A 56,902-nucleotide genomic window follows, 5' to 3' on the forward strand; every position below is an offset into this window, starting at 1 on the left:
AAACTTTTTCAACAAATTCCTGGTGTACTTAGATTGACAAATAAAAGTACCTTCTTCATTCTGCTTGACTTGAAGGCCCAGAAAATAGTTAAGTTCTCCTATCATACTCATTTGATATCTTAACTGCATCAGCTTGGCAAACCTCGTACAAAGTCTGTCATTTGTAGAACCAAAAATGATATCATCAACATATATTTGCACTAAAAGTAAGTCCTTTCCATGGTTGAGGTAGAACAATATTTTGTCAAAAGTCCCTCTGTTAAATCCACTTTCCAGAAGAAACTGAGCTAAAGTCTCATACCATGCTCTTGGAGCTTGCTTAAGGCCATAAAGTGCTTTATCAAGCCTGTAGACATGATTGGGAAATTTGGGATCTACAAAGCCTGGAGGTTGTTCAACATATACCTCTTCTTCCAATTCTCCATTGAGAAAAGCACTTTTCATATCCATTTGAAAGACTTTAAACTTCTTGTGAGCAACATAAACCAAAAATATCCTTATGGCTTCCAATCTAGCAACTGGTGCAAATGTTTCATCATAATCAATTCCCTCCTGTTGAGAGTATCTTTTTGCAACCAGCCTTGCTTTGTTCCTTGTAATTATGCCATCACTGTCAATTTTGTTTCTGAACACCCACTTTGTACCAACAACAGACCTGTTCTTTGGTCTTGGCACTAAGGTCCAGACTTTATTTCTTTTAAATTCATTTAACTCTTCTTGCATTGCTTGCACCCAATCAGCATCTTAAAGAGATTCTTCCACTTTCTTTGGTTCAGTCTGAGAAAGAAAAGAATGATAGAGACATTCATTTGATGTAGTTGTTCTAGTTCTGACACCTGCATCAGGATTTTCAATAATTAAGTCAGGTGTATGTGCTTTAGTCCACTTCCTTGCAGATGGAAGGTTCTCTCTAGAACTGGATGCTCCCCATAATCCATGCTGTCTCCATCAACATTTTCTGATGCTCCCCCTGAAATTATGCTCTCTGAGTTGGATCCTTCAGAATTTGAGTTTCCAGAAATATCAGAATATGAGTTTCCATAATTATCAGAACTTGGCCCATCAGAACTTGACGAATCAGAACTTGAAGAGCCTGTTGTAGATTCTGATGCTTCTTGAGATGTGGTTGTATCTTCAGTATGCTCCCCCTGCACAGGTGCATCTTCCTTTGGCGTAGTCACCATAGTTTCAATAACATCAGAGTTTAATCCATCAGAGTTTGCAGTATCAGGATTTAGACTGTCAGGAGTTACAGAATCAGAATTTAAAAATTCATTTTCAAATCTCAGCTGATCATGATCATTGAAATCTTCAAGTCCAGTAATCTTCTTATCATCAAAAGAGACATTGATAGATTCCATGACAACCCTTATTCTTAAATTGTAGACTCTGAAGGCTTTTATAAAAAGTGGATATCCAACAAAAATTCCTTCATCAGCTTTTAGATCAAATTTGGATAGTTGTTCGGGATGTGTCTTAAGAACAAAACACTTGCATCCAAATACATGAAAATACTTCAGATTTGGCTTCTTTTTCTTCACCATCTCATATGGTGTTTTTCCATGCTTGTTGATAAGTGTTGAATTCTGAGTAAAACAAGTAGTCTGCACAGCTTCAGCCCAAAAGTAGGTTGAAAACTTTGCTTCATCAAGCATAGTTCGTGCAGCTTCAATAAGAGTTCTATTCTTTCTTTCAACAACTCCATTTTGATGTGGAGTTATAGTAGCAGAAAATTCCTGCTTTATTCCATGGTTTTTGCAGAACTCTTCCATGATCAAATTCTTGAACTCAGTGTCGTCATCACTTCTTATGATCTTCACAGAATCTTTGACCAATTTATCCAGTTGTTTGACATGATCAATCAAGATAGATGCAGTTTCACTTTTTGTGTGCAAGAAATACACCCATGTGTATCTGGTGAACTCATCCACTATGACCATAGCATATTTCTTCTTTGCAATAGACATGACATTCACTGGACCAAATAGATCAACATGTAGTAGGTGATAAGGCTCAATAATTGATGATTCAGTCTTGCTCTTGAATGACGATTTTCTTTGTTTTGCCTTCTGACATGAATCATAAAGGCTATCAAGAGAAAATACTGATTTTGGCAGTCCTCTCACAAGATCTTTCTTGACTAGTTCATTTATATTTTTAAAATTTAAATGAGAGAGTTTCTTGTGCCAATCCCAGCTTTCTTCAATTGATGCTATACTCAATAGACATTTTGCAGAACCATCAGTACTTGTTGAAAGCTTGGCTTCATAAATGTTACCATGCCTATACCCTTTCAGAACAACTTTGCCTTAGATTTGCTTACAACTTCACAGTGTTCTTCAAAGAAATCCACATGATAACCTCTGTCACAGATTTGACTCACACTCAGCAGATTGCATTTAAGTCCTGAGACCAGAGCTATTTTTTCAATGATGACATTCTCTAGATTGATATTGCCATATCCCAGAGTTTTTCCAATGTTGCCATCTCCATAAGAAACACCTGGACCAGCTTTCTCCACAAAGTCTGATAGCAGGGCTTTATTTCCATTCATATATCCTGAACATCCACTGTCCAGAACTAGGATATTTTTCTTGTTGCCCTGCAATTACAAAGACCACTAATGATTAGTTTTAAGGACCCAGACTTACTTGGATCCTTTGGCCTTTTTAAGTTTATTAACATTTGCATCAGATTTAGCATCAGAGTTTATGTTAACATTTTTCTTATCAGAATTTGCAATATCAGACTTTGCATCAGAACTTACACTAGAAGGAATAATGCTAACTTTCTTTACAGAAGGTTTTATTTGATAATAATCATAGTACAAACTATGATATTCCTTACAAGTATAAATGGAATGCCATAAACTACCACAATGAAAACAAGGATTTTGTGGCTTATATCTAACAGACTGACTCTTAACTCCTGACTTTGAAGGTAAGGAATTTATGTTCTTATTCTTCCTGCAAAAAGAAGCCAGATTATTAGAGTTTTCACAGTTATGACATGTTTTTCTAGGAGCATTAGGAAGAGGCTTATAATTGTTACTTTTGTTCACACCTTCCTTTCCATTCCTATTTTTCCTAGGTGGCTTTACCTTGTTTACATTCTTGACATCTTTCAGCTTATGCTTAAGCTGCTTCTTTGTCATTAATCCTATGTTAATTTCAGTTGGCTTATCCTGTTTAGGTTTGTCAGAAGTTACTTTCTCCTTAACTTCTGATTTCTCAATATTAGACTTTGCAGTTACAAACTTAACAGGATTTACCTTTGGTTTTTGTTTAACAACTATAGGCTCAGTTTCTACAGTTTCCTTACTGTTCTTATCATCTCCATAACCTAAGCCCTCTTTCCAGTTTCCACTACTAAGAATATCCTGAGTTGCTTTACCAGAGTTAGTCCAAGTCCTGATAATCTCTCTTTCCTTTTCTAACTCAGTTTTTAGAGATTCATTCATTTTTAGCACTTCATCCCTAACATTAAAGGCATCATCTCTATCTTTCTGAGTTTGATGGAATATGACTAACTCTTTTTCTAAATAATCATTCCTCTTTTTATAAGCAAGATTTTCAGAAGTTAATATTTACATGTTAAAGTTTGATCTTTATAACTAATGAACATGGTTTTAAGATATCTTCTCAACTCAGTAATATCATCAGTATGAAATACATAAGTAGTTTGAGGTACCTTTAAGTCAGCAGTATCAGAACTGCTATCAGCATTTGCTATCAAGGCATAGTGTTCCTCATCCTCGGAATCTGAAGCATCTGACCAGCTTTTCTTCTTTATGACAAGAGCCTTGCCTTTGTCGCTCTTCCCTTTTCTGCAATCAGGAGACGTGGCCTTTCTCACCATAGTTGTAGCATTTAACATTTGAGTAATCTCCTCTTTCAGACTTTCCTCCTTTGCCTTCAGATTTTCTGAAACCTTTCTTATCAGAACTTGCACTTTTCCTGGAAAACTTCTTTCCTCTCCTGAATTTTCTGTATGCAATCTTTGTGATTCCTTTCACCATAAGAGCACACAGCTTCATCATCTCTTCATCAGGGTCTATCTCAGGTATACTTTCAGTTTCTGAGTCATCATCACTATCAGAACTTGATGACTCAGTATCAGACTTTGTGATGAGAGCTTTTCCCTTGCCTTTCTTTGAGGCAGCAACTTTGGGACTTTCCTCCTCAGCCACAAAAGCAACCGTCCTTGACTTTCTTCCATTCCTCTTGCTTCTTTATTCCATCTCAAGTTCATCAGTCTTGAGCATCCCATAAATTTCATCAAGAGTTGTTTCATCAAGATTATAGTTGTCTCTTATTATTGTGGCCTACAAATCCCATCTTTCAGGAAGTGCTAACAGGAATTTAAGATTTGAATCTTCAATATCTTACTCTTTGTCAACTAGTGACAAATCATTCAAGAGTTTGACAAATCTGTCATATTAATCAGTTAATGACTCATCAGGCTTTGAGTCAAAGTGCTCATATTCTTGAGTGAGTATAGTCTTCCTGTTCTTCTTGATTGAATCAGTTCCCTGACACCTTGTCTCCAAAGTATCCCATATCTCTTTTGCAGTCTTGCATTGAATTACCCTATTTGACATGACACTATCAATGGCACTATGCAGCAAGTGTCTTACCTTTGCATCCTTTGCAATCGATGAGATATATTCAGCAGTGTAATCACTTTTCTCCTTTGGTATAGGCTTTGCTGGCTGACCTGCAACTTCCACAGAGAGTTTGGTTGGCATATGTGGTCCTTCATTAATCCTTTCGAGATATTCTGGATTTGTAGCTTCCAGAAACATAGCCATCTTCACTTTCCATATGGAATACTCAGAAGGTTTCAACATGGGAACTCTTATAGTCTCATATCGACTATGGGTTATCGTTTTTGGAGGTTCTTCTTTTTTGGTGGGCTTGGTTGGAGTTTCTTTTTCAGACATGATTGTTTTTGGATCTTAAACTGTATGTGTGTTAACAGATTAGCTCTGATACCACTTGTTAGGTCACACACACTGTAGAAGGGGGTTGAATACAGTGTTTAGCACAATCAAATCGGATATAAGAACTCAAGTAACAGAAAACAGATTTTATTCAACACAATACACTTTGTTACAATATGGAACTGTCCTCTCTCAGTGATGAACAAATTATCACGAGAGCTTCTAGGGTTACATAGAATAATAACTTCGATAATGATAACACTTATAGTGTAAACCCTATGCATGTGTTTATATACTACACAGTTATAAGATAAATTCTAATTGATATGGAATATAATTCTGCTTCCTAAAATATATCAACTAGTTATCTTTTCTTCCAAGTATTTTATTCTTCATAGAATTCTTTCTTCATGCACAATTCTTTCTGTCTTAGTCTCGATCTTCTTTCCTTTCAATCAGCAGCCTGCCTTATCTGAAAGTCATCTTAAGTCCTGATATTATCTCCTGATAAATATCTTCTGATAACTTAAGTTCTGATAACTTAAGTTCTGATATCTTAAGTTCTCTCTTTAGTATAAGTGTTGATTTCCAGTTAAGTACTGATTTGTCCTGTTAAGTAAGATCTGAAAACTAAACACAAATCATATTACACATGACATTATCAAATATATCTAAAAATATGTATGTTGTGTGAGCCTTCATTAAATGTCACATGTAGAAAAAGTATAAGGGTAACAAAAATTAGATAGTAATTTACTTTATGTTATACTCTTGCGCAAGTCATCTGTTACAATTCGACAGGTGGGCTTAGCTAGTCAGTAGTTGTCATGTGGTTCCTTAAATTCAGTCAATTAAATGCAGCCTTTCTTACTTGTGCTCATATAATTTTTAGATAACTATAACTTCAACATAAATCAGCCTAATTCACCTTATAAAAGACCAATAAATCTTCATATCCAAAAAACCAAAAACCAAAGATAAATTACCTGATCAATGATGTACTGGTCTGGAATCTTCACATTGATAAAATGAAAGTCGCTCGGTTTTTGCTTTTTTCATTCAGTTTCCAGACTAATGCATGTCATTTCTCCATATTGGATTCCAGTGCTTCAGTCTTCCAACTAACACAACTGAAAAATTATCATAGAAGATATGGACACAGAAACCTGAGTAGAATATAAAGCGAGAATCTGAGATTTGATCGAGAAAAGAATCAATAAGTATATACATCAATACTACAGTATAAAAATTATAAATTTCAATTAATAACTACAAAAGTGGTTTAAGAAATATATGAGACAATGTAAACAAAATCATTGTTCACTAATTAAAATCTCATTAAACCGATATTTTGTAAACTAACAAAAAAATTATGAACTTTGATCAATAATTACGATACATAATAAATACTTTTTACACATCAATATGATAACTATAAAAAATGATTCAATATAGGTTCATAGAAACACGGGTTACGAACAATTACACAACTTTGTAGCTTGAGATATAGTTACTATGAATTGGTGAACAACCAATACAAAATAGAGAACATTCCAGTGCATCTCCTTATTCAATTCGTTGTCCTGAAAAAAATCATAAATATGACTGAAATTTGTAGTTAATTTAGATAACTTTACCCTTTCAGCATACTTGCTATTACAACAAATATGATAGGAAAAAAAGAGACTTCGGTGAAAACTTTTATCAAACACTATCAAAATAACATTCATCGTGTCAGAAATCAGTATCGCAATTTATAATCCATGATCGAGAGAGATGAATAACTAAACTATTTCATCTATAGAGCAGAAATCTGGCAGAATAGAAATTCAAAATTCAATTAACATTTGAATATTTTATACACGCACACACAGAAAATTCGATCAACAATCATCACCCATCTACAAATGCTCTGGATGAGCAAGAGTGTCTCCATACTCATTTCGAATGCATAAAAATCTATATAATAAACAAATTAGATACATATAAAAATACAAACATGGTAAAATATCGTTAGGAACAAAATTGAGCCCGAGGATAAAAATAACCTCTCTTAGAAATTCCATCAAACATATAAACCTCAAAAAATAAATTTGTATAATTGCCCGAGTTTTAAGAATTTTTACCTGATTTGGTTGAGCTAAATGTAATTTTTTGGTCCCAAACAATTTTTCTTCGCCTTAGTAGAACCTAAACAAACAGCAAAACATGAAAACAAAATCAAATACAGATGATAAAAATCGTATAGATGAAATTGAAATTGTAATTCGATGTATACAAATCCGAGTAACATACTAATTATGCTAACGATTTAAGAAAATACATGGCTTTTATACATATACAAATGATAATGAGAAAAAGATTAGAATGAAGTTATGAATTTAATTTTGAAATAGATGTCAGATATTCAATAGCAAAGCAATTTAAAATTATTCAAGATTGATTCTGATTTTTAAATTTGATTTTGATTGATATGGCATATAACAAAGAAAGAAGAAGAAGATAATGATTATCAAAGAAAGTAGTAATGATTTTTGAATTTGAATTACTATAAGCATGAATTGTGGATCTATAATTGATTTGGTATAATAATAAATCTATTTTAATAATATGTTTCATCTTTTTAATATTGAAAAGTGATTTTTTAATAATTATAAATACCATTTAAGATGTGGATAGTACATGGATCTTTGCATATTTGTATAGGAATTAGTTGATTTAGGAAAATGGGTCGACCTATTGGTAAAATTTCAAAAATATGGGTCAAAATATTTACAAAAATATCATTGTTAGTACAAATTTTTGGATCTCTACACTAGTGTTCATTAAGATATAATAGATATGGGAGTTCCTCAAATGAGAACCCCTACTATTGTGAGAACTGAGATCTAATCTCAGACCTCCATTTTAAAATTTTTTATATTTTTCTTTTAATCCACACCATACATTTCTCTCTCCTACTCCTTCACCCAACTCAATCTCATCTCTCTGCCCTGTCTCTCTCCGCCCTACACCGCCGTTACTCCGCTACAATGCCGGTAACCACCATCCACATCCACTGTCCTCACTCTTGATATTCACCACTCACCCACTAGATGCCTCTCTCTCCTCCACCATCATCATACCCTTACTTTCACCACCAATAACAACCACGACCTATTACACATCCCGCCCCACAACCTTATGCCACCCCGCCTCTTACGCCGTTGCGCCTCCTTTCTCCACCCCTCGTTGTCACCACTTCCCCGCCCACAAGCTTTCTTTTTCCTCCTTTCTTTTTCTACCACAATCTCCGACGAAGTCAACCTTCACTATTTTCGTGTTGAGATTTTATGAAATTTTTGGTGGTGGTAGTAGTGGTGATGTGGTGGTTATAATTCTGTTGTTATATTTTGTAAATAAATCTAATGATTTTTGTTATAATATCGGTGACTGTAGTTGATGAATGGAGTTGGTGGCCGGATCTGGTGGGTAGAGGCAGTGACTAGTTGTGGTGATTTTTTTGTTCCGGTGGTGATTTTTTGTTTGCTGGTGGCCGGATGTGGTACTTTTTATGTTTCTGGTGGTGATTTTATATTTTGACGGTGATGATTTTATGTATGACGGTGGTGATTTTTTGGAGGTCGCCGGAATTGGTGGTCGCCGGAAAAGATGGTCGCGGTGTTGGATTTTAAACGAAGCGGGGGCATGGAAAAACACTTTTACACATATAAAATCCAAATAAAAGCATACAGATCATGAATAAAAATTCGAGGGATCGAATCTAACCTTTAAAAATAATTCAGAGATAACGATCAGAGATCCTTAGCAGTTGCTCCTCAAGTGTGAAGCACTCCACCGGTATCCACCAAGAAAACGATGTTAAGGAGGAGGAAGGAGGTGGAAAGAATTGGGTTTTCCAAACTTTTTGGGTTTTGTGTGGGTTAGAATAAAATTAGGGTCTATAATAGTGTATTTATAGGCAAAATTTTTAGCTGAAATTTCCCATAAATATTATTATTATTATCCCATTTATTATTCTCATTAATAATTAAAACACCTTTTAATCATTAATCCTTTTTCTAAACACTTTAGAAATAATTCTCTCTCTTGATTTAATTTCCAAAAATTAAATCCTTTAATTAATAATATTAAGAACTTTTCTTAATTAATTTATAATCAATTAAATCTCATTTAATCAATTATTAAATTTGCCAATTAATTATTTATTTCATAAATAAATAATTATTAGCCATTATTAATTAATTCCTCCACCATTAAATCATTCTCTTTTTATGGTGTGACCCTGTAGGTTCAATATTAAGCCGGTAGTAGAAATAAATAATAATAAAACTATTTTATCATTATTTATATAAAATTCTCTAATTTATTAAATATGATTAATTAATTAATCACATTTATTCTACATCGTGAGGGATACTTCTTAGCATATCGCGACTATCCGGATAATATGAATTCACTGCTTAGAATACCAAGAACATATTCAGTGAATAGTTACCGTACAATAAACTCCTTCTACCCTACAATGTCCCGATTAAATACAAGGCATGGATCTCGTGTCAAGCCTATCTAATGCAATCACTTGCTTACCATTTACTATGCGTAGTTCTATGCAAATTAGAAACTCCTTTCTAATTTCATTCACTCTGGCCAGAGATTCCTGAACTAGCATAAGTAGATCAGCCTTGAACATTCGCTTCCTTCACTGGAAGGGGTAGATCCTTTATTGATCATACACTATCTTCGTGTACAAATTCCTATACCCAGAAGAGCCCTAATAATTGTCCCTGGAGACTAAGAACTAAACCAAAGCATAGTTCAGTGTACACAAGATGACTATGATGACCTCAAGTCTAAGGATACTTGTACAACTATCACTATGTGAACAACTGCTGACACGTGAGTGAACTCCATCAGTTGTTCAGCTGTGCGAGTCATGTTCAGTGAACTTATTCTATAATAAGCACCTACATACTAGCTATAGTGTCACCACACAAATGTCTATGAGAACAGACATCCTTCATAATGAAGCAAGCATAGTATGTACCGATCTTTGCGGATTATTAATTACCAGTTAGTAATCCTATGACCAGGAACTATTTAAGTTTAGAGTTATCATCTTTTTAGGTCTCACTATTATGATCTCATCATAATCCATAAAAAGCTTTACTTTAAACTATGGTATATCTTATTTAAACACTTAAATAGATAAAGCCCGTAATAAAAACAAAACAAGTCTTTTATTAATATCAATGAAAATAAAACAGATTACATAAAAGTTATTCCTAAATCCTTATACATGATTGGACTTAGGACATATTCCTTTCAATCTCCCACTTGTACTAAAGCCAATCACTCTGGTATCTAATACCCATCTTGTCTTTATGACGATCAAAGTGACTTTCATAAAGTAGCTTTGTGAGTGGGTCTGCTATGTTGTTATATGTGTCAACTCTAATTCAATACAATACAAGAAATATTACCGCGCTCCCACTAACCTTTTTGTAGACGCATGGTTCATCTACGTTTTTTGATAAAATCAAACTCTTTGATTGTCTCATCAAAACGAATGTTCCATCTTTCGAGAAGCTTGCTTTAAACCACATATGGTTCGCAGCAGCTTACACACTAGGTTTTCATTTCCCTTGGAAAGAAAACCATCTGGCTATTTGCCAGATCATATAGTCGTAGTAAGCAGCATTCGCAAGCAAAATCCGAACTGATTTTAACAGGGCTACAGGTAAAAGGTTTCATCAAAGTCAATCCATTGCCTTTGTTTGAATCCTTTTCCCAAAAGTCTGGCCTTAAAGGTCTCCACCTGGCCATCTTCTATAATCTATCTTTTGTATACCGTATACATAGATTCCATTCTGGATTTTATGGCACTATGCCATTTCTCTGAGTCAACACTACTCATAGCCTCATTATAGGTCACAGGGTCGTCATCATTAATGATCGACAACTCATTGTCATTCTCAATGACAAGGCCATATTACCTCTCAGGTTGGCGAGACACTCTCCCTGACCTATGAATGGGCTGTTCCACAAAAGGTTGTTCAGTCAGAACAGGTGTTTCCACTCGATCTGTAGTAGTTTGTGCTTCTTGAACTTCATCAAGTTCAATTTTGCTCCCACTGTTTCCTTCAAGGATACACTCCTTTTCCAAGAAGGTAGCATGTCTGGAGACAAACACCCGATGATCGGTGCAAAAGTAATACCCTAAAGTCTCTTTAGGATATCCCACAAAACTACATTTTCTGAATCGATATTCCAGCTTATCTGGGTCAACTTTCTTGACATAAGCTGGACATCCCCAAATCTTAATGTGTTTAAGACTCGGTTTCCTTTCTTTCCATATCTCATACGAAGTTTGAGGAAGAGATTTTGGAAGGCACCTTATTCAGTAAATATGCTGAGGTTTCCAATGCATAACCCCATAGGAATACTGGAAGATTAGCATAGCTCATCATGGACCGAACTATGTCTAACAAAGTTCGATTTCTCCTTTCAGATACTAATCTGGAGGAGTCCACTGGGAGACTATACCAATTATTTTGAGATAATTCAGAAACTCTCCGTTCAAGTATTCACCACCTCGATCTAATCGAAGAGTTATAATACTATGTTTGGTTGGTTCTCCACTTCATACTTATATTCTTTGAACTTTTCAAAGGCCTCAGACTTTTGTTTCATCAAACACATATCCGAATCCAGATATATCATCTATGAAAGTAATGAAGTATGAAAATCCACCCATGGCTTGCGTAGACATTGGTACACATACATCTGTGTGTACCATTCCTAGCAAATTTGCAACCCTCTCTCCATGTCTACTAAATGGAGACTGCAATGCCACTATAAAGTGAGATTTTCATCATCCCTTTTCTTTTATTAGTTTGTTCAATCTAAAATAAATTATGTCACATACATACAGACCATTATTTAAAGCACCACGTCCATAAAGAATATTATCTCTAAGAATAGAACATTCATTATTCTCAATAATAAATGAAAATCCAGCCAAGTCTAACATGGGAATAATATTCCTCACAATCGAGGGAACAAAATAACAATTATTTCAAACAATAATCTTGCCCGTAGGCCTATGTAAATGAAATGATTCTACATCTTCAGCAGCAACTCTTGCTCCATTTCCATCAGTAGAATCACCTCCTCTTCCTCAAGAGTCCTACTTCTCCTTGGTCCCTGCAACAAATTGCAGATTTGAGAACCACAGGCGGTATCTAATATCCAAGTAGAAATTTGATTTAATGACATATTCATTTCTATCGTGAACATACCTGAATCAGAAGCGGTAGTCTCACTACCCTTCTTCTTCTTCAATTCTGCAAGATAAACCTTGCAGTTCCTCTTCCAGTGCCCCACCTTGTTACAGTGAAAGCAAACAACTTTGCTCTTGGGGTCTTCAGCTTTTGGTGGAACCGGCGTTTTCTCACCTACTTTCTTCTTCTTGGAAGGGTTCCTCTTCCTTTTCTTAGGATTGGAACCTTCACCAATTAGAAGAACAGAACTCTTCTTAGGGGGAAAATTCGATTCCGCAGTCTTCAACATGTTGTGGAGTTCAGGCAGGCTGACATCCAACTTATTCATGTGAAAGTTCACAACAAACTGCGAGAACGAACTCGGAAGCGATTGCAAGACCAGGTCTTGGCTCAGCTCCCCATCCATGACAAAACCAAGTTGTCCAAGACGTTCAATCAAATTGATTATCTTAAGTACATGGTCATTCACAGATGATCCCTCAGATATCCTACAACCGAACAGCTCCTTCGATATCTCATATCAAGCTGTCCTCCCCGCCACATCATACAACTCTTGTAGATGCATGAGGATAGTGTGAGCATCCATATGCTCATGTTGCTTCTGTAGCTCAATGTTCATGGAAGCTAGCATGATGCATTGAGCAATATTTGCATCATCTATCCACTTACGATACACAACATGTTCATCATTATGTGCATCACTAGCAGGTTCAGTAGGCTTAGGTGAGTCAATCACGTATTCCAGCTTCTCAATCCTGAGAACAATTCTCAAGTTTCGAAGCCAGTCAGCATAATTAGGACCAGTCAATTTGTGAGCATCTAGTATGCTCCTGAGTGATAGTGCAAAACACATAACGTACAAAGTAAATCTGTAAATGATAAACACATAACAACACTTAGCAAATATTCGATTTCATTTCAAAACACTATATGAATCGGGTCTTTATTCATAAGTGGCTCCCACTAGTTTTCCTAATTTATTCAACCCCCTACATGAAAAATTAAGCATTCATAATGCTAGTGGGAATAGGGATCCTACATTCCATTACACAACCCCGGCTGTGGCACGAAACGCCATGTAATGTTCAATAGGCAGACAACTCTTGTCAATTACATCTAATGTTATTCCCTAATCAAACTTTAGCCTTTTGAATAATTGAGTCATGGTTGTGGCACGACAAACTCAATATTCTAAGTCAAGTCTAACCCAACATTCCGTACAATTGAATCAGTCCCCAAAGGCCCACGGCTGTGGCACGTAACGACCTTTAGATTCTTATTCAATGTACACATCTCTATGTAATAGACAAGTATTTCTTATTTCGAAATCAAAGCCCTCGGCTGTGGCACGAAACGACAATGATTCAAAAATAAGAACTACTTTCTACCATGTTGGAAGGCTATGATCGACACAAGCCCGTTGTGCCATTGGCCAATTACTACTTGATATTATTTAATTTTAGAGGGATTATATTACGTTACAATCATAATCATATTATAAAGAGATTCTTCCTTTTAAATTAAATATTTCAAATCAATAATCAATAATCAGATGATTCCCAGATCGGGTGGAGCATTGTCAAGAGGCGTCACTTAATAACCCTTTCTTACAGATAGAAATCTGTTGTTGACAGAATCATCCTTTCTCTCATATCGAAAATTCATATTCAATTACGTGTTTCATAAACACAAGAATCTCATGATTGTATTCATAATATTATTATTAAGGTTATGAAACAATTTCACTATACTAGGTTGTCTAACAAACGCTTTATGTTTATTTAAGTTCACCTAAATCTATCATCGCATGATAAACTAAGCATATATCACATATATCAACATGAATAAACATCAAAGTAGGCATGTTACATCATCTAGCACATTATAACAAGCAATATACATCTCTATGTATCACAAGAAGCATTTAAAATCAATTCAAACGATCAAAAATAGCTTTAAAACACTTCATGGAATATAAACAGTTCAAAACTTTTATATAAACTAAAATTGATCACTCCATTAGATCCGTCTCGGAAAAACGAATCCAACGGTATATTGCACGCCCAAAACGGAGTTACGAAACTCCCAGAAAATCAATTTTAAAATCAACATGCGGGCTGTAACGCATTACAGGAACGCGTTACAAGCCCTGTAACGCATTCCGGTGATGCGTTACACACCTTTTAAGCCATTTAAGGGTGTAACGCTTTCCGTGAATGCGTCATAGGTGTGTAACGCATTCCCAGAATGCGTGACACCCCTATTATTTTTTTATTTTTTTTTGTTTTTCTGCAGCAGCCGCCGTACCTTGTCAGACCTCAAACGCCGCGCGCGCCTGACAGACATCTGTGTACCTGACTTCTCTTTACCCATGCAAACAACACAACAGAGCAGATACATAATATATATATACTAACAGTTTATTTATATATATATATGACTTTATTTAATTACGAATTTAATTGTAAGAACTTCAAAAATTCATAATAAAAAATCTATACATCCTAAAATTATGAAAAAAATACCCAGACGATCTACAACACTTGTAGAACCCAGATCAACATTCAAAATTATTCTGAGAAACGATTTCTCATCAGACAAAATTAATCCATGATATAACTTGTAAAAATCATAATTAATTCATACAAGCACATAAAATTCTGAAATTTTTACCACAGATCTATATGCATACAACCTATGCTCTGATACCATTGTTGGATTTTAAACGCAGCGGAGGCATGGAAAAACACTTTTACACAAATAAAATCAAAATAAAAGCATACAGATCATGAATAAAAATTCGAGGGATCGAATCTAACCTTTAAAAATAATTCGGAGACAACGATCAGAGATCCTTAGCAGTTGCTCCTCAAGTGTGAAGCACTCCACCGGTATCCACCAAGAAAACGATGTTAAGGAGGAGGAAGGAGGTGGAGAGAATTGGGTTTTCCAAACTTTTTGGGTTTTGTGTGGGTTAGAATAAAATTAGGGTCTATAATAGTGTATTTATAGGCAAAATTTTCAGCTGAAATTTCCCATAAATATTATTATTATTTTCCATTTATTATTCTCATTAATAATTAAAACACCTTTTAATCATTAATCCTTTTTCTAAACACTTTAAAAATAATTCTCTCTCTTGATTTAATTTCCAAAAATTAAATCCTTTAATTAATAATATTAAGAACTTTTCTTAATTAATTTATAATCAATTAAATCTCATTTAATCAATTATTAAATTTGCCAATTAATTATTTATTTCATAAATAAATAATTATTAGCCATTATTAATTAATTCCTCCACCATTAAATCATTCTTTTTTTATGGTGTGACCCTGTAGGTTCAATATTAAGCCGGTAGTAGAAATAAATAATAATAAAACTATTTTATCATTATTTATATAAAATTCTCTAATTTATTAAATATGATTAATTAATTAATCACATTTATTCTACATCGTGAGGGATACTTCTCAGCATATCGCGACTATCCGGATAATATGAATTCACTGCTTAGAATACCAAGAACCTATTCAGTGAATAGTTACCGTACAATAAACTCCTTCTACCCTACAATGTCCCGATTAAATACAAGGCATGGATCTCATGTCAAGCCTATCTAATTCAATCACTTGCTTACCATTTACTATGCGTAGTTCTATGCAAATTAGAAACTCCTTTCTAATTTCATTCACTCTGGCCAGAGATTCCTGAACTAGCATAAGTGGATCAGCCTTGAACATTCGCTTCCTTCACTGGAAGGGGTAGATCCTTTATTGATCATACACTATCTTCGTGTACAAATTCCTATACCCAGAAGAGCCCTAATAATTGTCCATGGAGACTAAAAACTAAACCAAAGCATAGTTCAGTGTACACAAGATGACTATGATGACCTCAAGTCTAAGGATACTTGTACAACTATCACTATGTGAACAACTGCTGACACGTGACTGAACTCCATCAGTTGTTCAGCTGTGCGAGTCATGTTCAGTGAACTTATTCTATAATAAGCACCTACATACTAGCTACAGTGTCACCACACAAATGTCTATGAGAACAGACATCCTTCATAATGAAGCAAGCATAGTATGTACCGATTTTTGCGGATTATTAATTACCAGTTAGTAATCCTATGACCAGGAACTATTTAATTTTAGAGTTATCATCTTTTTAGGTTTCACTATTATGATCTCATCATAATCCATAAAAAGCTTTACTCTAAACTATGGTATATCTTATTTAAACACTTAAATAGATAAAGCCCGTAATAAAAACAAAACAAGTCTTTTATTAATATCAATGAAAACAAAACAGATTACATAAAAGTTATTCCTAAATCTGTATACATGATTGGACTTAGGACATATTCCTTTCACGCGGGTGGTTGGAGGTAGTGGTGATGGGTTGGTTTAGAAGAAGATGGAGAAGGTGATGGTTGGAGAAGATGATATTGAGATTTAAAATGAGTGGTGTAGATTAAAAATAGCTTTAAATTTGTGTGATGTAGATTACATCTCATATGTCATTTTAAAATAAGTTCTCAATTAAGTGAGACCCTAATAGATACATAGGTGTATAAATGAGTGATACTACATATTTATTACAACACTTGAATAAATCGTTAGGTGATGCAACAGCATTTATTACAGATTTAGAGAGATTTAGGGCGATAGTATATGCATATCTTATATCCGTGGAGTAAAACCGTAAAAGATGTATTTCGTAGTTAAAAGATTAATGTGTACATTCGTACTTTAGAGTAGTACGATGTTTTGGCTTACACTTCAGTTTTGAGAGTTGAGGGTTAGTAGCAGTGCTCTAAAAATCGGTATAGGCGGGGCGGCACCTAGGCGCTAGGCTGTGAAAAAACGCCCCAACTCGGACCTCGGCGGTGATTTAGGCGTTTTTTCAGAAAATCGGGTCAAAATCGGGATTAGGCGGGCTAGGCGGGCTAGGCGGTTAAAAATCGGTCCTAGGCGATCTAGGCGGAAAATAATTAAATTTCTTTTTTTTTTACGTTTTTATACTTTTAAATCATTAATTTCATAATTTCACACAATATCATGTCAATTTATAATATAAAGCATTGGTAAAAAGTAACAAGTAATCTAATATATTTATTTTCTCAGTTAAAATATAAAATAACATATTATAATTAATTTAAAAGTGTGAATTAAAATATAGTTAATATTGTAAACTCAATAATTAGTACATAACACATGTCAAATGTGTAGATATTGTTTAATACCATCATAATTTCTTTTTTCAAACAAATATTTGACATGTTATCATTATATAATTATAAAAATTAAAAATAATATTTATATCCTTCCGATTAATGTTCCGATTAATGTTCTGATTAATCGGTCCGATTAATCTCCGATTTGCCGATTAATCTCTCGAAAGTATCATCACCGTCCTGGCACGCGTAGCGATTTCTGGAACACTAGTCATTAGTATCACTATATATTCCAGTTTTAGATTCAAGCTCAGATCGAGTTTAAATTCATGGATAATTTATTTAAATAAACGTCACCAATGGAGTCGATCTTTCCCCAAGATCTGTGATCAAAACTTAAGCTCCCTCTTTGAAAAAATTAAACATTTGTTTACAAATGTAGAGCACCTGTCATGTAATTAACAATGTACAAACTTCTATTCTATAAATCAAGTCACGAAGATACTTTATTCTGCTGTCATACTACTATTTGTATGATGAACAATAGACACTGAAACTGAAGTCTGCCACAAAGTCTGTCGACTGAAGTGAAGGCATTCAACAAATTGGTAGTAGACTTAGTAGACTAACTTGCACATGGCTATTACATTTTGGTATACAACTAGTAAATACAAACATTACACTTGCAAGTTGTGAAGTCCCCTAAACTGCGGATGAACAAAAGTACTCGACTAGTAACACTACACAACAGAAAGGACTCGGATGAAAAAAAATAGCAATACAACAAGAGTTGCAGCTGGAAATTAACAACACACACCGACAATTATCACATAACCAAAAGCCGCTTAATCTGGTCCAGCTCATTTTATTTCGGTACCAACAGGGTACGGCTGATGAACTCACCACCAGCAGAACTAGACCAATAACTTCAACTCAACATGCTTTGATATTTACAAAGATACGGTCGGAGAGCATGTGGAGACTAAGGTTTTCCATGGATTTAATGCATATGATAATCAACACATACTTGATCAATTTCGAAGTGTCAAGCTCACCGTCCATTGATCTTGGTTTTATCTATAATAGGCTTTTGGGTGGTACCATTTCTTCTTACTGCAGTTCTAGCTGGTTGCTTGCTTGTATGAACTCCGACACCTTGTCCACCTTGCCCTGGTCATGAAATTTGATATCAATGATCAAACCACACAATCAGAAACAAACATTGAAAAACTTGGTCAAGGCAAAAGACATGACTGTATTACAATGAAAACTCATTGTTAGCAAGATATACTTTTTGCGTCCTAATATGATGGTCATTACCTGTGAAACTATCCTTACACAAGCTGTCATTATTCATGTTCATTATAATTAATATTTTCATTATTATTTTGTTTGAGTACAAATTTCAGTGATGAGAATAAAGAGTAGACAGTAGTGGCACCTTTACCCATAATTAAACTTTAAATTAACACCACAACAAAAACATAGTAGTAAAGTATAAGTACCTATATATCAAGAATCAAGCTATGAACACAAAACTAAGGTAAAATATGTTAATTCATAAAAAGTTCATTCATATTTAAGTGGTTAAATAGCGTGGACATGGACAAATATGGAATTGCAGTGGTGGAATTTTAGTCCAAAGTGGCTAGAAGTATAATCGTCAAGGCCATATGTCCTTCGTAAGGTGCACTGGGAAGCCATGAGAAAAAGGCATCTTAAGACGACATCATACTAGTTTCCAACATATATATCCCAAGATTAATTATTATCAATGATTTAGTATTCCGCATATATATATAGATAGGCCTACTTTGGGAACCAAAGCAAATCACGAAGTTATTGCCAAAATATTCCATAAATGGTTGAAACCAAATCAACAAAGCATCACTCAATCAGTCACAGTAATTCACAAATCTATGGTGTTGAGAGCATAACAAAGAATAAACGTCGAATTGCGATATCAATTATAAAGATCCCGCTGGTGGTTCTGTGCTAATGGCTATTGTTATAAGTTTGACGTTTACAAGCCTTCAACTTGAAATTAGAATTAAAGTTCATTTAATAGGTGTGGTAACCAATAAATGTTACAGTGATGGGAAGGACAATCATATATACCCTGTATTGTATACATGGCTTAAAAGTAAAATGCTAAGTATCATACAGTATGAAATATAACATTTCCAATGGTTAGATTCTGCAATTATAGTTGTTCTATACTCGAGACTCCAATTGTTATATGCTCTGTTAACCAGACTATTCAACTTTTCACGCTGCCTCTACTACCGTGCCGGACACTTGACCTTGGACACTTGTAAAATTTTCACAATATTGTAGTCTCCAAAACGAACACGAATGCATGTTGCACACTTTCAGGCCAAGTCCAGATAAAAAAGGTTAATATATTTAGTCAATTTTTCTAAATAATTATTTTACATTAAGTTCATATATTATTTGGTATGTTAACAATATATATATAATATATCTCTAAAAATATAATTCCAGATGGGATAAAAGAGTATAGTCCAGAGAATAAGGCTACAAAACATTGCGACCGGCTTTGGCACGTCATGCCCTAATTAATATTCTGCTTATAGCTAAAATATCAATATCTCATTCTGAAAACTTACGCTGATATGAATAAATGATTGTTAATTCTGAAACCGGTTTCGGGGCATCCACTTAATCATTCCAATTAGATTAACAAGTGACAAACTTCTTTCAACGAAACAAATTATACGTGTATGCTATCAACACTAATCTATACTACTGTCAAAATCAAATTGGAGTCTTTTGTAGTATGTTCGCAAATTTCTATTCTACTTGTATCTCAGGTGAGAGAAATATTGAACAATATTATTTTTCTATGAAGAAATATATTTTCTAATGTCCAAGCACCTTGCACGTGTAGAAGACCTGCTGGTAGTCGTAATACAGATAAAACAATTATGTACTTAAAATTTGTTGAATGTATAGAAGCCTAAAACTGATAATTGAGAAAAGAAGATATGATTCATATGACAAGATTGGAAGGACTAAACCCGGACCAAACAACTCCCAAGTGAAAGTGCAAACCAGCTAGGCTCAGTGCCAATTAATAACCACTATTATAACTATATAGCATTAGTTTATAATTTCTTGAAAGTTGTAGCCCCCACTGGGCACTGTTATAAGGAACCAGGGTATTCTAACAAGATCCACTCCTGCATGTTTAATTTTTTATGTAAAAATAAATTTTCTATTTGTATGTAAGAATTTTATTTATCATCAAAAATTTAGAAACTTTAAAAGTTAATAATACAGATTAACAACATATGTCTTTTAATACTACAATATAAAACATCAGACTGAAGTATATTTATAAGTTACTATCTTTTATAAAATACAAAAGCCTTAGTTATTATGTAGACTATGACCAGTATTTTCACCTACACTCGTCGAGAGGACAATGACGGACACCCCTCCATCCCGTGTATGCAACCAAACAGCTCTCATTATAAACAGAGAGTATATCATTTAAGCATGAGGATACAGAGTGAAGAACTCACCATAATTAGGAAGAGACTGCCGCTTCTTTGCTTGTTTATCCAGAAGTGAGGATCTCTCCTTAGGATTACTATGAGATCTTGAACCAACACCAGGTCTTGAACTGACTTCTTTGACCGGGTCTTCAAAGATAGGTTTAGCTTTTCCCTTGGTGAACGATGTGGCGGATGTTTCTTGTATGCTGCTGGACCTAGTGGGTGAGGAGTCACAGCCATCGGAATGAGATAGAACCAATTTCTCACTAGTGGTGTTTAAATCGGGGTTCAACGGAATAGCATTCTTTGCAGAAAGTTTTTTCATCATCACATTATTTCCCTCACCCAGTTCAGTATCTACAGCTGTTCCATCTTGCTGATTGATGTCAAGAAAACGATTCTCCCATGGACGAACAGCCATCCATCTCTCCAACCAGTTCCATCCCCAGTTGCTCTTATCTGGTTCAAATTTAGAAGGAGCAGCCATTTGCCTTGATCCAGCCTGCCACTGCATACATGTACAGTGATAAGAACCATTATAGAGATCAATACAATTACATAAAAGATATAGTACAGAACATGAATTGTAAGTCTAGTAATCATTTTTAATGATCAAAAACTCGACAAATGAAAGGCAAATTTCTCCAAACATACATAAAACACACACACACACAACTTTGGAGAAAAACTTCTTTGTCTATGAAACACTGTTAAAAAGGATAAGTTGTTTACCTGGTGAGCCAACGCATATGCCATGGCTCTCTCGCGCTTTGCTGCTGCCTCCTGTCTCTTTAACAACTTGGCTTGAATTTGTTCAACTGATCCTACCCCGTCGCACCAGCCTTCCTGTGAGTAATTACAAGAAAGATGATAATGTAAACCTTAAGTTAAAAAATAAAGTCCTACCATCAAAGGCAATTAGGTTTAGAAAGTACAATCTCCTAATTGGTACCTCATATAATGTCTACTGCATGACAGCCCAGCTTTATACGAGGCTCAAGTATATGTAAGCTTAGGTTAGAAGTGTAACAGAGTTTCAATACACACCTACACTTCAAAAATAATGAAGCTGCAACTCTAAGTTTCCATTACAAGCTTAATATTCTCTCTTTCTATATAAGAACTCTGACATAGTGTGATATCAATTTAGGTTAGTACTGTTACAAGCAGAGACGGAGCTAGAAACGGGAGGTTGCAAGGGCGAAAAAAAATTCAGAGTAACTTATATATTTTTATATTTTATTATATATTAAATAAATTAATAAAAGTTATTTTTCACAATTTCAATGTACAAATATACTTGAATTCACGTATCTAAATTCAGAAATTATTGTAAAAAACAAAAATCATTAATTTTAGTACTATATTCATAAAATTTAAATATTTTTGAGGGTGCGGAATTTAGAAATAACGACATTTTAGTACTAAATATATTAATATATATTTTTTCTGTAAATTTTAATACTAATTTCATGATTATACCAGGTTTGGGGTGGCGGCCGCACCCGCCAGCCACCCCTTGCCTCCGTCCCTGGTTACTTACAATTTCTCTATTTCAGGCCCTGGGTAAAAGGATCAGAATTAACTACAAATATCTAGAAAACAAATTGAAAGGCACAAAGGAAATAAAACTTGCGCACATATTCCCCAACAAGAACAGGGACTTATGGCTAGCAAAATTTACAGAGTCCCAGCCATTCATCATTAAGGAAACAAGTATGCTACCTCAAGGAATTTATAATTTTTCTGCAGATGAATGAAAAAGATTCCATTTACATATATATGGTGAAACTAGCATACAGAAATTGTAACCCTTTACCATATGTTATATTACCATGGGAATTAATGGCACTCTGATTACTTATGTTATATGACCATTGGATCTAATTTTTTAATGGTACTCAAATTACTTTCATTATTGGTTTTTATTTGATATCACTTAAAAAAATTATCAATTAACTAGAATTAGTAAGGATAGTATAAAGCACATACCTCGATTTCTCGAACACGGGCTTCCTGTTCAAGTTGTTGTTGACGTTTCTGCTCTGATGTTTGGTTTTCCAGTGCCAGGCGAACACGTCTAGCTCGCACACGAGCCTGAACTCTTACTAAAGCTTGCATACAGCGAAGGGTGATCGCCGCTTGTTTTCTTACAGCATGCCCCCTGACAAGGGCTTGCAGTCTTACTAGTCCTTTTAGAGCTCTTAGTGCTCGCCTCGCCTAATATTAATCACCAGAACATTTCATGTCATTTAAACAACCAAAATCTGAAGATTGCTTAACAAGAACTATGTAAAGAAATTGATCACATTGAAAAATATGGTAATCCAACTGCCTTACAAAAAAGTGACATATTGTTGCATACACTTTAAATGGTGAATTATTAGTAATTTAGAATGTTAAAACTTTTTTGGGTCAGGAAATTAACTATTGAATAAGTCATAGGGAAAACAGATGTTCCTTCAGGTTGATCTCTGCATAAAACTATCTAACAAGTTCCTGGAATCAATCTTGCCACTCAATCCTATTTTAGTAACATAGCATAGTCGCTTGAGGATAGAGATGCTAAATCTGGTTAGGTCTTATACAAGAGGAATCAAGCAACTACAAGGCAGTTTCTGAAAGAGAAACAAAGGAAATAACCATGTCCTAGATGCGATAGAAGGATATTACTTATTCAATCTGTTATGTAGGACAAAAAGGAAAAACAAAAAAAAAAACTAAATATGTAAAGATTGATGGCGAATTAGGGTGGAACAGCAACTTCATTAAAACTTTTTTCCTCTAATCATCGTTTATGTAATTATTAAAACTTTCTCGATTAGAAGTTGCCTTTCAATGGCAAACTGTTTACTGTATCTTGCTTGCTGTTATTTTGGCTACAGCAAGAACGAAAAGGGAAATGGCCCAGCTAAATGGTAAATACCATTTAGCTTTATCGACTACATGCATGCAACATAGTTATTCATTTACAAAGAGAAAGAGGCCATTGGCAGATGTTCAGCACTTGTTTCAGCTATAAAGACATTATACAATCAATTAGTTTCCTCTGTTGCTTCTCTGTTTCCTATGGATTAATATTAGATTCAGCCACTCCGCACATTAAAATTTTCTTTTTCAGGTCTTTTCTATAAGAAATATAGCACATAAGATCCATCTCATAAGCAATACAAAATAAAAAATCTGAATTTCAAAAAAGCATGTCTGTTCCTTCATAATCTAAAGATGGTTTTGACAACAAACATAACAAGTTGGGAATTTTGATCCAACACATTGTATAACTTGTCCAGATAGCCATTTAAACATTTAGTACATACAGAAAGCGACATTAAGTTGCAAAATTTTGACAGCTTAAAAATTAGAGCAAGTTTGGTACCAAAACTCCTCGAAAAGCAGTCTGGATACATGTAGCTGCCCATTGCTCTCTCATATTTTGTTCAATTTGAGATGCATTCACCATTTGAAATGAATTGGAAGGGGATGCACCAGCATCTGATGCCGAATGTTCTTCTTTGACTGCTGTGGCAGTTTTGTCATTGAACTCATCTTGAAGTATATCACTTTCAAATTCAACCGAATGCCTCCTTCGGTGCCGAAACTTTCCAGAAGCCAGATCTCTCTGCAAAGGACAAACCTTTTTAGCAAAAAAATTAATTGATAATAAATACTATGATCAGGATAAATGCTGATATAAAACCCGACGTCCTTAAAAAAAGTAAAAGAACAATATTGGGTTATGTGAACCGAAGAATGCTTGCTGATTACCACTTTGAAGCCTGCGACTGATAGAAATGGCTTTAAGAAGTTCTTCAAAAGTCATTATTCATGCTTGCAGTTGGTAGCACGAAAGAATGCAAGAGTTTCCAGAGCTGTACCACTACATGTGAAGTATGTTGGGGTATTCGAATGATGAGGGTTAGCATGAATTATTGAGATCATAGATTAGGCTTAGGGAAATATGGCTTTATAGGGGTACAGAAATCACAACTTTTCACTACATTATTTGATTGCAAACAGTATCTATGCTAACATACACAAGGATTAGCTTGCATAGGCTCAATCCCTACAATCAAGTTTGTTTCATTTTTTAGATCAGTTCTTTGTGTGCCTTTAATTCTAACAGTCTGAAGATGGCATTGAATTTAGACAATACCTTACAAGGAACCAAATATTGCAAGAGTCGTACTACAGTATATCTCTAAACAACACAAAAAATAAGATGAGTTTAGATAAGCACCAACATTTTCCTCTTTTTCTGAAGATTGTGACCTCTGTGATTTCTTTGAACCAACCAATGCTCTGATCCATTTTCCAGAGACGCCCATGATGATGGTTTCAGCCCTGTCACAGAAATGCATTCAGAGATCTAGTACATGTTATCTAGTAATTACATATGTTTGATCCAGCATGTGTTTGTTCTAAATGAAAATAAGCAAACAAAACAATGTTGATCGACCCCCCCCCCCAAACCCTGCTCCCTCTCTATCTAACAATCTACATACCCAAACTTCCAAATATGCAGTTCATACGAGAAATTAGTAACCTTTTACCAAGTCACTATATTAGAAAGGAAACATATATAAGCTGATGACTACCTCTTAACATATTTCACCAGATAAAAAAGGCAAAATCATAATGATTACTGGACGAAATTATGATTCTTACAAAAAATAATGCTCGCAAAATATCCTCTCCTTCTGTTCTTAATTTTCGTTCAAAACTCAAATGCATAATCAGAATCAATAATATTCACTAAATGCTACTCCTATTCTTAAAATGATCAGTTCATGCGGTGAAAAATCGTGCCATAATTAACCAAAATGAAACATACCACCGCAACCAACTCCAAATTCCCCAGACATCAACAGAATTGAATTATAACCAAAAATAACACACTACCTGAACAAACTTAAATCCTCTGAACACACAAAAACTACAGCATTACAAAACTACACCATCGAGTCTGGAAAAAACCACAAATTCAAAAAAAAAAAAAACTAAAAATCCCGAAAAATGCAACTGCATTTCCTTTAATTCATAAGTGTGTGTGTGTGTATGTACATTACACAATCATAACATCTACAGCATGAAACTTAGCTCACAGTGCTAATACAAACCAAAATTCACAAAAAGTAACTAAATCAATGAACAAAACGACGGCGTAAACTCGAAACTCGACAAATTGAAGAGCTCACCTCCAAGTTTAATGAGGTTGAATGCAAGTAAAAAATGAGATATAAATAAAAAGTAGTAATTGAAAATGAAGATCTGAATTTAAATTTAAAAGGTAGAAAATGAAGTACAGGACATATTAGTAAGTGGTGATTGGTTGTCTGTTGTTGAAATAAGTGGCAGGCACATCTCATTAGCTCACTGCTTCTTCTTTTTTTGTGTGGGCTTTGGGATTTCTTAAACGACGTCGTGGGATTGTCGGGTCGTTATCTGACATATGCGAACAAGAGTCAATCACGGGGTTTGTGTATGTAACTGTAAACGCCGTTTTCTTTTTTACTTAAACACGATTTTGAATTTGGGTAATAATAATGGTCACTGTTAAGCATATTATCCAAAATTATTTCGATTAAATTACTACTAATATTTTTCACAAGTATTTGATCACATTATTCAAAAGTATTCCAAGTTTTTTCATTTTCCTATTACATAATTCCCTTCTGTTAGATTTTTGTTATTATTTTTACAATATTTTTTATCGTTAATGTCAATTCCTATGTATAATTCAAGAATCTTTTTGCACACTTCTTATTCGTAAATAAGTGCTCATTTGGGAAATATTTAAATAAGTAACTTATATTTTAAAATTAATAAGTGGCTTATAAGTGTTTGAATAATTTTACTTATAAGTCATAATTTTTTAACTAATTAAACTACAATAAATAATTTTTCAATATAATTATCTTTATTCGTGAATTTTAAATTAGCTTAGCATTTAATAATATATATTAAATATTAAAGTTAATAAAAAAATTAAATAATAAAATAATTTGAGAAAAAATACGTCATTGCTAATATTCAACTTATCAGCTTATAAGTTATAAATTTAGCTTATAAATTGTATTGAATAAACACTCGTCGATAAGTTGTTACGGACTTATAAGTCATTAGCCGACTTATAAGCCGCACACAAACATGTCATAAATAGTTTAGTTTTGATTATTATGACCTTGTTCGATAGTAATATTTTATTATTTAATATTTCATGTATGAACCAACTTTATGCAAATAACGGAAAAATTGGAATTTGCAGGCTTATTCTCGGGTACTTTTAGTTGTACAATAAGTGAAAAAAAAGCAAAGAAATGTATTTGTGTGTGCGAGTAACAGATCGTTGTATAAAACAGTGAACGAAATAAAGGAAGAGGAGATAGGAACCAAAAACCCGAGTACAATGTGTGACTGTCTCCTTAAAGCGTATTAGCTCTCATTGTATGTGTGAGCGAACCGCCTCTCAAGTTAAACGAGTTGCAGTGAAGCAGAACGTCACTATCAGCGAGTTTGAATCGAGTAAGAAACTATTACCGACGAATATATAGAGAGGAGGGAACGGCTAGGATTTCGAATAAATAAAACCTTATGACTTAAGGCTATATATAGAGGGATAATAAAACTTGTGTGCTACTCCATTAATTAATTAAACTGTGTTAATTAATTATTAATCCGTAACCACTCGAATTAATATTTTGTCAAGTCAATTAGCAAAACTAGTCCATGATTAGACGGCTCAATTTCCTCCTACATTCGTGTACGCACGTCACCCACACGGCCTTTGCAAACTTCGAATTAGCCTTGAAATCCCATGATTTGCACCATCCTGCGCGCACGTAGAGGATAAAGCAATACCTTAGTCAGGGGAGGATCTAGTAAGGGGTACCGGGGGACACGTATCCCCATAAAATCAAATTTTACTTTTTTTCACCATTAATTTTTTGAAAATATTTGAAAGTGGCCCCTCAAAATTCAAAAATATAAAGGGATATTTTTAAAATTTGTCCGGCGTCCCCCTAAACTAAAATTCATGGATTCGACCCTGACCTTAGTAACACATTTAGACACTACTAGAGTGTTGTGCTATATAATTTAATGGAAACCCCTTTTCCATTTTAATGTGGGATTAAGGTTTCTTAGCAACATTTTCAGTATCAAGGAATGATCTTTAGATATTATTATCTCATTCATCTTTTGTTCATTTTGAGTGATTCAAAGTACCTCAGAAAACTCTCACGGAGGAGCACGCATTTTGTTAGTTATTGAGTACAACACCGGGGGGTGAATGTGTTTTATTTATATTAGCCTTTTAAAAGTTTGGATAATGGTGTGTGAACAAAATAGTTTAATTGTAAAGATATTATGTTAGCAGAATTAAAATAACAAGCACATGAAACACAATATTTCAAAACTTACTTAATTTGTATTAATTAAGTTTGTCTTTCTACAAATTCTTTGTTTTTAAAAATATAAGAACTCAGCTTCTTCCTTGAGAGAATACAAGAAAATATGAATATGTTTGTTACTTTTAAACTAAGGACCAGTGCATACTTTATACACTAGCAGCACAGGTTTACAAAACTTGCACTAAAATGTACTAAACTATTTTCTAAAGCAACATTTTTCTATTCCATTTCCAACTTAGCAAATTTGTGCAGAATTTTGCAGGTCTGTGACCGTCCTTTGTCTAGTTAATCTTGGCCCTTGATCTTGTATTCTCCTCAGCTACTTTGTAGACTTTTCAATCTAGTTGATAGATCGTTTGTTGACTGATAATCTTGAATCTTCATTTGTTTGCATTCTGTATTTGAGATGCATGTCGAGATCTCCGGTTTGTTATATAGAGAAGTGACATCTTGATAAGTATAATGACTTATCGAGATCTCTGAGTTCTCTATAGGTATAATTGACTTGTCGAGGTCTCTTGGTCTTTGCATGCTAAATGACTTGTCGATATGTCTGAGATTTCTACATGTAGAATTGACTTGTCGATATCTCAGAGATCCCTATATTCATTTTGACTTGTCGATATCTCTGAGATCTCTAATGATAAATTGACTTGTTGATATCTCCAATCTTCACATCTTCATTTTGACTTGTCGATATCTCTGAGTTTCTACATGCAGAAATGACTTTTCGATATCTCCAATCTTCACATCTTCATTTGACTTATCGATATCTCTGAGACTTCTCTATAAGCCATTTTGGACTTCTCGATAAGTTATTCTGGAGTTCTCAAATGACTTCTCTATATTACTTGATCTATAATTTGTCGATATCTTGACTTAGAATATTTTTCATAAAATAATTTATTCAACTCCAAGCTTCTTCACTTTTCTTTGAGGCATGATCATGGCTTGATCTTCTTCCAGAGTTTATTCTTTAGCTTAAATCTGTTTATTGAAAAATACTCCAGTTTAATCATCTAACCATTTTACATACTCAAGTAATACAATACAAAACACAAAGTTGATTACCAAATAACTAAATCTTAGTGTTGTCAATGTGACTTAGTCTTGTTATTATATAGGCATGTCTTGCACAACAATCTCCCCCAATTTGTGAGAAGATTGCTTATCACAAATTCATGCAATATACCAAGTATAATCCCAAGTTAAAAATGATTACATAAAAATGACAGATTAACAAATACAGCTTTTATACATTTAGTGATTACATAAATTCAGTAATTACAACCATCAAACAAATTTCTCATAGCCTGATTATTTTTTAATGAGGCCCTTTAGCTCTACAAGCACTTGAAGTTCTTCTATGATTTCAGTCCCTGTTAGGGAGAAAACACGCGCTAAAATTACACGCAAGTATACGCGTTCGCAAGTAATATAGAATACTTTCTAGTTCGTTCCCATAGTTACTCTTTTTAGTTAACTTAAGATTATGCACATATGTAACAATGGTATATATATCGCTCAATGCTAAGAAAATAATCAAGTTGAGATGTTTATAACTAAGATTAAAGTAACATGCAATTAACTAAGAATAAAAGTGATTGAATTAACTATATGAGACAAACATGGGATTCTAACTTCATTACTACTTCATTCAAAGTCATTGTTCTTAACCTTAGCATGTGATGGTGATGACAACTAATCAAATAACACGAAACTAGTAAACTCCAACTTTCGTTTTACGAATACCCTACTACCAAACATCCATAAAAGAGATAGAAGCTGAATAGACACCATTATGTTGAGACCCTATATGTATATAGAATTTGACAACATAAAGGTTTAATGCGCAAGTTATCTATCGTGATTACATAGGGCAAGTAAGATGGTTAAAAGTACCTACGAATCATGCATAATAATTATACATGAACCCATGCTAGCATGACAAGTTCTAAACCTCTATATTCACTTTCGCTTCAATAGATATTAACACACTATCTTATATGTTAGCTATGCAAATAAGACGAATAAGCACAACCAATACTAGGATATCAGTCAATCACCATACACCAAGATATTGAAACAAATTAACTATAGAAATCCATAAGTAAATCCGTTAGAACCCCACGACAATGATTAGTTCATAACCGAACTCATCGTCACCATGGGTTCCAATGAAAGCATGATAATAAACAATATAAGAGTACTAGGGTTTAAGACAAATTGAAAATAAGCATCCAGGTATCAACTATACTAAAGAAAACAAAAGTCTTCTTCTCCGTAGCCGTCTCGTGCTCTCTAAGTCTTCTTATTGCTTTCCCTGGTCTCCTCTATCTGAAAAACGGCTTTATATATATAGGCTTCTGGACGATCTGGACGCTTCAATTCTTCGAATTAGAATAAAATCAAGATTCTGGAAAAACGACCTGGCGCGGCCGGCCCGTATACCAGCGCGGCCGCCCTTGCTTTCTGTCAAATGGGCGCGGCCGCTCCCAAGACCATCGCGGCAGCACCGAGCTTCTGGAAAAAAATTGATTTTTCTTGTTTCCTTGACTTCTCGTCCTGGTTTCTTGCGCGCAATCGACCGAGGTTCCATCCTAACACTCTTTTAAGCATAAAACATGCAATATACATTCCTTCTTTCGAATATGCCCTGAAATGCAAAACACTACAAAAACAAATCAAAAACACAAACAACTTGAGTACAAAACACCAATTCGAGCCTTTACGAAGCGTTCTAAGTGGATATAAATGTCACTTATCATACCCCCAAACTTGAATCAATATTTATCCTTAAGCATAAACAGACTTAAAGAACAAAACAGAAATACATGAATGCAACTAACATGAATGCAATGATCCCTTCAGAATAACTAAACCAATCAATGAGCAACATCTCAAAGAATGCAATTATTCGCACAAGGTTCAATCAAATCCCACAAATAAACTCACAAGCCAAAAATGTGCGTGTGTACAATTGCTTAACAAATATACTCTCGAAACTAGATTAATAATCATAACTCACCTTTCGTCAAGACAATCACGAGGTTATAAACAGAATAAACGATAAACACAAAATAACTGACAACACCTTAATTTTATCAGAGTTATACAATGATTCATGCTTTTATTGATAACACATAAAAAAATACAAACATGCTTATTTAATCGTGATGAGCGAGGTCCATAAAAGATTATGCAATAATACCCATGTAGCGAGCGTTAGGTAGCGGATCCCGGACTATAAAAGCCTTAGGTCACTAGGCACAAAGTCCCCTAGAACTTAATAAATCGAGTATTAAAGAGCCCACTCGTGATCAATTATGCATAATACATATTTTTTTCTTTTTCTTTTTCTTTATTTTTCTTTTTTTTCATGTTCTGAACGAGGGTGTTTCGCTCCATCTCGCTCAACCCTAAACTACTCATAAAAATATGTGTCAGTTACAAGCCATTTGACGCCTAACCACAACTAGCATTGATATCCAATGTTTTTCTCCAATTATAAAAGTCCTCAAACGGAAGGCTCCAAATGATCAAATGATACAAGGAAAACAGGATCTGCCATTGCCATTATCTGGAAATCACATCGCGAGCTAAGAGTTTCAAATCGCAACGCCAATCATACCGAAAACCTATTATACAGTCGCACTCAACTGCACAACGTCCTATCTTTCTATTTCCTATTCCTAATCCTAACCCTCTACCCAATCCCGACAATCTAGGCTTGTTTCAGTGACTTATAATATGTAGCTCTGATACCAACTTGTGGCGCCCTCCAAACCCGGGTCGGAAGTTTGGGGTCCACAACACACACACAATATATAAACTTGTAAATGAAATATTATTTGTAATGACCCTGCTTTATACAACCATGGATCGCAACAGGTTAAAGTATGAAAACAAGCCACAATCTTAACTTTTATTACAACGTACCCAAATCCCAACTAATTTGACTTACAACTGATAATGAAATTGTTCTTACAATCTTACTATCTCACTACCATGTAAAGCTCCTGCTAGCTCGATCCAACTCAATCTGGAATCCTAGCTCGTACTCTGGGCTGAGGAACCTCGCTATCAACCATATCATTTTTAACTGTAGAATACATAAAAAGATTCGCAAGAGTGAGCTAACTAGCTCAGCAAGTCATAATAACGATAACTGAGGTTAAATAATGTTCAAATGGAATGATTTAGAAGAATCAAGTTTCTTGTTAAATAATCATTAGAATTGGATATTCATTTTAAATTTGAAAACCAAGGTTAGGCTGCTGATCAGTCACGCACTAACCCCGAGCAAGGCTCCCAGCTTTGCTCTATATACTGGATCCAAGGCCACATTGGTTTACTACGACCACGAATCTGGTTTGACCACGAATCTGGTCCACATAAAGAAAACTATCCAATTCTAAAACAGTTCAGTGTGATAAACAATGTACTTCAATAAAACAAGATCATAATCAATGATGATAAAACACTTGAATAAAAGCATAATGCAATTCATGGGTATCACAAGGGTGTATCAAAGTATGTATAAGAAATGGTCTTCAGCCCGTAGGAGAATCAGGTATTAGATATGCAAGAATTTTACAAGGTTTAGTTCTTTGATGTCTCAAGGTATGGTTGAGTATAAAAGTTTCTATATGTTCAAACAATTTTGTTCCAGTGTTTGGTATATGATGGGTATATATTTATGGAGTAGTATCGTATTTGTGCAGTTTAGTATCTGGTAAATCAACAAGGAATGGTTCACAAGGAATAAGCTTTCAGCTCAAAGATCAAATGATGTGGCTCAGGTTCAAGGCTGAATGATTCAAAGTACTTACAATATAAAACAGAGCTATTTTGAATACTTAACAATATGTCACGAGAGAATTTAGAAATATTTGCATTATATCTCGAAAAAGGTTTAGAAGTACTTGCCTTGCAGGGCTTTACAACTATTACTGATCGACTCTGAGCCGACTCTACCGCTTAGGCTTTATTGTCTATCCACTAAACCATCCTGGATTCGACCTCAACACTTAAGTCCTTTGATTGAAACCTTATTGAGCTTTTTGACTGACCACCAAACTATCTTGTGTCCAATGCCAATTCTCGGGCCTTCCGACTAGAACCTACAGAGTCGAAATACCCTAATTTAGACTTCCGATTATGCTTGACATATCCTCACTAACAATCTACCCGTGCGTTAACAAAACCCGACTCGTAACACATACATTATTGTAATACAAGCATCAGTTAGGGTTCACGTATTCAAAACTCAGCTTGATATTCACTTTCGGAAAATATATATACTCATTGTTTCAGAGAACGGGTTGTCAGTTATATTTTACAAAATAAGTTATTTATAATTATATAGTTATACACATCCGAGTGATATTTCCGATATTTTACAGGATACGTTCCCGAAAATCGGGCAGCGTCTCTTTTGTTTATCGGACTACTCATCGAAACATAATCGACGTCAAATCCCAATTATAAACACAAATCAATCAATTTCGCAATTCACAATCCCGTTTATTTACCCAACTTTAGTATAATAAATTGTTTATTCCGGGAAGCTAATGTTACACACTAAATATTATTTTAATAATTATACGAATTAAATATGAAATAGTATTTTATAAATATAGGACTCAGAATAATCATCACGGTCCACCGTCAGCTCATCAAAATTCATTGCTGACGGCGGTAAAATTCGCGGGTACCCGGATAATTTTTGGGCTTCCTTCGCAAATTCTACCGATTAATAAAAATTTATGCACGCGATTAATTTTTTATTTCACGGAAGTTAATCAATTAATTTCCTACATAATATCCAAAAAATCCACTTTAGGATACGCACAATAGTTCAGAAAAGTGATCAGAAAAGCAAAGTAACAGGCCGAAAAGCAAGGCCAACCGGAAGTAATACAAGGTACAATCACAGAACATAGTATTTAATCAACAACAACCATAACCTTCACTGTGATATACACACACGCGTGTGTGTGTATATATATAGCGGAACCACTAACCAAGCCGACATCAAGGCAGCAGAACTCACCGGACTACCGCCGGCAACGGAACCAAGAAACAGAGGCGGGGTCGCCGGAAAAGAGAGTACATGGGCGCCAGAAACAAGAAAAAGATAGGAGAAAAAGGAAGAAAGAAGGAGAGAAAGACGAGGAGAGAGTTGTGAGAGAGATATAGCAGCCGAGAGAGATGAACAGGGGTGGGCGGTTTTGTTATATATTTTTTTTCTACTTCCTTCTGTTATTGCCACGTATCACAACAAGTAAAGGAAATGCGTACACGTGTCCCGCTATCTCAGTTTTTCCGACAATTCGCTAATTATCGAACCAAGTTGCGGGTAAAATAAACCCGAAAAATTATCAAAATAGTTTTAAATTTTATAAATATCCCGAATTTAACAAAAACGTACATTTCAAAATTTTAAAATAATTTCTAAAGCGTAGTTTAAACCCGCCTTTTAATAATTAACGAAACAACGCGCGAGTGAAATTAATCCCAAAAATTCCCAAAATAATTTTAAAATCCTCGGAATATTCCAAACTTAAATAAATATGAGTTTCATAATTTTTGAAGAATTTTGGAATTAAATACATATTTTACAAATAAATGCAATCAGAAAATCATACAGGGGTAAATAATTGATGGAATATTGATTTCTAAATTTTATAAAATCCCAAAAATAATTATTGTAATTATAAAACCATTAAAACAATTTTAGAGACAATCCACATATTTATACAAATAAATTTGCATTAAATTTACTTTTAAAAGTGGAAACAATGCAATACAATTCCATAATTAATTACGGGGACAACCCGGTACACCATAAATCACACCTATATAATAATAAAATAAAACCGAGCTGACAAAAACTATACACATACTTTATTTATTTAATACTTCCACAATTACATATTTAAATAATTCAAAAATACACGAGTCGTTATATCCTGCCCCTCTTAAAAATATTATGTCCTCAGAATCTGATCTAACTAAACAAGTGAGGATATTTGTCAAACATATCTGACTCTAATTCCCAAGTAGACTCTTCTACTCGAGGATTTCAAACTTAATTACTATAGATATACCCTCATTTCCAAGGACTCGCCTTTAACGATCAAGAATTTGGATCGATCACTATATGCAAAACAAACTTGGACAAGAGCCCATTGGCTCCTAATCAATCACTTAATTCAACTCAGATACTTATCGCTTTAATATTGACAGGCAAAACATATTATATGTATATACTGTTGTGACGGTAACATCAACTCATGAACAACTTTATCTATATTTATTAATACCCCGAATGGTTCACTAAATTTAGGACTCAACTTGTCCCTTCTATAAAGACTTATCCAATCTCTTTCAAGATGAAACTTTTACTAACACTACTGGTCCTATTTCTATATTCATACTCTCTCTCGATACAAATCCGCCTTCTTTCTGTGTCTACTCCGAGCTGCTTCAATCAATATCACTACGCCCTTTGGTGCACTGAATTAACTAGGATTTGATAACTTTCTTTCTCCTACTTTACCTCAATAAAGTGGGGACCTACACTTGTATGGTATTCTAAAGCTGACATCGATGATAATGATCATCCCAGTTTTTCCTTAAAACTCAACCTCTCAACATATCTTATATTTCCTAAATCGCTTCCTCACTTTGACCCTTTGTTGAAGGATGATAGGCGGTACTCATTTTCAACTTAGTTTCTAAATATTTAAACATTTCCTATTCATTTCTATCAGTTAAGGCTGAAAAGTAATCTCATATATTCACTTATTATCACCTTTAGGTATTTGAATTTCATATTCCACTCTTTTCAATTCTTTTATTAACTCCTCAGTGGTCTTACTTACATCCAATCCTTTCTTTCTGCATCAGGCATTTATTACCATACGGCTTTGTTTAGGTAGTTGTTAATGGATTAATTGATTTCTTTTGTTAACCTCGGTCAAAATTTCATACTTTAAGACTCAACATATAATTTCTTTCCTTCTAATATTTGGAGGAAAATCCTTGGGCATTCCAAACAGACTTTCTTATTCTTTGAATAGTTGAGGATATTATTAATAAATACAATTCGCTTATCTGAGTACTCCTTATACACCATGTTCCTTAATTCCTTATAGTCAACTGATATACTTGTTATTTCACATAATATCACCAGAGCTTGCAATGCTCATAACTCATTTTATCCGTAATCTCTGCTATGTTCCCAGGTCGGATCTTAAGTTAATCCCCGAAACATAACACACTTCTTGAATTAGATCTCGTAAGTAATCAATTCTTTATAGGGGTCACTTATTATTATTTGTTGTTTTATTAAACTCCCGATAATCAGTACACAATCTCATAATTTCATCCTTTTTCTCTGACAACATCACTGGTACACCTTATGTTTCGCTTCTTGTAAAACCACTCCTTGGTCTGCCTTGTCCACTAGGCCTCCGATACTTCGCCTTAATTCTTTGACATGTCTAACACTTCCTAATCCATTTTGAAATTTCCTTCTTATACCTGGTTATCACTATTTTTCTTTAAATTTCTGTATATCTTGCATTTCTTAAATAAATTAAATACTTTATATTATGAATTTCCTGTAGGATCTCATTTCTTAATTCTTTTTACTTGTAGCATCCAAGTGCTGGAAGAAAACCTGAGAATATCGTGATCGTTCAACTGAGTGCATAAATTTCCTCTTACTAACTATTAACATCATGATCCATTATCTTCTCTTTGAAAGAAATATGTCCTAAGTCCAATCATGTACTAGGATTTAGGAATAACTTTTATGTAATCTGTTTTAATTTCATTGATATTAATAAAAGACTTGTTTTGTTTTTATTACGGGCTCTATCTATTTAAGTGTTTAAATAAGATATACCATAGTTTAAAGTAAAGCTTTTATGGATTATGATGAGATCATAATAGTGAGACCTAAAAGATGATAACTCTAAACTTAAATAGTTCCTGGTCATAGGATTACTAACTGGTAATTAATAATCCGCAAAGATCGGTACATACTACACTTGCTTCATTTTGAAGGATGTCTGTTCTCATAGACATTTGTGTGGTGACACTATATCTAGTATGCAGGTGCTTATTATAGAATAAGTTCACTGAACATGACTCGCACAGCTGAACAACTGATGGAGTTCACTCATGTGTCAGCAGTTGTTCACATAGTGATAGTTGTACAAGTATCCTTAGACTTGAGGTCATCATAGTCATCTTGTGTACACTGAACTATGCTTTGGTTTAGTTCTTAGTCTCCAGGGACAATTATTAGGGCTCTACTGGGTATAGGAATTTGTACACGAAGATAGTGTATGATCAATAAAGGATCTACCCCTTCCAGTGAAGGAAGCGAATGTTCAAGGCTGATCCACTTATGCTAATTCAGGAAACTCTGGCCAGAGTGAATGAAATTAGAAAGGAGTTTCTAATTTGCATAGAACTAAGCATAGTTAATGGTAAGCAAGTGATTAAATTAGATAGGCTTGACACGAGATCCATGCCTTGTATTTAATCAGGACATTGTAGGGTAGAAGGAGTTTATTGTACGGTAACTATTCACTGAATAGGTTCTTGGTATTCTAAGCAGTGAATTCGTATTATCCGGATAGTCGCGATATGCTGAGAAGTATCCCTCACGATGTAGAATAAATATAATTAATTAATTAATCATATTTAATAAATTAGAGAATTTATATAAATAATGATAAAATAGTTTTATTATTATTTATTTCTACTACCGGCTTAATATTGAACCGACAGGGTCACACCATAAAAAGAGAATGATTTAATGGTGGAGGAATTAATTAATAATGGCTGATAATTATTTATTTATGAAATAAATAATTAATTGGCAAATTTAATAATTGATTAAATTAGATTTAATTGATTATAAATTAATTAAGAAAAGTTCTTAATATTATTAATTAAGAATTTAATTTTTGGAAATTAAATCAAGAGAGAGAATTATTTCTAAAGTGTTTAGAAAAAGGATTAATAATTAAAAGGTGTTTTAATTATTAATGAGAATAATAAATGGGTTAATAATAATATTTTATGGGAAAATTTCAGCTGAAAATTTTGCCTATAAATATACTATTATAAACCCTATTTTTATTCTAACCCAAAAATTTTAGAAAAACCTAATTCTCTCCACCTCCTCCTCCTCCTTAACGTCGTTTTCTTGGTGGATACCGGTGGAGTGCTTCACGTTTGAGGTGCAGCTGCTAAGGATCTCCGATCGTTGTTTTTGGATCGCTATTAAAGGTTAGTAATCGATTCATATATTTTAATCACGATTTATATGCTTTTATTTGGATTTTATATGTGTAAAAGTGTTTTATCATGCCTCCGCTGCGATTAAACTCTAACAATGGTATCAGAGCATAGGTTGTATGCATATAGATCTGTGGTAAAAATTTCAGAATTTTATGTGCTTGTATGAATTAATTATGATTTTTACAAGTTATATTATGGATTAATTATGTCTGATGAGAAATCATTTCTCAGAATAATTTTGAATGTTGATCTGGGTTCTACAAGTGTTGTAGATCGTCTGGGTATTTTTTTCATAATTTTATGATGTATAGATTTTTTATTATGAATTTTTAAAGATCTTGCAATTAAATTCGTAATTAAATAATCATATATATATATATATAAATTGAAAGTATGTATATATCTGATGTTGCTGCTGTGGTGTAATGGTGGCACGGAAAAGAGAAAAGAACAGGTACGGCGCACGGAATTCCGTGCGAGAATTGTCAGGCGGCAACAGTCGACGCAGGAAGGAGGACCGCGCGTCTGCCGTGCGCGCGTGGGGTACACGCGCCCGTGTACCACGCGCGGCGCGTGGCGGACACGCGCTGGTCAACGTGCTGACGTCATCAGATGACGTCATGCTGACGTCAGCATAAGGTCGTAGGCGCGTGAAGCGCGTGGGGTGCGTGGGCGGTGTTCTGACACGCGTCTGACAGCGCGTGTGCGCGTGGCCGCGCGTGGGGGACCTTGTTTTGGCGCGTGAGGGCGCGTGCCAGCTCAGAATTGGGTGTTTTTGGTGTCGTTGGATTCGTCTTTTCGAGACGCTTCTAATGGTATATTATATGATATTTTATGAAATTTTTTCGAACTGTTTATAGCTAACAGAAGTGTTTTAAAGCTGTTTTTTGACTGTTTTAATAGCTTTTAAATGCTTCATGTGATACATAGAGATGTATAACGCTTAGACCAATATGCTAGATGATGTAACATGCCTACCTTGATGTTTATTCATGTTGATATATGTGATATATGATTAGTTTATCATGCGATGATAGATTTAGGTGAACTTAAATGAACATAAGGCGCTTGTTAGACAATCTAGTATAGTGAAATTGTTTCATAACCTTAATAATAATATTATGAATACAATCATGAGATTCTTGTGTTCATGAAACACGTAATTGAATATGAATTTTCAATATGAGAGAAAGGATGATTCTGTCAACAACAGATTTCTATCTGTAAGAAAGGGTTATTAAGTGACGCCTCTTGACAATGCTCCACCCGATCGTGGAATCATCTGATTATCGATTATTGATTTGAAATATTTAATTTAAAAGGAAGAATATCTTTATAATATGATTATGATTGTAACGTAATATAATCCCTCTAAAATTAAATAATATCAAGTAGTAATTTGCCAATGATACAACGGGCTTGTGTCGGCCATAGCCTTCCAACATGATAGAAAGTAGTTCTTATTTTTAAATCATTATCGGTTCGTGCTACAGCCGAGGGCTTTGATTTCAAAATAAGAAATACTTGTCTATTACATAGAGATGTGTACATTGAATTAGAATCTAAAGGTCGGTACGTGCCACAGCCGTGGGCCGTTGGAGACTGATTCAATTGTACGGAATGTTGGGTTAGACTTGACTTAGAATATTGAGTTTGTCGTGCCACAGCCGTGACTCAATTATTCAAGAGGCTAAAGTTTGATTAGGGAATAACATAAGATGTAATTGACAAGAGTTGTCTGCCTATTGAACATTACATGGCGGTTCGTGCTACAGCCGGGGTTGTGTAATGGAATGTAGGATCCCTATTCCCACTAGCATTATGAATGCTTAATTTTTCACGTAGGGGGTTGAATAAATTAGATAAACTAGTGGGAGCCACTTATGAATAAAGACCCGATTCATATAGTGTTTTAAAATGAAATCGAATATTTGCTAAGTGTTGTTATGTGTTTATCATTTACAGATTTACAATATACATTATGTCTTCTGCACTATCACTCAGGAGCATACTGGATGCTCACAAGTTGACTGGTCCTAATTATGCTGACTGGCTTCGAAACTTGAGAATTGTTCTCAGGATTGAGAAGCTGGAATACGTGATTGACTCACCTAAGCCTACTGAACCTGCTATTGATGCACATAATAATGAACATGTTGTGTATCGTAAATGGGTAGATGATGCAAATGTTGCTCAATGCATCATGCTAGCTTCCATGAACATTGAGCTACAGAAGCAACATGAGCATATGGATGCTCACACTATCCTCATGCATCTACAAGAGGTGTATGATGTGGCAGGGAGGACAACTCAATATGAGATATCGAAGGAGCTGTTCGGTTGTAGGATGTCTGAGGGATCATCTGTGAATGACCATGTACTTAAGATGATCAATTTGATTGAACGTCTTGGACAACTTGGTTTTGCCATGGATGGGGAGCTGAGCCAAGACTTGGTCTTGCAATCACTTCCGAGTTCGTTCTCGCAGTTTGTTGTGAACTTTCACATGAATAAGTTGGATGTCAGCCTGCCTGAACTCCACAACATGTTGAAGACTGCGGAATCGAATTTTCCCCCTAAGAAGAGTTCTGTTCTTCTAATTGGTGAAGGTTCCAATACTAAGAAAAGGAAGAGGAACCCTTCCAAGAAGAAGAAAGTAGGTGAGAAAATGCCGGTTCCACCAAAAGCTGAAGACCCCAAGAGCAAAGTTGTTTGCTTTCACTGTAACAAGGTGGGGCACTGGAAGAGGAACTGCAAGGTTTACCTTGCAGAATTGAAGAAGAAGAAGGGTAGTGAGACTACCGCTTCTGATTAAGGTATGTTCATGATAGAAGTGAATATGTCATTAAATCAAATTTCTACTTGGGTATTAGATACCGCCTGTGGTTCTCATATCTGCAATTTGTTGCAGGGACTAAGGAGAAGTAGGACTCTTGAGGAAGAGGAGGTGATTCTACTGATGGGAAATGGAGCAAGAGTTGCTGCTGAAGATGTAGAATCATTTCATTTACATATGCCTACGGGCAAGACTATTATTTTAAATAATTGTTATTTTGTTCCCTCGATTGTGAGGAATATTATTTCTATTCCCATGTTAGACTTGGCTGGATTTTCATTTATTATTGAGAATAATGAAAGTTCTATTCTTAGAGATAATATTCTTTATGGACGTGGTACTTTAAATAATGGTTTGTATAAATGTGACATAATTTACTTCAGATTGAACAAACTAATAAAAAAAGGGATGATGAAAATATCACTTCATTGTGGCACTACAGTCTCCATCTAGTAGACATGGAGAGAGGGCTGCAAATTTGCTAGGAATGGTACACACAGATGTATGTGGACCAATGTCTACGCAAGCCATAAGTGGATTTTTCGTACTTCATTACTTTCATAGATGATAGATCTAGATTCAGATATGTGTTTGATGAAACACAAGTCTGAAGCCTTTGAAAAGTTCAAAGAGTATAAGTATGAAGTGGAGAAACAAACCAAATATAGTATTATAATTCTTCGATTAGATCGAGGTGGTGAATACTTGAATGGAGAGTTTCTGGATTATCTCAAAGTAAATGGTATAGTCTCCCAGTGGACGCCTCCAGATTGGTATCTGAAAGGAGAAATCGAACTTTGTTAGACATAGTTCGGTCCATGATGAGCTATGCAAATCTTCCAGTATTCCTATGGGGTTACGCATTGGAAACCTCAGCATATTTACTGAATAAGGTTCCTTCCAAATCTGTTCCTCAAACTCCGTATGAGATATGGAAAGAAAGGAAACCGAGTCTTAAACACGTTAAGATTTGGGGATGTCCAGCTTATGTCAAGTAAGTTGACCCAGATAAGCTAGAATATCGATCCGTAAAATGTAGTTTTGTGGGATATCCTAAAGAGACTTTAGGGTATTACTTTTACACCGATCATCGGGTGTTTGTCTCCAGACATGCTACCTTCTTGGAAAAGGAGTTTATCCTTGAAGGAAACAATGGGAGCAAAATTGAACTTGATGAAGTTCAAGAAGCACAAACTGAAAGGAATATGTCCTAAGTCCAATCATGTATTAGGATTTAGGAATAACTTTTATGTAATCTGTTTTGATTTCATTGATATTAATAAAGACTTGTTTTGTTTTTATTACGGGCTTTATCTATTTAAGTGTTTAAATAAGATATACATTTGCATCATCTATCCACTTACGATACACAACATGTTCATCATTATGTGCATCACTAGCAGGTTCAGTAGGCTTAGGTGAGTCAATCACGTATTCCAGCTTCTCAATCCTGAGAACAATTCTCAAGTTTCGAAGTCAGTCAGCATAATTAGGACCAGTCAATTTGTGAGCATCCAGTATGCTCCTAAGTGATAGTGTAGAAGACATAATGTATATTGTAAACCTATAAATGATAAACACATAACAACACTTAGCAAATATTCGATTTCATTTTAAAACACTATATGAATCGGGTCTTTATTCATAAGTGGCTCCCACTAGTTTTCCTAATTTATTCAACCTCCTACATGAAAAATTAAGCATTCATAATGCTAGTGGGAATAGGGATCCTACATTCCATTACACAACCCCGGCTGTGGCACGAAACGCCATGTAATGTTCAATAGGCAGACAACTCTTGTCAATTACATCTAATGTTATTCCCTAATCAAACTTTAGCCTCTTGAATAATTGAGTCACGGCTGTGGCACGACAAACTCAATATTCTAAGTCAAGTCAAACCCAACATTCCGTACAATTGAATCAGTCCCCAAAGGCCCACGGCTGTGGCACGTAACGACCTTTACATTCTTATTCAATGTACACATCTCTATGTAATAGACAAGTATTTCTTATTTCGAAATCAAAGCCCTCGGCTGTGGCACGAAACGACAATGATTCAAAAATAAGAACTACTTTCTACCATGTTGGAAGGCTATGACCGACACAAGCCCGTTGTATCATTGGCCAATTACTACTTGATATTATTTAATTTTAGAGGGATTATATTACGTTACAATCATAATCAGATTATAAAGAGATTCTTCCTTTTAAATTAAATATTTCAAATCAATAATCAATAATCAGACGATTCCCAGATCGGGTGGAGCATTGTCAAGAGGCGTCACTTAATAACCCTTTCTTACAGATAGAAATCTGTTGTTGACAGAATCATCCTTTCTCTCATATCGAAAATTCATATTCAATTACGTGTTTCACAAACACAAGAATCTCATGATTGTATTCATAATATTATTATTAAGGTTATGAAACAATTTCACTATACTAGGTTGTCTAACAAACGCCTTATGTTCATTTAAGTTCACCTAAATCTATCATCGCATGATAAACTAAGCATATATCACATATACTAACATGAATAAACATCAAGGTAGGCATGTTAAATCATCCAGCACATTAGTCTAAGCATTATACATCTCTATGTATCACATGAAGCATTTAAAAGCAATTAAAACAGTCAAAAACAACTTTAAACACTTCATGGAAATATAAACAGTTCAAAACTTTTATATAAACTAAAATTGATCACTCCATTAGATCCGTCTCGAAAAAACGAATCCAACGGTATATTGCACGCCTAAAACGGAGTTACGAAACTCCCAGAAAATCAATTTTAATATCAACAGACGGGCTGTAACGCATTCCGGTGATGCGTTACACCCCTTTTAAGCCATTAAAGGGTGTAATGCATTCCGTGAATGCGCCACAGGTGTGTAACGCATTCCCGGAATGCATTACACCCCTATATTTTTTTTTCTTTTCTGCCGGCTGACTTTTCTCGATACCCGTGCCTGACAGCCCTGTCTTTCTCTCAGCAGACGCCGTACCTATTCTCTTTATTCCGTGCAATACAGATAACAACAAAGCAGATGTATATACAAACATATATATATACTATATATACATATATTTACTTATTTAATTATGAATTTAATTGCAAGAACTTCAAAAATTCATAATAAAAAATCTATACATCCTAAAATTATGAAAAAAATACCCAGACGATCTAAAACACTTATAGAACCCAGATCAACATTCAAAATTAATCTGAGAAACGATTTCTCATCAGACAAAATTAATCCTTGATATAACTTGTAAAAATCATAATTAATTCATACAAGCACATAAAATTCTGAAATTTTTACCACAGATCTATATGCATACAACCTATGCTCTGATACCATTGTTGGATTTTTAAACGCAGCGGGGCGTGGAAAAACACTTTTACACACACAAAATCCAAATAAAAGCATATAAATCGTGAATAAAAATTCGAGGGATCGAATCTAACCTTTTAAAATAATTCGGAGACAACGATCAGAGATCCTTAGCAGTTGCTCCTCAAGTGTGAAGCACTCCACCGGTATCCACCAAGAAAACGACTTTTAGGAGGAGGAGGAGGAGGTGGAGAGAATTTGGTTTTCCAAACTTTTTGGGTTTTGTGTTGGTTGGAATAAAATTAGGGTCTATAATAGAGTATTTATAGGCAAAATTTTCAGCTGAAATTTTCCCATAAATAATATTATTATTATCCCATTATAATTGTCCCTGGAGACTAAGAACTAAACCAAAGCATAGTTCAGTGTACACAAGATGACTATGATGACCTCAAGTCTAAGGATACTTGTACAACTATCACTAAGCGAACAACTGCTGACACGTGAGTGAACTCCATCAGTTATTCAGCTGGGCGAGTCATGTTCAGTGAACTTATTCTATAATAAGCACCTACATACTAGCTATAGTGTCACCACACAAATGTCTCCCAGTGGACTCCTCCAGATTAGTATCTGAAAGGAAAAATCGAACTTTGTTAGACATAGTTCGGTCCATGATGAGCTATGCAAATCTTCCAGTATTCCTATGGGGTTATGCATTGGAAACCTCAGCATATTTACTGAATATGGTGCCTTCCAAAATCTATTCCTCAAACTTCGTATGAGATATGGAAAGAAAGGAAACCGAGTCTTAAACACGTTAAGATTTGGGGATGTCCAGCTTATGTCAAGAAAGTTGACCCAGATAAGCTGGAATATCGATCCGTAAAATGTAGTTTTGTGGGATATCCTAAAGAGACTTTAGGGTATTACTTTTGCACCGATCTTCGGATGTTTGTCTCCAGACATGCTACCTTCTTGGAAAAGGAGTTTATCCTTGAAGGAAACAGTGGGAGCAAAATTGAACTTGATGAAGTTCAAGAAGCACAAACTACTACGGATCAAGTGGAAACACCTGTTCTGACTGAACAACCTTTTGTGGAACAGCCCATTCATAGATCAGGGAGAGTGTCTCGCCAACCTGAGAGGTATTATGGCCTTGTCATTGAGAATGACAATGAGTTGTCGATCATTGATGATGACGACCCTGTAACCTATAATGAGGCTATGAGTAGTGTTGACTCAGAGAAATGGCATAGTGCCATGAAATCCGGAATGGAATCTATGTATACGGTATACAAAAGATAGATTATAGCAGATGGCCAGGTGGAGACCTATAAAGCCAGGCTTGTGGCAAAAGGATTCAAACAAAGGCAATGGATTGACTTTGATGAAACCTTTTACCTGTAGCCCTGTTAAAATCAATTCGGATTTTGCTTGCGATTGCTGCTTACTACGACTATGAAATCTGGCAGATGGCCAGATGGTTTTCTTTCCAAGGGAAATGAAAACCTAGTGTGTAAGCTGCTGTGAACCATAAGTAGTTTAAAGCAAGCTTCTCGAAAGATGGAACATTCGTTTTGATGAGACAATCAAAGAGTTTGATTTTATCAAAAACGTAGATGAACCATGCGTCTACAAAAGGGTTAGTGCGAGCGCGATAACATTTCTTGTATTGTATTGAATTAGAGTTAACACACATAACAACATAGCAGACCCACTCACAAAGCTACTTTATGAAAGTCACTTTGATCGTCATAAAGATAAGGTGGGTATTAGATACCAGAGTGATTGGCTTTAGTACAAGTGGGAGATTGAAAGGAATATGTCCTAAGTCCAATCATGTATAAGGATTTAGGAATAACTTTTATGTAATCTGTTTTGATTTCATTGATATTAATAAAAGACTTGTTTTGTTTTTACGGGCTTTATCTATTTAAGTGTTTAAATAAGATATACCATAGTTTAGAGTAAAGCTTTTTATGGATTATGATGAGATCATAATAGTGAGACCTAAAAAGATGATAACTCTAAACTTAAATAGTTCCTGGTCATAGGATTACTAACTGGTAATTAATAATCCACAAAGATCGGTACATACTATGCTTGCTTCATTATGAAGGATGTATGTTCTCATAGACATTTGTGTGTGACACTATAGCTAGTATGTAGGTGCTTATTATAGAATAAGTTCACTGAACATGACTCGCACAGCTGAACAACTGATGGAGTTCACTCACGTGTCAGCAGTTGTTCACCTAATGATAGTTGTATAAGTATCCTTAGACTTGAGGTCATCATAGTCATCTTGTGTACACTGAACTATGCTTTGGTTTAGTTCTTAGTCTCCAGGGACAATTATTAGGGCTCTTCTGGGTATAGGAATTTGTACACGAAGATAGTGTTTGATCAATATAGGATCTACCCCTTCCAGTGAAGGAAGCGAATGTTCAAGGCTGATCCACTTATGCTAGTTCAGGAATCTCTGGCCAGAGTGAATGAAATTAGAAAGGAGTTTCTAATTTGCATAGAACTACGCATAGTAAATGGTAAGCAAGTGATTGAATTAGATAGGCTTGACACGAGATCCATGCCTTGTATTTAATCGGAACATTGTAGGGTAGAAGGAGTTTATTGTACGGTAACTATTCACTGAAAGGTTCTTGGTATTCTAAGCAGTGAATTCATATTATCCGGATAGTCGCGATATGTTGAGAAGCATCACACACGATGTAGAATAAATGTGATTAATTAATTAATCATATTTAATAAATTAGAGAATTTATATAAATAATGATAAAATAGTTTTATTATTATTTATTTCTACTACCGGCTTAATATTGAACCTACAGGGTCACACCATAAAAAGAGAATGATTTAATGGTGGAGGAATTAATTAATAATGGCTAATAATTATTTATTTATGAAATAAATAATTAATTGGCAAATTTAATTATTGATTAAATGAGATTTAATTGATTATAAATTAATTAAGAAAAGTTCTTAATATTATTAATTAAGGATTTAATTTTTAGAAATTAAATCAAGAGAGAGAATTATTTCTAAAGTGTTTAGAAAAAGGATTAATAATTAAAAGGTGTTTTAATTATTAATGAGAATAATAAATGGGATAATAATAATATTATTTATGGGAAAATTTTAGCTGAAAATTTTGCCTATAAATACACTATTATAGACCCTAATTTTATTCCAACCAACACAAAACCCAAAAAGTTTGGAAAACCAAATTCTCTCCACCTCCTCCTCCTCCTCCTAAAAGTCGTTTTCTTGGTGGATACCGGTGGAGTGCTTCTCACTTGAGGAGCAACGGCTAAGGATCTCGGATCGTTGTCTCCGAATTATTTTAAAAGGTTAGATTCGATCCGTCGAATTTTTATTCATGATCTGTATGCTTTTATTTGGATTTTGTATGTGTAAAAGTGTAGGATGTCTGAGGGATCATCTGTGAATGACCATGTACTTAAGATGATCAATTTGATTGAACGTCTTGGACAACTTGGTTTTGCCATGGATGGGGAGCTGAGCCAAGACTTGGTCTTACAATCGCTTCCGAGTTCGTTCTCGCAGTTTGTTGTGAACTTTCACATGAATAAGTTGGATGTCAGCCTGCCTGAACTCCACAACATGTTGAAGACTGCGGAATCGAATTTTCCCCCTAAGAAGAGTTCTGTTCTTCTAATTGGTGAAGGTTCCAATCCTAAGAAAAGGAAGAGGAACTCTTCCAAGAAGAAGAAAGTAGGTGAGAAAACGCCGGTTCCACCAAAAGCTGAAGACCCCAAGAGCAAAGTTGTTTGCTTTCACTGTAACAAGGTGGAGCACTGGAAGAGGAACTGCAAGGTTTACCTTGCAGAATTGAAGAAGAAGAAGGGTAGTGAGACTACCGCTTCTGATTCAGGTATGTTCATGATAGAAGTGAATATGTCATTTCTACTTGGGTATTAGATACCGCCTGTGGTTCTCAAATCTGTAATTGTTGCAGGGACCAAGGAGAAGTAGGACTCTTAAGGAAGAGGAGGTGATTCTACTGATGGGAAATGGAGCAAGAGTTGCTGCTGAAGATGTAGAATCATTTCATTTACATATGCCTACGGGCAAGACTATTGTTTGAAATAATTGTTATTTTGTTCCCTCGATTGTGAGGAATATTATTCCCAAGTTAGACTTGGATGGATTTTCATTTATTATTGAGAATAATGAATGTTCTATTCTTAGAGATAATATTCTTTATGGATGTGGTGCTTTAAATAATGGTCTGTATATATGTGACATAATTTACTTCACATTGAACAAACTAATAAAAGAAAAGGGATGTTGAAAATCTCACTTCGTTATGGCACTGCAGTCTCCATTTAGTAGACATGGAGAGAGGACTGCAAATTTGCTAGGAATGGTACACACAGATGTATGTGGACCAATGTCTACGCAAGCCATGGGTGGATTTTCATACTTCATTACTTTCATAGATGATAGATCTAGATTCAGATATGTGTTTGATGAAACACAAGTCTGAAGCCTTTGAAAAGTTCAAAGAGTATAAGTATGAAGTGGAGAAACAAACCAAATATAGTATTATAATTCTTCGATTAGATCGAGGTGGTGAATACTTGAATGGAGTGTTTCTAGATTATCTCAAAGTAAATTGTATAGTCTCTCAGTGGACGCCTCCAGATTGGTATCTGAAAGGAGATATCGAACTTTGTTAGACATAGTTCGGTCCATGATGAGCTATGCAAATCTTCCAGTATTCCTATGGGGTTATGCATTGGAAACCTCAGCATATTTACTGAATATGGTGCCTTCCAAAATCTGTTCCTCAAACTTCGTATGAGATATGGAAAGAAAGGAAACCGAGTCTTAAACACGTTAAGATTTGGGGATGTCCAGCTTATGTCAAGAAAGTTGACCCAGATAAGCTGGAATATCGATCCGTAAAATGTAGTTTTGTGGGATATCCTAAAGAGACTTTAGGGTATTACTTTTACACCGATCATCGGGTGTTTGTCTACAGACATGCTACCTTCTTGGAAAAGGAGTTTATCCTTGAAGGAAACAGTGGGAGCAAAATTGAACTTGATGAAGTTCAAGAAGCATAAACTACTACGGATCAAGTGGAAACACCTGTTCTGACTGAACAACCTTTTGCGGAATAGCCCATTAATAGATCAGGGAGAGTGTCTCGCCAACCTGAGAGGTAATATGGCCTTGTCATTGAGAATGACAATGAGTTGTCAATCATTTGATGATGATGACCCTGTGACCTATAATGAGGCTATGAGTAGTGTTGACTCAGAGAAATGGCATAGTGCCATGAAATCCAGAATGGAATCTATGTATACGGTATACAAAAGATAGATAATAGCAGATGGCCAGGTGGAGACCTATAAGGCCAGGCTTCTGGTAAAAGGATTCAAACAAAGGCAATGGATTGACTTTGATGAAACCTTTTACCTGTAGCCCTGTTAAAATCAGTTCGGATTTTGCTTGCGAATGCTGCTTACTACGACTATGAAATCTGGTAGAAAGCCAGATCGTTTTCTTTCCAAGGGAAATGAAAACCTAGTGTGTAAGCTGCTGCGAACCATATGTGGTTTAAAGCAAGCTTCTCGTAGATGGAACATCCGTTTTGATGAGACAATCAAAGAGTTTGATTTTATCAAAAATGTGGATGAACCATGCGTCTACAAAAGGGTTAGTGGGAGCGCGGTAACATTTCTTGTATTGTATTGAATTAGAGTTGACACAAATAACAACATAGCAGACCCACTCACAAAGCTACTTTATGAAAGTCACTTTGATCGTCATAAAGACAAGATGGGTATTAGATACCAGAGTGATTGGCTTTAGTACAAGTGGGAGATTGAAAGGAATATGTCCTAAGTCCAATCATGTAGTAGGATTTAGGAATAACTTTTATGTAATCTATTTTGATTTCATTGATATTAATAAAGACTTGTTTTGTTTTTATTACGGGCTTTATCTATTTAAGTGTTTAAATAAGATATACCATAGTTTAGAGTAAAGCTTTTTATGGATTATGATGAGATCATAATAGTGAGACCTAAAAAGATGATAACTCTAAACTTAAATAGTTCCTGGTCATAGGATTACTAACTGGTAATTAATAATCCGCAAAGATCGGTACATACTATGCTTGCTTCATTATGAAGGATGTCTGTTCTCATAGACATTTGTGTGGTGACACTATTGCTAGTATGTAGGTGCTTATTATAGAATAAGTTCACTGAACATGACTCGCCCAGCTGAATAACTGATGGAGTTCACTCACATGTCAGCAGTTGTTCGCTTAGTGATAGTTGTACAAGTATCCTTAGACTTGAGGTCATCTTAGTCATCTTGTGTACACTGAACTATGCTTTGGTTTAGTTCTTAGTCTCCAGGGACAATTATTAGGGCTCTTCTGAGTATAGGAATTTGTACACGAAGATAGTGTATGATCAATAAAGGATCTACCCCTTCCAGTGAAGGAAGCGAATGTTCAAGGCTGATCCACTTATGCTAGTTCAGGAATCTCTGGTCAGAGTGAATGAAATTAGAAAGGAGTTTCTAATTTGCATAGAACTACGCATAGTAAATGGTAAGCAAGTGATTAAATCAGATAGGCTTGACACGAAATCCATGCCTTGTATTTAATTGGGACATTGTAGGGTAGAAGGAGTTTATTGTACGGTAACTATTCACTGACAGGTTCTTGGTATTCTAAGCAGTGAATTCATATTATCCGGATAGTCGCGATATGTTGAGAAGCATCACTCACGATGTAGAATAAATGTGATTAATTAATTAATCATATTTAATAAATTAGAGAATTTATATAAATAATGATAACATAGTTTTATTATTATTTATTTCTACTACCGGCTTAATATTGAACCTACAGGGTCACACCATAAAAAGAGAATGATTTTATGGTGGAGGAATTAATTAATAATGGCTAATAATTATTTATTTATGAAATATATAATTAATTGGCAAATTTAATAATTGATTAAATGAGATTTAATTGATTATAAATTAATTAAGAAAAGTTCTTAATATTATTAATTAAAGGATTTGATTTTTGGAAATTAAATCAAGAGAGAGAATTATTTCTAAAGTATTTAGAAAAAGGATTAATAATTAAAAGGTGTTTTAATTATTAATGAGAATAATAAATGGGATAATAATAATATTATTTATGGGAAAATTTCGGCTGAAAATTTTGCCTATAAATACACTATTATAGACCCTAATTTTATTCCAACCAACACAAAACCCAAAAAGTTTGGAAAACCAAATTCTCTCCACCTCCTCCTCCTCCTCCTAAAAGTCGTTTTCTTGGTGGATACCGGTGGAGTGCTTCTCACTTGAGGAGCAACTGCTAAGGATCTCTGATCGTTGTCTCCGAATTATTTTAAAAGGTTAGATTCGATCCCTCGAATTTTTATTCACGATTTATATGTTTTTATTTGGATTTTGTGTGTGTAAAAGTGTTTTTCCACGCCCCGCTGCGTTTAAAAATCCAACAAAAACTACTACGGATCAAGTGGAAACACCTGTTCTGACTGAACAACCTTCTGTGGAACAGCCCATTCGTAGGTCAGGGAGAGTGTCTCGCCAACCTGAGAGGTAATATGGCCTTGTCATTGAGAATGACAATGAGTTGTCGATCATTGATGATGACGACCCTGTGACCTATAATGAGGCTATGAGTAGTGTTGACTTAGAGAAATGGCATAGTGCCATAAAATCCAGAATGAAATCTATGTATACAGGATACAAAAGAATGATTAGAGCAGATGGCCAGGTGGAGACCTTAAAGGCCAGGCTTGTGGCAAAAGAATTCAAACAAAGGCAATGGATTGACTTTGATGAAACCTTTTACCAGTAGCCCTGTTATAATCAGTTCGGATTTTGCTTGCGAATGCTGCTTACTACGACTATGAGATCTGGCAAATAGCCAGATGGTTTTCTTTCCAAGAAAAATGAAAACCTAGTGTGTAAGCTGCTGCGAACCATATGTGGTTTAAAGCAAGCTTCTCGTAGATGGAACATCCATTTTGATGAGACAATCAAAGAGTTTGGTTTTATGAAAAACGTAGATGAACCATGTGTCTACAAAAGGGTTAGTGGGAGCGCGATAACATTTCTTGTGTTGTATTGAAATAGAGTTGACACACATAAAAACATAACAGACCCACTCACAAAGCTACTTTATGAAAGTCACTTTGATCGTCATAAAGACTAGATGGGTATTAGATACCAGAGTGATTGGCTTTAGTACAAGTGGGAGATTGAAAGGAATATGTCCTAAGTCCAATCATGTATTAGGATTTAGGAATAACTTTTATGTAATCTGTTTTGATTTCATTGATATTAATAAAAGACTTGTTTTGTTTTTATTACGGTAACTATCTATTTAAGTGTTTAAATAAGATATACCATAGTTTAGAGTAAAGCTTTCATGGATTATGATGAGATCATAATAGTGAGACCTAAAAGATGATAACTCTAAGCTTAAATAGTTCCTGGTCATAGGATTACTAACTGGTAATTAATAATCCACAAAGATCGGTACATACTATGCTTGCTTCATTTTGAAGGATGTCTGTTCTCATAGACATTTGTGTGGTGACACTATAGCTAGTATGCAGGTGCTTATTATAGAATAAGTTCACTGAACATGACTCGCACAGCTGAACAACTGATGGAGTTCACTCACGTGTCAGCAGTTGTTCACATAGTGATAGTTGTACAAGTATCCTTAGACTTGAGGTCATCATAGTCATCTTGTGTACACTGAACTATGCTTTGGTTTAGTTCTTAGTCTCCAGGGATAATTATTAGGGCTCTACTGGGTATAGGAATTTATACACGAAGATAGTGTATGATCAATAAAGGATCTACCCCTTCCAGTGAAGGAAGCGAATGTTCAAGGCTGATCCATTTATGCTAGTTCAGGAATCTCTGGCCAGAGTGAATGAAATTAGAAAGGAGTTTCTAATTTGCATAGAACTAAGCATAGTAAATGGTAAGCAAGTGATTAAATTAGATAGGCTTGACACGAGATCCATGCCTTGTATTTAATCAGGACATTGTAGGGTAGAAGGAGTTTATTGTACGGTAAATATTCACTGAATAGGTTCTTGGTATTCTAAGCAATGAATTCGTATTATCCGGATAGTCGCGATATGCTGAGAAGTATCCCTCACGATGTAGAATAAATATGATTAATTAATTAATCATATTTAATAAATTAGAAAATTTATATAAATAATGATAAAATAGTTTTATTATTATTTATTTCTAATACCGGCTTAATATTGAACCTACAGGGTCACACCATAAAAAGAGAATGATTTAATGGTGGAGGAATTAATTAATAATGGCTGATAATTATTTATTTATGAAATAAATAATTAATTGGAAAATTTAATAATTGATTAAATTAGATTTAATTGATTATAAATTAATTAAGAAAAGTTCTTAATATTATTAATTAAGAATTTAATTTTTGGAAATTAAATCAAGAGAGAGAATTATTTCTAAAGTGTTTAGAAAAAGGATTAATAATTAAAAGGTGTTTTAATTATTAATGAGAATAATAAATGGGTTAATAATAATAATATTTTATAGGAAAATTTCAGCTGAAAATTTTGCCTATAAATATACTATTATAAACCCTATTTTTATTCTAACCAAAAAATTTTAGAAAAACCTAATTCTCTCCACCTCCTCCTCCTCCTTAACGTCGTTTTCTTGGTGGATACCGGTGGAGTGCTTCACGTTTGAGGAGCAGCTGCTAAGGATCTCCGATCGTTGCTTTTGGATCGCTATTAAAGGTTAGTAATCGATTCATATGTTTTAATCACGATTTATATGCTTTTATTTGGATTTTATGTTAGGTCACACTATCACTGTAGAGGGGGTGAATACAGTGTTTATTACAATCAAATCGAACTTCAAGAACTTAAGTAACAGAAAACAAACTTTATTGAAACAATAAACTCTGTTACAATCTGGAACTGTTATCTCTCAGTGATGAACAAAATATCACGAGAGCTGCTAGGGTTAAGTAAATAATATTCTCGATTATGATAACACTTATAGTGTAAACCCTATGTCTGTGTTTATATATTACACAGTTACAAGATAATCGCTAATTGATATGGAATATAATTCTGCTTCCTAATATATATCAATCAGATATCTTTTCTTCCAAGTATTCCATTCTTTATGGAATTCCTTCTTCATGCATATCTCTTCTTATGTTTATCTTGATCTTCTTAACTTTAATCAGCTGCTGTCCTTATCTGATCGTCCTTCAGCACTTAAGTTCTGATATCTATCTCCTGATGCTTATCTCCTGATAACATAAGTACTGATATCTCTTAAGTCCTGATGTCCAGTATAAGTACTGATCAGTTAAGTACTGATTTGTCCTGTTCAAATAAGATCTGAAATCTAAACATAAAACATATTAGCCATGACATTATCAAATATATCTAACAATCTCCCCCAACTTGTAAATTAGCAAAATATACAAGTTTAACAGATATTTGATGATGTCAAAAACATTAAGTACAAATGCATGAGAATTAGACAAGATAACTACAACTTACAGTCCTTAAAGCTTTTACCAATTTCAACTTCTGATAACAACTTCAGTCTGTATACACATCAGAATTTAAGCAGTTGTAGATCTTCGACTTGGCTTCATCATTTTCTGATCTCTCTGATGTCAGGAGTTGTTCTGAGATAATTCTTCAATAAACATTTCTCAGCATATATGAGTTCATCAATCATTCTCCGTTTGACATCTTTAAGCTCTGCAATATCTTCACCAGTTTGAAATATTGCAGCTCTGAGATCATTAATCTTTGCTTTTCTCAACTCCTGATCTAGTCTTATGACATAGGCTTTGTCAGACTCTAGATTAAACTCAAGCCCCTTAATACCAAGATATGTTCTGATCTGTGCAGTATTAGGCTTCATATCAACAATATCACCATTGTGATTTCTGTACTTTGGAACATATATGCTGTCAGACTTAACAGAATAAAGTCTTTTCTGTCTCTGAATCTGTTCTTTCAAATAGTTTGCAGCAGTCCCTGTCAATCTGTCATCCACTTGAAGTAAGAATAATACATGCTCCAATTCTTCAAAATACTTCAGTGGAATGGCATTTTGTCTTATATGATATACCCTACCATCTGTCATGAAATACAACAAGATGTGTTCCTTCAAGTAGGTATGGTAAACCATTTGTACAGATTCCAGTTGATTTAATCTTTCAGGAGTTGCTCCAATACCTGGTTCACTCAAGGAAGTTGGATCATTGGTAGTGTTGTGTACTCTTCTTTCATCAGCACTTCCCAATCCAGTTTTATCTCTTGCTTCCTTTCCAGTAACTACTCTAGCTTCAAAACGACTTGCAGTAGTCTTCAAAGGTTGAGTTTGTTTTGCTTTAGTGAATCCTGGTAGGAGTGTTTTTGATCTTCCTTCTGATATCAAGTTAACTTGAGCTGTGTCAGAGGTTACTTGCTTCTTTTGAATATCAGAACTTTTAATTTCTTGACTCTGAACAACTTGAGCCATGTCAGAGGTTGTTTTAAGAACTTTTCTTAAAGTTAGAGCAAGATTATCTTTGTCATCAGTAATTTCTTCATCTTCAGGAGGTACATAAACTTTAACAGGTTCACCAACCTTTTCTTTACCCTTGGATCTTGGATCTATCTTTGGTTGTGATTTAGCAAATATTGCTTCAGTTTGTGCCTTTTCTTTAATCACAATACCTTTCAGTTTTGGAAGTGACTTTTTACCAGAAGCTTCAGATTTAGATGTGGCTTTCTTTGATTTAAGTCTAGCTTCTTCTTCCTTTAAACTTTCCAAGTCCATTCCTGGATTTTCTTGAAGAAATAACTGTCTTGACATTTCTTCATCAAGATCTAGAAGTTCATCAGAATTTATTCTTTTACCAGTATCAGAACTTAATCTCTTCCCAGTATCAGAACTTATCCTGTGACTTGCAATTTCAGCATTTCTTG

The 56,902-nt window shown here is 34.6% G+C and overlaps 1 protein-coding gene across 1 annotated transcript; it reads right to left on the minus strand.

The window, feature by feature from the left end:
- Window positions 1–17,971: 17,971 nt before the first annotated feature.
- LOC141701190 (protein IQ-DOMAIN 5-like) lies at window positions 17,972–26,287 on the minus strand. The gene is made up of 7 exons (XM_074504853.1): window positions 26,124–26,287; window positions 25,170–25,269; window positions 24,305–24,547; window positions 22,921–23,148; window positions 21,661–21,774; window positions 20,956–21,436; window positions 17,972–18,577 (listed from the first exon to the last, which is right to left on the minus strand). Exons 2-7 carry the CDS (start codon window positions 25,251–25,253, stop codon window positions 18,459–18,461), a joined length of 1,269 nt encoding a protein of 422 aa, XP_074360954.1. The 5' UTR covers window positions 25,254–25,269; window positions 26,124–26,287; the 3' UTR covers window positions 17,972–18,458.
- Between the last annotated feature and the right edge of the window lie 30,615 nt (window positions 26,288–56,902).

The sequence above is a fragment of the Apium graveolens genome, unplaced genomic scaffold, assembly GCF_009905375.1.
Source record: "Apium graveolens cultivar Ventura unplaced genomic scaffold, ASM990537v1 ctg3519, whole genome shotgun sequence".
Classification (NCBI taxonomy): Eukaryota; Viridiplantae; Streptophyta; class Magnoliopsida; order Apiales; family Apiaceae; genus Apium; species Apium graveolens.

Coding starts and splice junctions, on each gene's coding strand:
- LOC141701190 (XM_074504853.1), bottom strand. CDS start 25,253: ATGGGCGTCTCTGGAAAATGGATCAGAGCATTGGTTGGTTCAAAGAAA. Junction 21,775..22,920: donor CCCGTGTTCGAGAAATCGAG/GTATGTGCTTTA, acceptor AATTACTCACAG/GAAGGCTGGTGCGACGGGGT. Junction 21,437..21,660: donor CATATGCGTTGGCTCACCAG/GTAAACAACTTA, acceptor ACATGTATGCAG/TGGCAGGCTGGATCAAGGCA.